At 40.7% G+C, this 72089-nt stretch overlaps 1 protein-coding gene across 1 annotated transcript; it reads left to right on the forward strand.

Annotated features, from left to right (window-relative positions):
• The first annotated feature begins 40148 nt into the window (after positions 1-40148).
• Positions 40149-45589, forward strand: foxf1 (forkhead box F1). Its single transcript, XM_068049872.1, has 2 exons — positions 40149-41451; positions 43873-45589. The coding sequence occupies exons 1-2, from the start codon at positions 40470-40472 to the stop codon at positions 44031-44033; spliced, it is 1143 nt and encodes a 380-aa protein (XP_067905973.1). The 5' UTR covers positions 40149-40469; the 3' UTR covers positions 44034-45589.
• Positions 45590-72089: the final 26500 nt, after the last annotated feature.

Here is a 72089-nt window from a genome sequence, read left to right on the forward strand (position 1 = left end):
TACTAATTTTATTACAGTGTACACTGGTCAAGTTTCATAGCAAACTAAATATTTTTTAATATTTAAAAACTTTTAGACAATATGTCTACTCATACCTTTAAGCTAAACAAGCCATCTTAATTGGAATAGCCTCCTGAAAAGGCCATAAATGGGCACAATTAGTGGAAACTTGCTATTCTCATTTATTCAATCTGTGGGTGTGGCCAGCATTGTGGGCAGGGCTTGATTCCAGTGCAATACTTTTTAAACCAGCATAAAATAGATTTGACCTGGACATAACTTGCATTTGAAATTCCTCAAACATTTGCACTGTTTTGGCCAATTTCGGACAACTACGCTATTAAAACCAGCTATCCTAATGGAAACACCACCCCAAGATCCTATCACATCAGTCAAAAAATATGCTTATTCTCACAAGCAGTTTATAGAAATAGTTTAAAGACCAACAGTTATATGGAACTTTGCTCTAAGTTTGACCTGCAGTTAATACTGATACATTACCTGAGTGGAAATAAGTGGATAAGTATTCTATTCCCCTGTACTAACATCCTTCACTTTCAGTACAAATTCACCACAGCTCTCCTCCCAACCAAACCGAATAACAATGACCCATTTAGCTTACTTAATGAATAACATTTTAAGTACACAGCTGAATGGCGACAAGTGATTTCCTTGAGGCAGAGGAATAATCAGAGCATTAGTCTGTGCACTCTAATGCTATGCAAGAGCGGTAAGGAAAACACATAGAAAGGGTGTGTGGCCGGGCACTGACCAGGAAAATGATGCATGGCATGTAGGGGACCGAAGTAATAGGAGGAAGGGAAGAAAGAAATAGGGGAAAGAAATGAATAAAAAGAGAAAAAAGCCACATTGTTTTGTGGGAAATGAAAAATCAATTTATGATGGTGACCAGAAGACAGTATTGTACAATCATTTAGATGTCCTCTGAAAGCATACACATGTAATTACTATAAAAACATGACTGGCTGAAAGGTTCTATTGACATCAATTAGGCTAGGAGCCAGAGACGAGCTAAGTGCACAGTTCATGCGCAGCTAACTAGCTGTAGAGACTCATCATATGGGGGCAAGTAATAGACTAGTTAGAGTACGCTGTTTATGTCAATGCAAAGTTTTTGACTTTGAATGAATTCATTTTCATGCAATTCCAATGTGCATCAAATTCAGCCAAGCTGAAGAAGCTTGAAAAGATAATCTCACACTTCTTTGGCAGTATAACTGCAATTGGTGAAAAACTCCATAAAAATGTTCTCCAACACTTCTTATTTAAGGCAGGATGTAAATGCATTGGAAGCAGTTCAGAGAAGGTTTACTGGACTAATACCTGGACTGGACGGGTTGTCTTATGAAGAAAGGTTGGACAAGCTAGCCTTCTATCTGCTGGTGTTTAGGAGAGTAAGAGGTGACTTGATTAAAACATCCTGAGGGGTCTTGACAGGGTGGATGTGGAAAGGATGTTTCCCCATGTGGGAGAATCTAGAACTAGGGGTCACTATTTAAAAATAAGAGGTCACCCATTTAAGACAGAGATGAGAAGAATTTTTTCTCTGAGTATCGTGAGTCTTTGGAGCAGTGTTTCTCAAAAGGCAGTGGAAACAGAGTCTTTAAATATTTTTAAGGCAGAGGTAGATAGATTCTTGATAAGCAAGGGAGTGAAAGGTTATTGGGGTAGGTGGGAATGCGGAGTTGAGGTTACAATCAGATCAGCCATGATCTTATTGAATGGTGGAGCAGGCTTGAGGGGCCGAGTGGCCTACTCCTGCTCCTAATTCCTATGTTCGTATATTCTATTTCATATTAGCAGGGAACTATGAATGGAAGTGCACTTGGGCAGGGCTCCATTTTCCTGAACTTGACCGGCCTTGAAAAGGCATTGGTCTCAAACTATCTCTTGTATAACAGCACATTAAAATAAATGTGCCTTTGCATGACTTTATAAATGTTTTGTTTTGGGAAAAGTCATAAGCCGCTTTATTTCTCTCTAGGCTTAGATTGCTCTGAGTAAAGACGTTTTTCCAGTGAAGTATGCGTTGGCGTATTTATGGAACCCAATGCTTGATGCTCATTACTCATGCTTTCTTGAGGTTTGCATGCTCTTTCATTATGTGATTTCGTATAATCAATTTCAAATGAGTCAGTTGCTCTACTGCCTTCATCAGTTTCAGTAGTGCCTTTGACATAGAGTAACTAAACTGTAAATGTGCAAATCCTGACCTCCCAATGCACTGAAGTGTGCATCAGGGAACCCTAAAAGAATAAATATTTCTGCTTCACTCCAGGAAATCTGTGTAAGCTGTGGTACAGAGATCAAGTTTAGAAATGTTCAGCTTAACTGAATATAACCAAGTACTTCAATAATTTCAGAGAAAAACTGAAAAAATAGACATCTTTGCTTTTAGTGCTACGTTTGTTAGTTTGCTTTCCATTAATATTCCTAAATATTTGGAGTCACCAAGAAAATATTCATTAATGGCTTGCTAACCAATTCAAAAGTAGGGAATCATTGGTCAGCTAAGAGCTCAAATAAGAGCTGTAAAGCACTTGAGAACATCCTGAGGTCATGAAAGGCATGATTATAAATACCCATCTTTGTTTTTATGCCGACTTTAAAATGGCATTATTTACAAATGTTCGAATAAAATACTTGGGACCATCACTTTCTAGGACATGTGAAAGGTGTGTAAAAGATGCTTTAGGGTATTTTTGTGAAAATGACCTGGTCACAACCACTCTTAAGTACAAAAAAAAGCTTTGCAAACCCTTTTCATTTATTCACATTGAAACACATCAACACGCCACTTTTGTGTAAGATCATGGGAATGAAAGTAACACCAGGCTCTTCTGTCTCTTTCTCTTCCTCATACTGTGTTTTTATTTTTTTTAATGTACCTTTACATCTCACTTTAAGTTAAAAATACTGTTGGAATATTTTTCTATTTTTTAAAACTTATGTTTTAAAACTTCTTTTAAAAAATGTTACATTTGTGCAGCTTCATCAGAAATATACAAAACACACTTGAAAATCACACTGCAAATGTGTGCAGATTGTTTAAAGCAGTCTCAAAAGTTCTCAATCCATTGCAAGCGTATAGTGTTTTATTTGTATGGTGGTTGAGTGTAACCTCCTATCATTTAGAGTTTTTCTTAATGAAAATACCAGCTATTGAAATACATTCCTATGGATAAAAATAATCAAATATTTGGCCTCCCTGGCAGAAAAAAGTCTGATTCCCACTACAAACTAAAGCTTTTTAAATTGCATATCCTTTGATCATTTATTCTGGTGGTTGGGTGGTTGAAAACATTTTTGTGGATTTTGGAAATATAATCTGTAAATAGAAGGGTGCATTTGGTGAGGTGCATTTTACAGAGGCAAAAGAGGCGAGTTTTTTTGATGAACTGTATAATCAAGTGACAGACAAATGGTCTATAACATAATTCCAGACTCACTTTATGGTACTACTATTGTGTCCAAATGACATGCAAATTTATTTTAATTTGGGAAGGGGGCAGAGATGATTATTTCCTCCAAGTACTCATGAGGGAAGACATGAAAAACATGTTGTCCCCAAACAGAGATAAACTAAGCAAAATCAATCAACACAAATAAATCTTCAGGGATAGATAGTATTTATCCTACAGTACTTAGAGATGCTATGGAGATTTGTGAGGCATTGACAATTATTGTAAGGGAGTTACTAGACACTGATAAGGTGCCACTGGATTGGAAACAGGATAATGTGGTGCCCATATTTGAAACAATAACAAAAGAGACCAGCAACTACAGAACATTAGTCACATTTCCATTCCATGTAAAGTAAAAGAATATCAGGACAAAAATTCAAGAGTATCTATACGGTGATAAACACATAAACAACATTATCACTGATTCAGAAGGCTAAAACCATACTTGACCAACCTTCTCGTGACAGTAGAACACCAAACAACATGGTGTACCGAGACTTCCAAAGGTACTTAACAATGTTCTTCACAAAATGTTATTAGTTAAATTCAAAGCTGAAGGGGTTCACGGTAAATCTGGGAATATATTACAAATTGACTGAAGAGTAAAAAAGTACTTATAGCAGCGTTGTGTCAGGATGGGGAGAAGACAGAACAGTTGAAATTTAATACAGACAAATATAAAGAACTACAATAAAAAAAATAGGAAGTGACACACTGATGATACAACCAAGGGAAAAGTCAAAAGAAATCTAAGAGTATTATTACATTCAAGACGCAACATGTCCAACCAATACAGAGCAGCAATAAAGAAAGTCAGTATTTTTTTCAATCATTCATGGGATGTGGGCATTGCTGGCTAGCCCAGCATTTATTGCCCATCCCTAATTGCCCCTGAGAAGATGTTGGTGAGCTGCCTTCTTGAACCACTGCAGTCCATGAGAGGTAGGTACATCCACAGTGCTGTTAGGAAGGGAGTTCCAGGAATTTGACCCAGCAACAGTGAAGGAATGGCGATATAGTTCCAAGTCAGGATGGTGTGTGACTTGGAGGGGAACTTGCAGGTCGTGGTGTTCCCATACATCTGCTGCCCTTGTCGTTCTTGGTGGTAGAAGTCGCGGGTTTGGAAGGTCTGTTTAAGGAGCCTTGGTGTGTTGCTGCAGTGCATCTTGTAGATGGTACACATTGCTGGCACTGTGTGTCGGTGGTGGAGGGAGTGAAGGTTAGTGGATGGGGTGCCAATCAAGTGGGCTGCTTTGTCCTGGATGGTGTCGAACTTCTTGAGTGTTGTTGGAGCTGTACCCATCCACGCAAGTGGAGTGTATTCCATTCACTCCTGACTTGTGCCTTGTAGATGGTGGGCAAGCGCTGGGGACTCAGGAGGTGAGTTATTCGCCACAGGATTCCTAGCCTCTGACCTGCTCTTGTAGCCATGGTATTTATATGGCTGGTCCAGTTCAGTTTCTGGTCAATGGTAGCCCCTAGGATGTTGATAGTGGGGGATTCAGCAATTGTAATGCCATTCAATGTCAAGAGGAGATGGTTAGATTCTCTCTTGTTGGAGATGATCATTGCCTGGCACCTTTGAGGTGCGAATGTTACTTGACACTTATCAGCCCAAGCTTGGATATTGTCCAGGTCTTGCTGCATTTCTACACGGACTGCTGAATGTTGAATTATATAGCCAAAACAGAATAATTCAAATCAGCGGACGTTGTGCTCTGTTCAGAGCATACTTAGAGCACTCCGCTCAGTTCTGGTCAGTGAGACATGGAGACATTCAAGTAGTAGAAGTCAGGCTGTGAGAAGTACCCTGAGATTCATCCCTATAGGCCAATTTTGCTGGGACAAAGCACAAAGTGTGGACAGCATGCAAAAATGGCATACTTAGTCTCAACTGTCAGAAGCTTCACATCAGGTGAACCTGGAGCATGCATATGATCCAACAATAGCTGCATTCTTTTTATATCATGCATCATCGCTTCACAGAAGTATGCAGCTGAATCTTTTGTTCCCGCTGCCAATGTTGGCAGTGGGCAAAGAGAACATCGGCCCACCCACGCAGGTCACATGTCTTGGAGCCGTCGCAATTTTTAATGCGGTGGCTCATTATAATAGCCGGGGTGGGTCGCCCCCCGATGACATGGAGGGGGCAGGCTGTCCGGCTGGCAATGACATCAGCTGCCTGTGCGCAAGCGTTGACACCATCTTTAAAGGGCTTTGAGCCCTACCGGTAAATTTAAATATTTAAAGCGCAAGTAAATAAAAAAAAGAAATTTCTCCTGCCCCTCTCCCACCCCCCCATCACAATTTGATTAACTATTTACCCTCTTCCCCCCTGCAAACACTTAGCCTGCCCACCTGACCTTGCCCCCCAAACTGAGTAAACTTTCAACTACAACCCTTCCCACCATCTCCTACACCCATGACATTAATTTGACCCCATTCCCCCCACCCCAGCACTGAGAAACTTACCTCCTCCCCCCTCCCCACCAGTGTGGTGCCTCGATTCCCCGAATGGGGATCCGAAGGCGCAGGAGTGCGAGTCACTGGGCCAAAGATCAGAGCTGGCAATGACATCAGCTGCCTGTGCGCAAGCGTTGACACCATCTTTAAAGGGCTTTGAGCCCTACCGGTAAATTTAAATATTTAAAGCGCAAGTAAATAAAAAAAAGAAATTTCTCCTGCCCCTCTCCCACCCCCCCATCACAATTTGATTAACTATTTACCCTCTTCCCCCCTGCAAACACTTAGCCTGCCCACCTGACCTTGCCCCCCAAACTGAGTAAACTTTCAACTACAACCCTTCCCACCATCTCCTACACCCATGACATTAATTTGACCCCATTCCCCCCACCCCAGCACTGAGAAACTTACCTCCTCCCCCCTCCCCACCAGTGTGGTGCCTCGATTCCCCGAATGGGGATCCGAAGGCGCAGGAGTGCGAGTCACTGGGCCAAAGATCAGAGCAGCTACTCAGGCGGCTACGTAAGTATCATTAATGCATTTATTTTAATTTATTTAAATATGCAAATGGGGGTCCCGTCACCGTCGGGGTGCGTGGCGGACCACTCCTGAAGGCATCTTCAGGCCTGCCCTCCACGGCCACCAATGCCTGGCAGAGAACTAAATCCAGCCCATGATGTGGACTCTTCCATAATTGTCATCATTGTACAGAAGTCATGGCCACTTTACTCAATGCCAACAACAGTCTAGCATGCTCTGAAAGCATCTTTATTTTGAACACATGGCCAAGGAGATCTGGGCCCCCTTCCCCTGTGGTTGCTAGAGGGTGCTGTCTCCTCCTCCAACAAGGGGACACCTCTTCCCCCTGCTGCTCAGATACGGTTGTTTGGAAAGGAGTCAAAACAAAAAGTCCTTTAGCTCTGTCACAAGTGATTACAGCTTATTATGCATATATAAATTGGCAGATCCAATAATAGAATCTGCCTTGCCACAGCTGGTTATTTCATTATTTCAAATTCTAGGTGAGGGGCTGTATTGCCGGAACAGCGCAAAACATGAAGAGTATGAAAGAAGATAAGTTAAGTCAAGAGGTAGTGATTCGAAACAACATCAAGATTGACTTTTAAAATCTGCATGATTATAGTTCAAAGGGAAACTGAGTGAGTTATAGGATTTCCATCTTTGAGGTCAACGGAACAACCAAGAATAATATGAGCTGATGCAAGCCATCTTGGCTTGAACAATGTGAGGATGCAGGGCAGAAAGAAGCATATAGAACAACATAAAATTAGTTTGGGAGGAACAAAAGCATATGGTTCAGAACATTAAATTGGGGGTGCTAGCATCAACTACATCTATGACTGAGTTGAAATTCAGTTTTGTAATGTTTATTGCCATTTACCATTTGATTATATCCAAGTCAAGATATGAAAGTGATGTATGAAATTACACAAAGGGAGATCACATCCTGTATAGCAGCCAGAAAGCAATGTGTGTGTTTGCCTTGTTTATACCTAATGCCACAACTGACAGCCTTACCAGTTTCATATATATGCAATTCCTGACCCAAGCATGACTTCTCTCTGGGACACAGACAGACACAGGATCAAGCCACCTCCAGAAAGAGTTTTAACTGTGGCATTAACAGTCGCAGCTAACTGATGGGATACTCACCGTCAAGTCATACGGGCAGACTGATTACAGGATCTGTGTGTGACAGAAGTATAAAGCACCTGTTGCAGACTGCTTCAGGGTAAGCATAGTGCTGACAGATTGACTAAAGAGATTAATGTTGACTAATAGAGATATGTTTCAGCAGTTGATGTTCAGCCCTAAGAACAGATTCTAATAAGAAGGGCTATCTCTTAAACAAACGTAAATGCTCAATTCTTCAAACACTGATATTGGGAATGCCCACAACATATTCATTTGTCATGTCACACTGAGTTTCATTAATGTTTTTTAATTAACTTTTATAACAAGCTGCTGGTTGTATTGTTTATTCATATTAAATTTTACAAACATTGTAATGGTCGTTTCCAGTCCTGTACCTTCTTATGTTCCTAGAATCCTTAGATTTTTTAAATCCAATGTCAGTCATTGGATTCTTCACAAATTAAGAAAATCATACTGATAATTCGATAACTGGCCTTGTAAGTTTACATGCTGAGACAAAAATAAAAACTCTGAATGTTGCAAAGCTGAAGGTGCTTTTGCTTAATACCTCATCCTGTTTTTTCACCCAGATGCTGTGGTTCTATGGAGTGCACAAACATTGGATCAAATTCCTCTGTAGATTTGGGAAGCAGGATAAAGGGTTCAAAAGTTACTGTAATATATGCACTTCAGATAAAAAAATAAAACTATATAAAGTTTTTCAAAAACATGCTATACTTAAGGCCTTTGGAGATAATAAGGGACCTTAAAGTTATATTTTCCCACATTTGTTGTACTAGAACAAAAAACAGTGAGTTACTTAACATATTTTAGGTGATCCTAAAACTTTATTAGCGTACTTCCATAACTCACTATGCATTAATCCAGATAATTTAATTGCAATTGTTGTTGTTGAGCAGTCAACAGTCAGAGCCAAAGCATAGTATTTGCCTAGTTATCAAGACACCCCTTAAACTAATGTTAGAGCATAATCTCAGCACAATGGTAACTTTGCCATTTGTTCACATGTAGTTTGTGTGTGTGACGACATCAGCCAGAATTGTTAATTCATTTTGTGAAGCAGAATTGTATGGGAGCACATTTTAAAACAAATGCAGATGCATTGGAGGTCTGCAGTGTTGACTACACTTTCTGGGAACAGACAGATAATGTTTAAATCTTCAGCCTTTAGCCTTTGAACATAAGGTTAGTGGGGATTGGGGCAAGCTGATATGGCTAATAGAGTTCCTTCTAGCAGTACATTCCATATCTCATCCTGGCATGTATAAAATAATTCACATAACCCAACAATTTCGCTTCTGCTATTTCATTTCCACATAGCTTTTCAACTAGTTCTTCCTACCATGTCCATAAACATTTACTAATATTCATTGCTTACTTTGGTGCCATTCATCAAGTCATGAATTAATTCTGAAGCAGCCTGTTGGCCATTTCAGCAACATATTGCATTGTTTGCTAACTCCTTCACATACCTTGTGGGGTGTAGGGGGTGCAGGGGTTGGGTGGTGAAGGGGTGAGGGATCATTACAGATGAAAATGTGCCTATTTTTCTCCATGTTACTACATGGATTTCATTGAAAGATTTTGCTTCAAAACCGTGCATGCCACTGTTGGCTAAATACTTGACAAATGCGAAAGGATCACTAGTTTCTCCTTTTCACTAATGAAAGAGCACTTACAGGAATTGTAGGTTTCAAAACTGCACAGTCCAACAATGTTGTTGCTGTGCCGTAAATTAAGAATAGAAATGGGGTAATTCTCTTACATTCTACTGAACAGCAAAAAATAGGAGTGAGAAGATTTTTTTCTGCATGGAGGAGTAATTATATTGAATCGACTCCCCACAAAAATAGTTAATACGAGTAATCCTTAATACAGGAGCTAGATGAGTCATCAGTTAATAATGAGAGTGAAATTTGAAAGATATGCATGGATAGATGGAAATGATCACATACATCATAGATAATCTAATTCTAGTTCTCCAGACTATGTAGGTGTTGCCTGTGGAATACAGTCACTCAGGGTTGAGTTCATTGGTAGTAGCTGTATGTAGAAATAATTTCAGATACATTTTCTGGAGTTTTGTTACATTACCGGGGGAAATTATATCCTTGAAACATTTACCTCAGGAAATTTAATTGAGTAAAGTCTGTTTCAATTAATAAGGTTGTTAGAAGGAATGGGTCTGATGGACCAAATAGTCCTTCCTCATTCAGCACTTTCTCTTGGAATGAGAGATATACCTGCACGGGGAAAATTGTTACACCAACCATTAAATATTATGAGATCACCGTTTTTTTGTGCCCAAAGCAATTTCAAAATCAATGGGCTGGATTTTGTAGTTCTGCTGCCTGAAGTGGCAGAGGACGCAGAACATGATGGCAGTCCCCCATGGGACCTGCACTGCCGCGATTACATGTTGACATATTAACGGCGGCTGCCCCCACCTCCCCAATGACGTTGCAGCCACAGCCTCGGTGACACTGTTCACGGTATCACCTGTTGAAGGAGTAGGTGCTGGCACCATTTTTAAAAGACTGTCAGCCCTGCAAACCATACATTATAATGCAGAGTTCTCCCCTTTCCCCCCTCCATACCCAACAGCGTGCAGAATTCACCCTTCGCCCCCCCCCAATATACAACAAAGTGCAGAGATCACCCTTTCCCCCCTCCATACTGAACAGAGTGCAGAGTTCACGCTTTCCCCCCATACCCAACAGAGTGCAGAGTTCACCCTTTCCCCCTCCCCCCCGATACTCAACAAAGTGCAGAGATCACCCTTTCCCCCTCCATACTGAACAGAGTACAGAGTTCACCCTTTCCATCCTCATACCCAAGAGAGTACAGAGTTCACCCTTTCCCCCCCATACTCAACAAAGTGCAGAGATCACCCTTTCCCCCCTCCATACTGAACAGAGTACAGAGATCACCCTTTCCCCCCTCCATACTGAACAGAGTACAGAGTTCACGCTTTCCCCCCATACCCAACAGAGTGCAGAGTTCACCCTTCCCCCCCCCCATACTCAACAAAGTGCAGAGATCACCCTTTCCCCCCTCCATACTGAACAGAGTACAGAGTTCACCCTTTCCATCCTCATACCCAAGAGGGTACAGAGTTCACCCTTTCCCCCCCGTACTCAACAGAGTGCAGAGTTCACCCCTTCCCCACCTCGGTGGCGCCAGCTTTCCCTGGACAGAAAAGTGAAGGCGTGTGAGTGCCGCATATCGTGCTTAAGATCAGGAACTGAAGGTAAGATTGCTGTGGTTTACATTTTAATTCATGCAAAGATATGATTTAAACATGCTAACTCGGGTCCCATCGCAGATCAGCGGAGGGGCCGTCACAGAGCTTCCCACCGCCGGGAAGATCGGGCCGGACAATCCTGGCGTCAGGTTCCGCAGCAGCCGCTGCCGCTCCAATTTTCTGCCCCCCGCCCCAACAGAACCCAACATCGGGGGCTGGGAGCAAAATGTGGAAGTAAAATAGACAACTTAAAATTTTAATCATAATCACACTGTAAAAATTTTCCTCTGTTTGATATTTTAACAACGGTATAATGTAATTATACCTGGAATGTATAATACCTGCCCTTTTACCTCCTGTCTTCTCACCATCCAGGGTCTTAAACATTCTTTCCAGGTGAAACAGCGATTTACATGTACTTCTTTCAATTTATTATACTGTATTTGCTGCTCACGATGCTTTCTCCTCTAAAGTGGGGATACCAAATGCAGATTGGGTGATTGCTTTGTGGAACACTTTCATTCATTCCACAAGCATGCCTGTTATTTTAATTATGCGTCCCAATCCCACTCTGACCTCTCTGCCCTTGTCCCCCTACATGGTTCTAATGGAGTTCAATGTAAGCTCAAGGAACAACACCTCATTTTTGAATTAGGTACTTTACAGCCTTCCAAACTCAAACATGAGTTCAAGAATTTCAAAACATAACCACCTCACAATTTTTCAGACAGCAGTTGTTGGTAGTGTTATGAACACTGGATTTTTATTTTTAAATTTATGTTGTGATTATATTTTTAAAACTGTGATTTTTAACAAGGTGTAAAAAGGATTCAGAGAAGATATGTGACCTCGACGAACTCTGCATAAAGACAGGACAGGGATCTTGGTTACCATGTGAGCAAAGACCCTTTTGAAAGCAGAGTGCAAGGTTCTAAAACCTGAAGGACAATGTGCTTCACTCTCCCAGATTCTCACATCATAAACAGGGAGCCAGGAGCTCTGAAGATGCAAACTGGAGTTGAAATTTTGTAACACCTGGAAGCAAAGGAAAGCCCAGGTGGTTCTGCTGTGGCCAGACTTGTGGACTCTGCATATTGTAAAAGAAAAATGGCTATTGACTTTGGATTCGGGATAGATTCAAGAGGCTTTCCTAAGTCTGGAATCTGTAAGGAAGAATGGAAGCCAAAGGTCAGCAGTGACAGCCTCAGAAGAGAGAGAGAGAGAACACTGATACAGCAAAAGACTGCTAAGACTTGAACCTGCTTCGAAAGTTGAGGATTGCAGGGGAAAAAAGACCATGGAGTCACTTATTCACAGAAGTCCAGGTCTAAAGTGGTCAGAAGAAATGAGCAAAGACAACATTGACTTTTGAGACGGACTGGGAGATAGGGCGGCACAGTGGCGCAGTGGTTAGCACCGCAGCCTCACAGCTCCAGGGACCCGGGTTCGATTCTGGGTACTGCCTGTGCGGAGTTTGCAAGTTCTCCCTGTGTCTGTGTGGGTTTTCGCCGGGTGCTCCGGTTTCCTCCCACAGCCAAAGACTTGCAGGTTGATAGGTTAAATTGGCCATTATAAATTGCCCCTAGTGTAGGTAGGTGATAGGGAATATGGGATTACTGTGGATTTCGTATAAATGGGTGGTTGTTGGTCGGCACAGACTCGGTGGGCCGAAGGGCCTGTTTCAGTGCTGTATCTCTAAAAAAAAAATACAACCCATTGTAACTGAGAGGAATTTTGACTTTTAATTGCAAGGATATCATTTCAATGAAGACACTGTAATGTATAAATGAGTGGTGGGTGGTGGTGGGGGGGTATATTAGTTATTACAAAGTACAGTTTAGTTAATGTTGATTTTTAGTTTAGTTGTCATTGTAAAAGTCTTAAAATGTGAAATCTTGTCTTGTACGTCTTTAAATTGTTCTGGGGAGTTCATATCTCTGGTTTGAAAGTAGGTGGTCTCAACTGAGGTCACAACAGTAGTGATTCTGCTATAGCCATTCACACCTCCTCTGGACATACCTTTTTTTTTCATTTATTCCATTATCATTCCCTTTTGCTTTGCACTATCATGCCTTTTGCTATTTAATCTCTCCTGCCTTCCACTCCATCACAGACTTCCCCTTTTGTTCTTTCCTCCCCTTCCCTCTTTTCCTGCCTCTGCATTTGCCTAAACCCTGTTACATCTATAACTTTTTCCAGTTTTGATGAAAGGTCATTTACTTCAAACATTAACTCTGTTTCTCTCTCCACAGATGCCGGCCAACCTGTTGAGTATTTCCGGCATTTTCTGTTTTTATTTTGAATATCCAACATCTGCAGTATCTTGCTTTTGCATTTATTTTAACTGTCTTTCGTTAAAATAATAGATGGAGAAATTTCATACCCGCACATTAATGTGCTACCGGCATGTAACATAAATTTAACCTAGAGTTAATTTATAATACTGAATTGTGTGACCTTGAAAGGACTTGGCTGCACTAAGGTACCTGTCACATGATGCAGTATACTGCACATTGATCCAAACAGATATTCTTTCTCTTACATCATGTTGACTAAACCTTACAACTATGCTGATGCCTGAGATGTAATAGACGAAAAGTTAACTTTTAAAAAAAAATTCCTCAGATTATGTTTGTGTGGGGAATAGGAGTTGTAATGCAATCTGAGGTTTCGGATAACATTCGCATACTGCTTGGGCTGTGCTCTCATTGTTTATGATATCATTTGCAATCCTTGAGTTGATTACAACCTTAGCTCACTCTGAATTAGTTTTTATTAAATATGATATCCTTTTACAGTGGCAGAATGGTACCGGGCCAAGATGGTAAAAAAAAAACCAGTCAATCACTAATGAGTTGGTTGGCCTAAATATATGATGTAATTTTGTATTCTAAATTACATCTTTTAAGTCTGATTTAAGGGTCAAATGAGGCAATAGATTTTCGCTATTTCTGGCAACAATTTGTTAAATACATGTCACACAATCTACAACTTTCACTATTAGCTCAAACCTGTACAGTCCAATGTGCTTTGCACTCAATGTAGAAACAAGAGTACAAAGGTTAAAATCTAGCCAGTCTGAAGTAACACTGTGACAATGAAGATTTATAACTACTTAACAAACAAATATTCGGTCCCTATTCAGAAGTATGTGTGGCCACAAATTTTTCCACAAAATGTTTAACTTTCCCATCACAAATTTGGTCAATTACCACTTTAGCAGTTCAGTATTGTGTGGGTGGTGTCTTTATTGCTAAAAACAAGCAAAAGCTAAATCATTTCACAAAAGCCTCAATACTTTTACTTCTCTAATATTAATCCTATTTGAATGATTGTTGTTTTACAGACTATTGAAGAGATGCTGGGATGAAATTTTAAAAACACAGTTAGTTGAAAACTGTGAAGTAAAATATGGATCTAATTACTTTTAATCCATTAAATTTGTTTCTTAACAATTCAAAATATAAACTGTCATACAACTTTTGAAACATAAGTATACCTGACAAGTTATTCTGATAGTAAAATCAACTACAGACATTTTGCCTTGGTCATCCACTTTCATTGAGTAATGATTTTTAATTCTATAGTTCTGAATTTTTTATATGATTTACACAGCAAAAAAATTACAGCAGAGGTTTTACAGAGATGAACTGACTTTTTGTATGAAATTTCACACACAGGCAAAGTAAACTAAGGACAAACTTATCATCCTTATGTAAAAAAGACTGAACTTCCACATGATCACCACAGGAACATATGAACTAGGAGCAGGAGTAGGCGATTCGACCTCTTGAGCCTGCTCCGCCATTCTATAAGATCACAGCTGATCCGTTTGTGGACACAACTCCACTCTCCTGCCTACCCTTTATCTCCCTTGTTTGTCAAGAATCTGTCTACCTCTGCCTTTAAAACATTCAAAGACCCTGCCTCCACTGCTCTCCAGGGAAGAAAGTTCCGCAGACTCACGATCCTCTGAGAGAAAGAATTTCGCCTCATCTCTGTCTTAAATGGGAGACCCCTGATTTTTAAACTGTGCTCCCTAGTTTTAGTCTCTCCCACAAGGGGAAACATCCTTTCAACATCCACCCTGTCACGTCCCCTCAGGATCTTGTATGTTTCAATAAGATCACTTCCCAACCTTCTAAACGCCAATGAATACAGACCCAACCTGTCCAACCTTTCCTCATAAGACAACCCTCTTATCCCAGGAATCAGTTGGGTGAACCTTCTCTGATCTGCTTCCAATGCAGTTATATCCTTTCTTAAGTAAGGAGACCAAAACTGTACACAATACTCTAGATGTGGTCTCACCAATGCCCTGTACAACTGTAGCAAAACATCTCTACTTTTATATTCCATTCTCCTTGCAATAAACAGCAACATTGCATCTGCCTTCTTAATCACTTAGGGCGGCACAGTGGCGCAGTGGTTAGCACTGCAGCCTCACAGCTCCAGGGACCTGGGTTCGATTCTGGGTACTGCCTGTGTGGAGTTTGCAAGTTCTCCCTGTGTCTGTGTGGGTTTTCTCCGGGTGCTCCGGTTTCCTCCCACAAGCCAAAAGGCTTGCAGGTTGGTAGGTAAATTGCCCATTATAAATTGTCACTAGTATAGGTAGGTGGTAGGGAAATATAGGGACAGGTGGGGATGTTTGGTAGGAATATGGGATTAGTGTAGGATTAGTATAAATGGGTGGTTGATGGTCGGCACAGACTCGGTGGGCCGAAGGGCCTGTTTCAGTGTTGTATCTCTAATAAATAAAAAAATAAAAAACTTTGCCGGACCTGCATACTAACCTTTTGTGTTTCGTGGACTAGGACACCCAGATCCCTCGACATCTCAGAGTTCTGCAGTCTCTCTCCATTTAAATAATATGTTGCTTTTCTATTTTTCCAGCCAAAGTGGACAAGTTCACACTTTCCCACTTTATACTCCATCTGCCAAATCTTTGCCCACTCACTTAACCAATCTATATCCTTTTGCAGACTCCTTATGTCCTCTTCATAACTTACTCTCCTACCTATCTTTGTGTCATCAGCAAATTTAGCAACAATACATTCTGTCCCTTCATTCAAGTCATTGATATAGATTGTAAAAATGTTGAGGTCCCAGCACTGATCACTGTGGCATTCTAATAGTTACAGCTTGCCAATCTGAAGATGACCCATTTATGCCTACTCTCTGTTCCCTGTTAGCTAACCAATCCTCTATCTATGCTAATACATTACCCCTTATACCATGGGCTCTGATTTTGTTTAAGAACCTTTGATGTGGCACCTTGTCAAATGCCTTCTGGAAATCCAAGTACACCACATCCACAGGTTCCCCTTTATCCACGTTACATGTTACTTCCTCAAAGAACCCTAATAAATTAGTCAAACATGATTTCCCCCTCACAATACCATGCTGACTCTGCCTGACTGCATTGAGATTTTCTAAATGACCTGCTATAACCTCCTTAATAATAGATTCCAGCATTTTCCCTATGACAGATGTTAAGCTAACTGGCCTGTAGTTTCCTGCTTTCTGTCTTCCTCCTTTCTTAAATAGCGGAGTTACATTTGCTATCTTCCAATCTGATGGGGCCTTTCCAGTATCGAGAGAATTTTGGAAAATTAAAATCAATGCATCCACTGTCTCAGCAGCCACTTCTTTTAAGACCCTAGGATAAAGTTCATCAGGACCTGGGGACTTGTCAGCCTTTAGTTCTAATAATTTTCTCAGTACTCTTTCCCTGGTGATGGTAATTGTTTTAGGTTGCTCCCATCCCTTACAATTCTCGATTCACAATATTGCTCTGCCTCATTAGAAGGTCCTGAGACAGACTTTTACAATCACTCTATATATCCTGAGCATCACTCTCCTTTACTGATATCTTAGGGCCTCCTGCTCTTAGTTCTTTTTCCTCTTCCTTCCAAGATCTTCCTAAACAGGCTTGCCCTCTCTGATCACTGAAAGACCAATCATCTCCTGTAAATATTCTTCAAATCTGTGTGTAACGGTTGTTTGGGGGAGGTGGAGAGGGGGGGGGATGGTTGCTGGGGCAGGAGGAGTTTCTCATTGAAAGCACATTCACAGACATATTACAAAGGTCACTTCTAATACTCACACATCTGTCAAAATGACAGATTTTGATGGTTGATTTGATACCCAACTTCTATATGTTTCAAAGTGTTTTAAAGATATACATTCAACCATGAATACATAGTGCCGAACTAGGCTAACTCGTTTGTTTTATGAAGGTACTGATTTCTCTTTACCTCTGTATCTGAGTGTGCAATAAGGAAAATAGAAGTATTGATTGGTATTTTTGTCTATATTGCAGTAACTTGAGACCTGTTTACCTGCTTGCAGTTAAACTTGGTTCAGCTTCAAGGTATTTGTGCCTCAGATGAGGGAGATGAGAGAAGATTAAGACATTGTAATAGCATGGAACAGCATTTTGTACAATGGTATAATTGAGGCATTCACAGCTGCAACTTCAAAATAGATGTTAATTTAGTAGTCATATCTTTGCAACAGCCTGCTGCCTGGGAAGAGGACTGCAATTGTAAAATATATTGGCTTATAATTTGTATACACCGTAATTGGACATGATAAAGGTGACACACTACTGTCACAGGAAATTGTTTATTCAATAATTATTACTTTTAGTGGGTACAATAGCCACGAGAAATAATGTTTCACACATGTAAATAATCATTTTATTAATGTCACAAATAATATTATTTATTAACAAACACATGTTGTTGTTGTCATGGACTTTCAATAGGCATTTGATAAAGTAAAACATATTAGCTGTGTTAGCAAAATTGAAGCTCATGGGATAAAAGAGGCAGCAGCAACATGGATACAAAATTGTCTAAAAGTTAGAGAACAGAGAGGTGTGATAAGTATTTTTCAGATTGGAGAGTGATATACAGTGGATTTCCCCAGGATTCACTACAGGACCAGTGCTGTTTTTGATATATATTAATGATTTGAACTTGAGAGTACAGGGCACAATCTTGAAATTTGGAGATACCATGAGTCTTGGAAGTGTAGCAAACGCTGATAGTAATTAACTAAAAGGACATCAGCAGGCTGGTGGAATGGGTGGAAACATGGCAGATGAAATTCAACAGACAAAAGTGTGAGGTGCTACATTTTGGTAGGAAGTATGAGGATAGACAATACAAGCTAAATGGTACAATTTTAAAGGGGATGCAAGGAGAGAGAGAGAGATCTGGGGGTGTTTATGCACAAATCTCTGGCATGACAGGTTAACAAAGCAGTTAATGAAGCATATTAGAACATGGGCTTTACAAATAGAGGCCTGGTGCTCAAAAGCCAGGATGTTAAGCTAAACTTATATAAAATACTAGTTCAGCCTCAGCTGGAGTATTGGCCTGAATTTTACAGCAGGCTTCAGGACCCTGACATTGGGGCAAAAAGTGAGTCCCTAGCTCGCACTTGCCAGCAGCAGGACTGGCTCAGTGATATTTCCGCAGGCAGACTCCTAATTGGCCATTTGCGGGCTTGCTGTCTTATTAAGGCAGGCAGGTTCCTGAAGCTGCAGCAGCACCACTGGGAGTTGCGTAACCCAGCAGCTTCCCTTAAGGTGAGGACTTGGTGCATTCAGGAGGCAAGTGCCTTCACACTTACCTCCTGGATCCATGTGCCTGCCTGAGGAGCCTCCATAATTGGGCCCACCCACCCCCCCCAACGATCTTCCCCACCTTCCCTATAAGGCCTTCAACCTTGTCCCACAGTCCAACCAAGCCCCAAACTCCCCCCCACCCCCAAACCAGGCCCTGATTTTGCCAGCATCACCAAGTCCTGAAACCATCCACCCCACCAAGGCTTCCAATCTCCATAAGGCCTCTGATCATCCTCCCCACAGGCCCCAACCTCTCTCCCGGGATCAGCAGCTCGCTCGCCTGCTCCCCCAAACATCAATCCCCAATAGCCCCCTTCCCCAATCAGCACACACCTCTTTCCCAATCAACCCACCCACCCACGATCATCCCCCATCCCACGGGTCAACCCCCTGTTCCTGGCACGGACTAACCTGCTGCTGTGATCACCAGTTGTCAATCAGGCTGAGCCTCCAGGCGGGAAACTGATCGTTGACATCAGAGACACGCTTTGCGACATGTGGGCGATTCCCAAATTAGGGGCTGCCCTGACTTTCTGACCATCCCACTCCCTGCGGGTCAGGGTAAAAGTACTGCCCTATGATTCTACAAACTGATCAAAAATGTGAATAATAAAGAATGATGCCAGTAGACTAATAGAAATCTGGTCACTGGGTAGAATCTGGGAGTGGCATGAATTTGGTGCAAGTAATTATTTTTGGGCTAGAGTAAAGAAACCAGAGTTCCAGAACAGCAGAATGGCAATCACATTTCTCTAGATATATATATTTTGAAGTTCCAACAAAATGAGAGATTATATCATATTGTGTTACAATTATTATACAGTACAGGATATCAAAAGCAAATAACTTTCTTTGATCAAAGTTGGACAGTAACCAAACCTACAAACATCCGTTTCACACCTTCACTTTTGTGCAGCTCTTTGTCCTTAGTCAGATCTTCGAATCTTTGACTCTGTCCTGTACTTGACTCATGCTGTGCAAATCTGTTCGTAAAGTTTGGCGGATTGAATAAAGACATAGCAATGCAAGTACATAACTCTACGTGGCTGCCAAATAATAATAGACTCAGGTCATCTTGATTCAGTAAAAATTAAATAAGCACAACAAATGTTCCATCGGATGGTGATTCATAGTCTGTAAATGAAAATGCAAATGGGTAATTTGATTTTGTCGACAAATATTATCAGAATAAACAATTATTGAAAGGCAAGAATATATCATTTGAGGATGAAATATTTTAATTACACAAATCACTTCAGTTTCTTGAACTGAAGAAAGCGGTGGATTAGTATTTTACAGGAGCAAACCAACAAATAATTTTGATAAAAGCAAAATACTGCAGATGCTGGAAATCTGAATTAAAAACAGAAAATGCTGGAAATATACAGCAGGTCTGGCAGCATCTGTGGAGAGAGAAACAAAGTTAACGGCCAGGATATTACAGGCCTAGCCTCAGGCAGGATCACAGGCAGGGGGCATGGAGAATCACAATGGGCGGCAGTGGGGCGGAGGGGGGGGGGGGGGGGAGCCGTGGGGAGGAGGACCCGTCGCCCATCGATCTTCCCGGAGACAGAATAGGCTGACAGCCTTCCTGCCCAGAGGCAAATTCAAAGTCTTTAAAGGGATGGGGATCCTGCCTCAAAACATTGACACAAAACGTTGACACCCAGACCACGCTCTGGACGTGGCGGGAACAGGGGTGATGGGAGATAATGGCAAAGGCTGGGTTCCCCCCACCATTTCGCCCCAGCGCCGGGAGCCTCTCCAGCCAATATCCAGCCCAATGCATCATGTTCTTGTTAATGTTCTGATGAAGGGTCACAGACCTGAAACATTAACTCTAGGTGGAATTTTACATTCTCCCCCATGTTGGGTTTGGAGGTGGGGAGAGCATAAAATCAGGTGGGAGGGTGGCGGGGGAGGACCCCACCACCGTCCGCCTCTGCCGAACTTTAATCCAGGGCCGGAAGGCCTGTAAACTACCTTCCCTCCCCACCACCAATTGAGGTCTTTAACTGGGTAATTAACCCCTAATTAAGGGCCTCTTCTTGCTGCAGCCACAATTAGCTGTGTGGCGGGTGGCCCTGTGTCGTCGCATGGGAAGCATGGCACGAAAAGCTGTGCAGGCTGCTTCCCGGCACCTGCGGGAGTTCCCTCGTTCAAAGGCACTTAGTTCCTGAATGAGGGATCTGGTATTGGGAAGTAGGGGACCCATTGAGTGACACCCCACTGCCCTTGCTGCCTCCCCCCACCTCCCACACACCCCCACCCCACGAGATCCATCCCGCCCTTACCTACCTTAAGCCTGGTTCCAGTGCCACTCCTTGGTGTCTGGTTGGTGCAGCTACAGCAACAGCCACCGCCTTTACGGTGGTGCTGCAGCTGCTAGCCTCTCATTCGCCGGCAAGGCCAGGACCTCCGACAATGGAGTCCTAAATTTGTCGGACAGTCTGCCACTATCAAGTTAAGTGCCTGATTGGCACTAAATTCGACAGGCCTTCCGTACAAGAGGCGACACGGGGATCTCGGCGTCGGTTTCCTCCAATGTCGAGACCCACACCACCAGCATAAACACCCTCTGTTTCTCTTTCCACAGATGTTGCCAAACCTCCTGTGCATTTCCAGCACTTTCTGTTTTTAATTTAAAACCATGTTGATGATTCCTTTATGAGGTCAAAACAGATAGTGATAAGGGGAAAACGTTTATTCCAACAGCATTTTTAAAGTTTGCACTAAAACATAGCAGGAAAATTGCCCTTCAGGAACAGATCACTACAGCTGGACAAGCATATATTTGTTTGTTTCCCTCCTTTATTTCTGCCCATTTCTCCTTCCCCTCCTGATGACTCCTTGTTGTAGAGTATGATTACACAGGCACTAGTTTGCTCTCCAATACTTTGACTATGTGGCCATTATTATTGTGTGATCCCAGACAGTGAGTGTCAACAGGCTACTTGATGATAAAGGTAACACAGCCAAGTTAATCTAACCCTTACCCAATACTCACCCATGCAGTAGATCACTGGATTGGTTGATTTTGCCTTTATAAACATGGAGTTTCTGCTTGTTTCCCCTCATTATATCAATGCACTCCAGGTGGAATCAGCCAAACCAGAACAAAAAATTGGGCAATTTTAAAGGTAAGTAAGTTACAGCCAAAACCAGTTACACGTGTTTTCCACAATTTTTTATGCTGTTTCAAAATTCAACAGGCCCTGGTCACAAACCGCCCGATTTTATTGGTTCAGAAAGGCTCTTCAAGTAGTGATAATTTTCTTAAGACACACAAGTTCTCATAGCTGCGCTTTAAAAGTTTTGTCATATCAAAAAATATTTAATTTTTTGAGAAACTAACTAATGTACACCAATGAAACTATTAAATGGTTCAGTGTAGTTTTTTTTTAAGTCATTTTCTGTGATTTTAAACCAGATTACTCACCAGTGGATGACTGGACACCATTATAAAAATGCTTATTTTTGGTGATAGACTCATTTTAAGTTGAATTCATAAAACAGCAGCAGGTTACCACTCTTAAATACTTTTTAATAGAAAGAGGAAAGGAGCAATTATGTTCTATTATGTGGCTGATTGCACTAATTAAATAGGTGACAGCACAAAACTTGAAAAATTATGATGCTCTACAGTACATAGATATCTTGATCCACGTGAAGAGTTTCTTGATAATTTAGTTATGTGTTTATCAGGACACAAAGGTTTGCAAATTGTCTATTTTCTTATCAGTTCATTAACATCCTGCTCCAAAAAACTATATTTTGGAAAATTAGTTCTGCATTTGCTGGCATTCAGCTTGTACTTACAAGTTGTTAGTTTTGTAATTCCTGTGTAAACTGTCGTTCTTTTTAAACAGGAACACAAACTTCTAGCTTCTAGTTGGTAAATGTTTATGAGTGCTTCAGAAAACAATTCTAAAACAGAACTAGAGAAGATATGCAGCTATTTTGTTTTGCAACTTCAGACTTTTTTTAGATAGTTTTTATTGTCTCTTCATGCATATGAAAATCTTTATGTCTGCTAAGTGGACAATGAAGGGGGAAGATTTGCTCTATATACATAAATAAAAATTCCTTGGCACTATTCAAAGAAGAACAAAGAGTTATTTTGGTGTTCTGGTCAACATTACTCCTCAACCAACACAGCCAAAACAGATGACCTGATTATTACCTCAATGCTGCATGTGGGATTCTGCTGTACACACATTGGGCTGAATTTTATCAGCCCTCTAGGGATTGGCAGGGAGGCAGGGGGCCCATAAAATAACGAAGGGGGGAGGTGGAGTGCCTATTGCCTTCCCAATGCCATTTTGTCAGGAGCGGGGAAAGCGTTACCGCCCAGAGGACGATTGAGGCTCTTAAGTGGCCACTTGGGCAATCTGTGGCCCATGAAGGGCCCCAAGCATCAAAAGTCTGACTATGCGCCAACATCCTCCCCTTCCTCAACAACCATCACCTCCCACCCTCGCCAGGGCCTGCCTGACTGGCCCCGGCAAACTCGCCCCACCTACCTGCTCTCTGGGCCTCCACTGCCACCTACCTGCTCTCTGGGCCTCCACTGCCACCTGCCTGCTCTCCAGGCCTCCAGCATCACTCATGGTCCTGCTGCTACACTGCTTCCAATGGCACTGCTGGGACTGTTGAGTTTTTTTTTTAATTCATTTGTGGGATGTTGGCATCACTATCTACAAAAAGTCTGAAGTTGCAAAATAAAATAGGCCAGACCAGATATGGATGGCAGATTTCCTTCTTTCAAGGACATTAGTGAACCAGTTGGGTTTTTAACAACAATCAACAATGGTTCATGGTTACCATTAGACTAGCTTTTGATTCCAAATTTATTAATTGAATTCAAATTTCAAAATCTGCCATGGTGAGATCCGAACCCAAATCCCCAGAGCATTAGCCCGGGCTATAGATTACTAGTCTAATGACATTATCACTACGCCACCACTTCCCCGCCAATCCTCAAATTGGCTGGTAGCTCTTGGAGGTGGGATCCACATCCTTAAAGGGACTGGGACCCCGGCACCAGACAGCTAACTGCCTGTGGACTGTAAAATGCAGCTAGGGGTCTGCCAAAATGACCAAGGCGGGGTTCCCCTCACTTTCTGGCTCAGCGTTGGGACCCCTGCCGCCTGCATAAAATTCAGACCACTGTCTATCATGTCTGCCAACATAAGACCAGTGACTGTGCACAAATTTTATTGTTTGTAAGCACTTTTAAGTGTCCTGAGGAAGTGAAAGATGGTATTTGAATATAAACTCTTTCTATGCATATCAATAGCATAAATATATTTTAATGCATATACAAAATCACTACGGTAAGTGACTACAGCAATTCTCCCCCCTAATTTCTAATGCATCTATATTTCAGTAAATATTTTTCATTAAATGAAAAACTATTATGTATCACAATTAATGCATTCTGAGTCCATTGGGTAATTGTTTGTTCATGTCACTAATGCAAGTATCCAGGTTATTGCCTTCCACACTGACTAGATAAACTTTTAGTTTAATTTGAAAAGCTCCCATCTTCCAAATAAATAGTGCAGCTATCATTGTGTTCTAAGTAATCATTTTTGTCCTCACTTATGTAACTCAATTTATTCTGCACTCCAAGGAAATTATCTTTTCCATCATTTTCATCAGCTGATTCAAAAATAGTAATATTTAAGAATTAAGAAACAAGTAGGGTACTTAAATTATCACATTCTGTATCTGCAAAGCAATTCCTCCTTCAGAATGAAGCAAAATGACAGAATAATTCTGAGTTAGGTTGTAATCTATCTCCAGAACGCACATAAACTAAGCAGTGAGAGACTCCTTTGTGGGAGTCATCTCACATCACTTGGGCTTCCTATCATATATGATAGAGGTCCAGTGCAGTGTCAAAAAGATTTCAAAAGTGTTCAGTAGCTTGTTGGACTTTTAAAGCATTTATAAATATAAGCAGAATCTCTTTTAATGTCATGAGAAAGTGTCGGGTCTATATATGTATGTAAGCATGCATGCACAAGACCTCTTCCTGGAGAGCAGAGTGAGACATACAATTAGGTAAAAGAATAGCAAGAGATTTGCTGCCTGTGCATTGCACTCAGCACCTAATACAGCCTGGTAACACAGTACAACAACAGTGCAAAATAAAAGCAAATTGCACCAATAAAATAAACAGAACAATGCATTTTAATTAATGATATTTTGTTTCATGATAAGACGGAGCAATGTTACTCATTGTGTCTTTTGAATTCTTGGCTGCAGAATTATGTTGTCGACCTCTGTTGTGGAATAATCATCTATGAAACCCTTCAATGTGTAAAATGCTTGTTTAATTAAGTAAATATTATTTGTGCAGAGACACTGGAGATTTTAAAGATAAAAATGCTAAAAGAGTTATTATACAGAGTAAAATCAAGATATGCCATGTTATTTATTCCTTCACATTATTCAATTCTAATGCTACAAATTGGTGAGCAGAAGATGAGTTTTATTCAGTGTGCAATTATTCAGTTCTTAGTTTTATCAACTCCCCATTCAAAATATGCATTATCAATTACCTTTAAAACCTATTTAAGATTAGTTCTAATAATTATAATTTACTTATTTTGCCATTCCTCCTGGATCTATACTAGATTTTGTTTTGTTTCAAGGTCCACATTTAACACAATTATGGAACAATATTTCAAATACTTTTTATACCAGACAATGAGACCAATTGGAAAGCTATGCTATATTATTGCATGTTTTCGACAGTGATCAACTGGACCAATTTAAACCCTAAATGTTTTAAAAGGTCATACCATCTGAAAAATATTTAAATCCTGCAGTACTTTGGCCTAACTTTAACCAAAATAATGGAGAATTTAAAAGGAAACATAGTGTAGTTTATTGTTTATGTATTCATGCAGACTAAATAAGATTACTTAGTTTGAACTTTCTAATCGCAATGCTTATTCAATTTGTATCTTGCTAATATTCTGTTCAACTTCAGCAGGAAATTATCCATTTGTTAACAAGTATGACAGTGTAGCAAAAAAAACTGACGCTCCATTTGAAATACCACCCAGTACCGAGCTATTCTCTAATATACAATTTTCCCTACAGATCACTGAACTTCCATTATCTTATTTCCTACCAACACTTCACCACATTTCCTAAAGCTTACCCTGAAATGCAATCACCTTTCCTCATAACAAATCAACACAGTGATTGGGCAAAAAGATCTAACCTAACTTTCAAAATGTTGTCTTTTCCTTTGATTCAGGTTCCATTCATCAGTTCTTACAAAAACTGTAATGTTGTCATGGTAATGATGATTGTGTGGGTATGTTTGGAGGGCAAAGGCTGTATATAAGCTCATTATATGATAAATGAATGAGTTTGCCTGTGGTAAGGATTTGAAGTTTGTGCATTATTGCTGTTCACTGCATGTAAACCTGGACAATACACAATAAATTATATCGTAAGTGCATAGTGGGTGAAGAGTTCCATAAATCATGCACATATACTGAACTGTCATAAGATATAAATTTAAATCATACTGTTGTCATTGCATTAAGTCATGCCAAGCTGTGTAACTTGTAAACAATATAACTTGGAAAGATTTTGAGTTTTGTATATCGAGATTTCAAATATATCGTAAGTCTCATATTTTACTGACCTACTTAAGCGTATGCATCCATGCAGCTACATTATGGAATGTCAACCTCACAGAAATGTAAATACATTTTAAAGTCTGGGTGCAGTGTATAGTAAACACCCTAAAAGTTTAGGGAAAAGGAAATATCCAAATTGAATCAGATTCTGAATGTTTTACCATGAACATACATCCTGGTGGAAGATTCTGGAAAAGCTTCCTAAAAATGACAAAGGAGACATTCTGTAGTTAGCGTGCCACCAACAGCCACTGCCCCAACCCCACCCACATCCTAACAGTCAACACACAGGTATAGGCATGCACACATCCACACACGTTGTACCCAACTTTGGATTGCACCATTTGTTAGAATCATAATTAAGTATGTTTTGAGAGTTCCATTGCTATTCATTATGGGGCCTCTCCCTAAATATGTACCAAGCATTTTTTTTTTACAAAAAACTAGTCTATCTCTTGCACCTTTTCCCATGGTAAGTCAAATGACACTCTGTTCTGTAAGGACAGAACTGCTATTCTTGATAATCTGGTATTATTTTTTGTTGCTGTTCTGAATGGAGTTGTGACCTTTTAAAGGAACAAAGTCTAGTGTTAAATTGACACATGCTCACCTCAAGCAGAATTCAATGATTGCTTGGTCAGATTGGAATGTTCTAGGTTTTTATCAAATTTTAGGATATAGCTCCAGGAAGGTGTAAAAGATCACCAGGAGATATGTGGCTACCTTCACTAGGGGCATCTCATATCACTTCTATATGGAGTTGGATTGGTCCCTGACTCCAGATCTGTTGCGTAACTGTATGTGCACTGTGGTCATTCATGGTGAAACCAAAATTATAGTGTAAATAAACCCTAAAGGAATAGGCTGTATTATCTTCTGATGTTCATGTAAATCTTTCCAAAAAGAAACCTAACTTTCAATGAGAACATAATCTGCATATTTCTTAATACTTTGAGGACTGCCATCAACAGATCCTTGCTGTAGGTTTAAAGCTATGATTTTGAAGTTCAGTGTCCCACTTTTGGAACATGCAGACTACTACAATCACTTGCTCCTGAACTGAATATTAAAAATAAAGGTTATCTGAACAAATACATTCAAGATGCCTTAAGTAACTGTACAAAATGAAATCTGTGCTTATTCAGTTATCTGTATGTTACTTAAAGGATAAAACTTTTTTTAAAAGTGGGAAATATGCATTCCCCTTTCCAAAAAATAATGTCCTCATTATTATATATTTAAATCAATTCTATTCAAATAAAGATATATCAAAAGTGCATTGCCACGATTTTCAGTTTTGATCTCTATCCCATGCCAATCACTTTTTAACAGACTGCATACTTTGGCAGTTAGTTCATTGCCAAAATATTTAGTTTTGTCACAAGATAAGCTATGATAATAATTCTAGCCATAACTTTACAGTTGTCTATGGAGCAGTTATTCCAGTGTCAGTGGTAGCTCATTGGTAGCACCTCTGCTTCTGAGATAGAAGGCTGTAGGCTCAAGTCTCATTTCAGAGACTTGAGTATGGAAATTTGCACTGTACAATACAGAGGTCCTGCTGGAGATGTGTTTCAGATGAGATAATAAACTAAGGCTCTGTCAGCTTCCTGGGGTGGTATTATGTGACGAAGAGCAGGGGAGTTATTCCTGGCGAATATTTTATCTCTCCATCACTAAAAATCAAACAAATTATCAAGCCATTATCACATTGCTGTTAGTGGGAGTTTGCTCTGTGTAAATTGGCCTTTGTGTTTCCTACATCACTGTAAAAATACTTAATTGCCTGTACAGTGCTTTGGAATGTCGCCAGTTTGTGAAAGGTGCTACATAAATGAAGTCATTTTGTTACCATGGGGTTAGTTGGTAATTAAACCACTTCCGCCAGGAGGCTGTAATCCCAACATTATCACGAATGCTCGCGATTTTTCCGAGTACGGTGATCTATATGTTACTGGGGCCAGAGCAATGGCGACACACCCATGTATTTAACCATTGCGTTCAACTAAATCAAACGCCGCTGCTGAAGTTGAATAGCTGTTTGAACGGCTGTTTTTGCATTTGTGAGACTGACCAGTTAATGGTTCACGAGGGACTGCTGCCATCATCAAATAAAAGTTTGTGAGATAGAAAGAGTTGAAATTCAAATTCATTTCCAGTCTTCCGTGATTCAAGGTTACTTGTTAACAGTATGCATTAAACTATATATAATTGTAAATTCCAGTGGTTTCGATGTCAGACCTATGGTGGATTTTAATGGTGGACAAAAAGTTCAGCAATCTGGCAGTGGTAAATATCATACTTGGTCAACCAGATTTTAGGATGGGATTGAAAGAAACATCAAAGAAACCTCAAAAAGTCCCAGATGTTACACAGAACAACTGCATTTGTTAGTGTTGATTGTGAGGCCTAAAAGATAATTGCAACCAGTTTGATGTGAGTTTTTTTAAGACTTGAGATTGCATTCAGCTCAATAAAAATTGTCGTTTGTATATTGTGTAAACAATGCGGATTTTGGTTGACAACGCATATTTTGAAATGTGTTGTATCGGAGGAAAATCCAAGTGTGTGGAACAGTGGAAAACATGTTGACGCGGAATAGTGCCTCCCACCCCTACAAACCTTCATGTGCACCCATTCGACTTTGCAGAAACGTTTAGTTCAACAAATGCAGAAACTGAAAATGGGCCAAATTGTTAACTGTGGCTGCTGGCAAGTTTGATCGTGATTAATGGAATGTGTTTTATGATTTATGTTCTTTGTGAATATAGCATCAATTTATCAAAGCGGGAATTTAGAGTAGCTACATTGAGTTACACAGATACCACCCATCGAGAGAATGATTGGCTTATTTAGCTTGCAGCCGCCTGAGTTTTGGAATAATGAAGTTTTTGTTCAGACTTTTGAACATTCAATTTCTGAGCCTCAGACTACTTTTCTTATTATATTCTCTAACACAAACGGTGCCCTGAGAAAATAACATCGAGTGTCACCGAACACAACAGAACGTAAAGATAAAAGATTAAAAAAAGAAGCCCAACTGCACCCTGCTAGTTTTGGACGTGGTGCGAGAATGCTGCTTCGGTCATTAAAAGGTTAAAATCCAGACTGTGTTCGGTGATCGTGCAGCTTGTAGGAAGCAGAATGCATGGGTCACGTATGGTTTTCTTCTACGAGTTGGGGAATTCTTCCGACAAAAAAATGAATATTGTGCAGATTAAATTGTATGAATGCAACACGAATGGAGGACAGCTCCCATCCATCTGAATAGCAGAATCGCAGAAAATAGCTCCAAACACCTTATCCCATAGTATCTCTAAGGCCATGCAACCTCGCCAATATTGCCCCGCCTGATCTATTTTAGCTATCCCAATGAACCGCCATGAGTAGCAAATTGCCTGTTGTGTCCAAGCCTAAAAATATTTAACCTGTTGTGAGGAAAGATGATGGAGATCACCAAATCATTTGGATTCCCTCTCACCGTGGCCTTTTCTCGCTTGAATGTTAACGCTCATTAAATGGAGAATGCCCGGGACAATGAATTTAAAAAATCATTGATGACACCGATATTCTATCCCATTGGAATTATGTTTACTGGAATGTATCCAATGGTTTGTGGTCTTATGATGGAGCTTCTCGGGCACAGATCTAATGCAAAAAATAAAAATAAAATATTGGACTGAAAGCATGCTTGTTTTGTCTGAACGACCTGTTATTCTCTCAGTTTATTAAATGAGTCAGTCCTATGATCAGACTTAAAGAACGCATCAATTTTGAAGATTAGAATAACGTGCACCAATGACTGCTTTGAGTGGTTTGGGTCTACTTGCTTATGATTAGAAAATTGTAACCTCTCATCTTGATGACATGCATGAAGAATTACAGTTACCGCACACTTAAGAACCCCAATGGAAAACATTGTTGGTCAACGAGGGGAAGAGCTCTTCTGCACAAGAGAACGAAATCATAGCCCTCTTTTTAAAGTGCCTTTATGATTTCCTTATATGTTGTATGGGTAGAAAACCTTCCCCAAGTAACTGCAGCGCTTTTCTTTTGCTACATGTTGGCAAACCCGTGGTTGGGAAATAGACGGGAACACCGTTACCTCACATCCCTGCAGTTATCTCGAACAGAGAGGGGTTAGGTAGGCAACGACAGATCGCCGTAAACTGGCAGCAGTTTACAATCCCCACTCTTAACCCATCGCGATTCTAAAGAGATTTTATCAGTCAATAATGAAAAGACAAGTAAGTAGTTGAGGCAATTGGACTCAAGTTACTAGAGGCCCGGATTTATGGCATTTAACCAAAATAAGTCAGCTTGAAATATCTGGTAATAGTTTCGGAACTATATCCAAACGAGGATGCCAATACTGTAATGCATCCACTGGGAAGAAATCACGTGACAATCAACACGAATTTTTTAAAACTTCAGTAACATAATAAACGTGTAAAAAGTACATAACTTTGTACCTATTCGACTGGAACATCGTGAATAACCAAATGTTGCCAATTTAGTTTTATCTAGTTAGAATAGCAATCCTAGGTTAATAAAGATGAGAATAAAAATATATTACTCTGTAGCAGATGAAACGGAAGACAATAATCTTTATAACAAAGTGAAGACTTCCAAATCCGAAAAGACAGCACATGATCATATCGCAAAGCTTTTATTTTTCGTTATTTGATGATCAAGCAACAGAGCAATGGTTGCCTTTAGTCTCCTGTACTGCCAATTCGTGCTTAATATAAGCTTGTATCCATTTAACAGCAATTTACCTGTTCTTGTATACAATATAGCAGCGAACATGACTGTGATGTGCACTGTATAATATAATCTAAAAATAAGTAAACTGAAAACTTGTAAGTTTCGTCCAATTAATGGTTCGGTACTTGAGATCATAGCTTTAAAAAAAAATCTAATGCTTAAATAAATTGAAAATATTCAATAAATTTGCAAATTTCAGTGAGTGTTCCTTTACTAACTTTAGAGTAGTGTTTGAGCGACATGTGTATATTGGCAGCCCCGGTCTGTTACATGTTACCTTAAGCTGACTCAGTTGATAGAAAGTGTAAATTTTCCTTCGATCAGTAAATTATACCGAAGAAATAAGATCATTGGTCAAGTCTTTTCACAAAAAGTCAGGGGTTTTCAGAGAATGAAGAAAATGTACTAAATTATAGTGTGATTAAATGAATCATGAAATGCAAAGCAATTTGTTTTCATAAAAACTAAGTTTAAAAAAATAACATTCTTAAAACCTATTCTCATATATTTAAAAGAAACAGTTTGAAAACTAAATGTTGCATCCCGAATGACGGATATACCCAATGATTACTGTTTATATTGTAGATGTCCAAGTCTCAATAACTTTGCCCAATCGTTTCATTTCTAAAAGTTGAAATCACTTTACGTTTGATCTTTTGATGCTATTGGGATAGCATCGAGAGGAATTAATAATCGCAAAATGTCACTAGATATGCAATTTGTATTTCGATTTCAGGATATTAAATTTGGCAGTTAATCTTACATCATCGTAATCCGTCTGTATTTTTAAATCTCCGACTCCAAGAAGTATTTATTCCAATGGATCTGATCATTAACATCAGATAGTCTTTGTTGGGTTCTCACACCAACTCATGTTATCTTACATGCACTTCTCGTCTGTCATTTTCCGTACTGGAGGATAAGCGGTTTATGTGGCAAGTTGGGCGAGACATAAAAGACGTTGCACATGACTTGCATATTACAACATTGACTACAATCATCACTAACTACGCTAGGAACACAATTACAAATTTGGAATGACCTGTCTGTATTAAAATATTGCCAAGAATGTGCTTATATTAAGTTTGCATGGATGGGTTTTGGGCACATTGGATTTGACAAGAGCTTTCTTGATGGATCCCGAGAAGCATTGTCTATTGCAACAACCCTTGTTAAAAGTACTTCTAAAGCTGAAACACACAATCTAGAAACTACAAAGAATGTGTAATCCTTTGTTCTAATTCAACTGTAAAGAAAATTCGCCAGTTAAATATTACTAATGAGACAACTTCGAAACTGTCTCAACGTGAGCCTGTACAATTAAATTTCCATCAAAATCTGGACTATATTTGTTATATATTTAGTGTAGGGGCTTTTGTTAAATTGCTGCTATCGTGCAAGAAGAAAATTCGCTATCACGTTACTTCTATTATTGAATGAGTCTTTATGTTCTTGCTAATTGATTTTTCAGATGCAAATCCCATACACCCCATTTCCTCGGTAATGATAACACATGTACTTCTGTATCTCCCAACCCAGACTCCACCCTCTTCTGACGAACCAGCCTTCCATTCTATTTCAGCAGCTGACCGACTTGCTGTGCATTTTTACCATTTTCTGATTCTGTTTCAAATTTCTAACACCCGTTGTTGTTAAAAAAAAAATCTTTTTTTTTCCTGGTATCTGAAGAATCTTTTAAGGAGTGTATACTGGAGCTATGTTTTATTTTCTCTCCAAATTTATCTTTTCTCTGTTGTGGGATCATTTACACAAAAGCATGTTGCTCTCCTTAATTTGTTCACGTTGCAATTATTTTGTAGGTATTGCCATGGGGCATGAAACTAACTACTTTTTTGATCTGACTGAAATTCGCTGAAGCACCGCCACTGAAATAGCTGTAGTTATGCATTTGTTTCTAATTCTATTCACTTAACGGTGATAGTTCCTTATCATATGTGTTTACGTCAGGTCAAGTCGGCTATGTCAGTCCGATTTTCAGTGCATCTTTCAACCGATAAAGAACCTCAAAGTGAGACCTCTGGTGCTACTTGGTAGAATTACAATTCCTTAACACAATACCCATCCCCCATCCATACATGCTCGCTTAAACAATGCACTAGGTTTATAATTGACATTTACAACTCTAGCATCACCATTTTACCAATTACATAAACTTTTAAATGGACCAGTATCTCCTAAAAATCAATCGAAGAGAAAGAGATCTGGAATTCATTTATCTCGAATTCGCCGGAGCTGATAAAAGTGACAGTTTGAAAAATTAGCAGAGATGCTGCATTTTGACATTTGCTTAAACTGGTTTGGAAATACGCGAAATATGAGTGACCACTAATTCATAGCAGAGTCAAAAATTATATTGCCATTTCTGTGTATGCGGTTGAGGTCAACATTAAAATTGGCTCTTATTTAGCCTGCTGAGAAGACAGGTGACAGTTACACCACTATTTGCTATTCAGGGCTAAATTGGGATTCGATATAGAGACGCTTTTACCCGAAATTTGCTGATATTAGATCAGCAGATGGGTTTAACTGTATTTTCATTACTAATACCTTTAAACCCTGTGAAATATTGCAAACAACTAACTTAATGTTTGTCTGATTACGCTCTGTGCAACGCGCGTCGGGACGTTTCACTATACGTCAATACAGGTTGTTATGGTGGTGCTGGTCGGGGAAAGGGTTGTTCTGTCAAATTCTTCTATTTGTCAGAATTACGGCAGCCACTGACTGTTTATTAAAATACAATATTGTTATCCCAGAACCACTGCATAATCAACACTCTCCTCACTCCGCAAGGTATGAATCTAAGTACGTTGAATCTGTCAATCAGTATGTCAATGCACTTCAGTACACCCAATCAAGTCGTTTCAAAATCTATTTATGCGAAGTACGAAAAAAATGCAATTGTGTTGTACTTAAATGGAGCTGGACATCTCCCTGAAGAGCTGAACATTGTGTTGTATTGTAGAACGTTAGAGATCGAGATAGTCTGCTTAATGCAGAATTCTTACTAAAAGTAACCTAACTTATTACGAAACAAGTTCATATTGAATAGTGTCGTTTTAATATTCAAATACCAGATGCGCAATTAATATTTATTTCATTAGTCAAAACATAAGGAAAGTATATTCTGTTCTTGGATGATTTTATTAAGAGCAACCTCGTGAATCGTCTGCTTTGATATATGCGGCTTCAAATTTGGAATTGTGTTATTTCGTAATGCAAGTCTATAATTTAATAAAATCGATCTTATCCTCCTAATAAAAAAGATAATTAATAAACTATAATTAAAAAGAGGGCGGTAGTAACAACAAAATACTTGGCAGAACTATGCCCTGGGAAATCTTACTCCACTTGCATCAACCTAGATAGAAAGTCTCGTCGTTTGTCTCGAAGGATCTGTGGAAACACTTGCCATTAATATAAATCTTATTTTACAGAATTATATTCAGAAATCTTAGTTTGCTTTGTTATTTATATTTGTCGCTGCGATGGATGCAAGTATGTTAATCCAAATAGAATGTAGTTGCAGGTCAATTTTACCCACCATTTGTCATTGTAATTCCAAGTAATATACGAGGAAGAGGGATAATTCATAACCCAATGAACGCAACAAACATACAAGCAACGAGAAAAGGTAAACGAACAATGACACACATACGTATAAAACCCGTTGAAACTTCCATTCAAGAACCGCAGTATCTTTGAGCAGATAAAGGTACAAAGAGGCTGGACATGCCTGAGAATCATGATCACGAATGCCATTCATTTATATTATTGCAACACATATGCACGTGTACCGTGTTCCTGCATTTTATTACTTTAAGAGTTTCAACATGCGACCCCTTATATTCGAGCTTCATTGAGCAAACTGCTAACAGGCAAGAGCGGTTAATGGATGATTTTGTCACATCCGCCTTGCTTTCTTGCAGTTTGGATTTCTGATAGAGAAACTGACAATAATTACATACTTTGTCTGTTGACTGACTTGCCATTGGTTGTTTTAAAGCAGACTTGAATTGTGCTTTTTGTTTAATACTGGCGATGCAACTTCTAAAGACCATAAAACTGTGGAAGAGGCTATAAATTCCCTCAACTAAAGAGTTGTCACATATTTCATAGAATAACGTCATGGAAAACCTGTGCCTTCAATTGAAGAGCCAGCCGGAATGGGTCGAGCGAAGGACGCCATAAAAGTAATTTACATCTTCGAAGCAAAACGCTTTACCTGTTTAATAAAACCTTAGGCTTTGTTGAAGTATTAACGCTAAAAATTACACCCAGGCTTTTCCTACTAACAAATTGTTTAAAAAAAAAGTTAACGATCTGATGAAGTCCGACTCTCTTTCAAGGTGCAGGTTCGGACCAAGAGTCCCTCTTAATGAAGATTGTGGGGATATGACCTGTCCACAATTGCCGTTCCTCCCAAAATGGGAGACAAAGAAGCACATTACCATTCAGAAGGAACTAATGCTAAGCAACTTGTTCTATTGCAGCTAACAGGTATATGAAGAGATACTGGTTATTGCAATAAGGCAAAGTAACGAGGTCATCTATCACCCACTCAATGTATTTGCATCCCATTCATCTCAATCCGCTTTGTTTCTAATTCTCATAGTATTTAAATGACTACCTGCACGCGTCCGCTATTTTGTATGAAGTCACTGCAAACATTTGTGCTCCCGATCAATTTGGGATTATATTTTACAGTCTAAAATCGATCTCAGCACCTTACCCACCAACCCCCCACGTTTGTGCACATTTCTTCCGGCCTTGCCAAGTGCATTTCATATTTAAAATTCAGTGACTACAGTCCGCCTATTATGTTGTTGCAGAAACTTAAATTTTATTAACACGTCAGGACGCTTTCTCCCCTGTCAACACATCCCTGATATCACTTAAGCAGCAGAAAACATAGTTGAACTGAAAGAGCATTTCCCCCACGTCAACGCGTATTCTAATCTCTCATCTCATGTAGTCCAGTTAAGAGAATATACCCCATCAAACCTTTCCAGCCTAGTGTATAGTCAGTTTGTCGACGTTGTTCCTGTATGGATTATATATAACTAAAATAAAACTATTGCTAAAAATAATACATAATAAAGCAAATAGGAAAGCACCTTTACTTTTTTTTATCGTGTACCTTTTATCGGAGAATCATACATAGCACCTTACAATATTGACAGGGTTTAAAATGCTGTAAAATGCTTTGATATATACATTACTGGACAATAATCACGGACCATGCTTTGTTCTATTGCTTCGTGTGCCTCTTTCCTTTCCATATTATTCAAGGCTTCGTGTAGGTCAGCTGGATACAGAGATAGATAAGACAGACAAAAGACAACGCCATCCAGCAATTCCAAACCTATCGCTAACGCAGGGGGGGAAGCCAAGCCGGGTCGCGCTTTATAGATAGTATTTACAAGTTTTTTTCTTAATGTTCACGAAGCGTCCCTGTGTGTCCATTAAGAAGACACTACATTATTCTGTCACCACCTTGGGGGAAAAGAAACTTTTAACAGTTCATGGAATTACTCCTGTCACTACCCCCTCACCTTGCATAAACGTTGAGGGATCAATTTCCATGGCTACCATGAAGTTTTGTGTAGAGCGGGTTTTTACAGTTTCAAAAAAAAATCTCTGTCGAAGGTGATCTTGGGGGGAGAGGCGAGTGTTAATTAAAAGCAGGGAGTGGAACGGGGCACACGCGTGCCTTAACTCCAGCGGTGGGTGGTCTCAGCTCTTTCTTTACCTCAGCCCTGAGCGCTGATAAGTGCCTGGCCCGGCTAACAGGGTCACTGATTGCGCAGCCTGTTTACAATAACAACCAAAAACCTGGGTCTTCGTGGAGTATAATACTCCTTTTATTAATTTTATTTGCACCTCACATACAAACTCCAATACAATCAACACGACTTCATCGATGTCGAATTTGATCTTAAACGGAAACTGCTTTTTAATGGGGGGTGGGGCGGGTCAAACTGCCCCAAGAGGATGGGATAGGAAATGTAAAACATTGGTGTTCCAAAAGAGGTGATTTTACAACAGATGATGTTAAAAAGTAGACGTATAATTATAAGTTGTTTAAATTCGGTAAACATATCACTATTGAATGAAACATCAGTAGTTTCCATCTGGAATCGAATCCTCTTCCTCTTTTGATAAAATTATTTGATCTATAATTAATACGCAGTTTAATGTTAATAGTTCTTTTTGGTAGTATGAGCATCAAAAAATATCACAGAATCCGTTCACCTAAATACATTTAAAACCTAATAGTGCACAATGGGTTCACTGCACCAACTGGAGGTTTCACGTTAGTTTTTCTCCCCAGATAGATTGTAAAGCAATTGCTTTTATTTATCCAATCTGTGCTTTGTACTGATTTCAGAAAAGTTATGCCTAATACCTAAATCACACATGATGATAGACAGCACAATTGCTAAATCGTTTACATCAATATAAGCCGTAACAAAATGTAACTACATATTACAGCATGGCCATTATACTCATCAATTCGCAAAGGCCGAAACGTTATATAGCGCTTAATTTACTTAAAGCACGCAAATGCACTATATTCTGTGTTTATACTTTTTGTTATTAGAATTATATGCATGGAATCTGAACATATTTTAACATTAGCGAATGCAATCAAATCCTACAAGTTTTTTTTCTTGGTCTCCATCTATTCCTTATTTACTGGAAATAAACCATTTCCAACAATTCCCCTAATGTATACTGTGCCTGTGAGCAGGTGGATAAGGCGTGTGAATATCATCAAAGTACAGTAATTAAACAGATGGGTAAAATATTGTTATAAAAAGGCGCTGGCGTGCATTCGATCAAAACAAGGAAATTAAATGCTGTAAGTATAATAGGTCAAAAGACATCTTAACAAAAGCCTATTCAATAATCGACCTCAAGTATTAACAAAAGAATCTGTAAATTGTTTAGGCAAATATGTCACTTGACTACACCGTGTATTTATAACTTTCTAATTTGTCTTATCCACTGGAAGCACACCACTGGGCTTACGAACTCTTTCCTTATCCAGGTTTAAAGAGGAGTCCAGCAAGTTTTATAGTCTCGCCTTTATCCTTCTCGCTATTGGGTTTAAAAACAAACACATTTGTTGGTCTTCTAGTTTTATTGCACCAAGTCTTTTTCACAAATGCCCAACCGAATTGTTAGCTGTTATGTTATTAATGTTTTTTTTTTAAGTTTTGCTTTCCTTTTGCCTTTACCAACATTATTTTTTGCCAAAAGCATGAGGCACTCTATCGCCTAAATTGATAAATACAGTATATTGTTGATTTCTATCTTTAAAAATAACAGCGCTCTGGAACCAAACTGCATTCGGGATGTTGTCTTTTTTAATGGCGCCTTTGTCTTGATATTGCGGTGTTATTTTGTTCAATGGGAACAACAAAACTCATATCCGCGGAAGGTGTTCAATATTGATGGTGCAACTCTGAATACGGTCAATGCAGTAATGAGAAATACGATATTTTTTGAAAATTGCTATTACAAATCGGTTGGCGAGTCCTTGACGGTCTTATTGTTTTCAGAAGTGTGTTTAGTGTTAAAATAAAATTTCTACTTTCACTGCAAAAAGAAATCAAATCAGTTACAGAATCTCTAACGTGCAACATATTTTAATCTGGAGTTAACTCCCAGGGGAAATTGGATATAAATTCCCTCCAAGATCTTAATTTTCCCCAAAATCTGAAAGATAAAAATGCAATTCTCACTGAGAATTTAGATTACAAATTTCTCTGTTAAATAATTTAAAACCGACCTTCTCCAACGTAATCCCAACCTTATTAGAAATTCATCGTTATATATATTAAACTTTTTAACAATTCTGCGATCTTACCAGAGAGAAACAAATATCAGGGTTACAGGCGCCGTCTGGACTTGTCGCATGCATTTGCTGCTGTAGTTCATCTTTATAAACTATGGCAACTAACAGCAAGAATGGCACTTTCTAAATCACGACGCCGAATCAAAGCACGGCTTTCTCACACTAGGATTCTAATTATGTAAAAGTTTTCACTTTACATGAAAGAAGTGCAGAGATATTTGTGATGTTCCTTACCTTGGTTAGTGTTTGTAGGGATGCGACACGTTATTGCAAACGATGCCAGGCGCCGAGGCTGCTCGTTCATGTCGCTGCTTTTTTCCGCCTCTCTTGCAGTGACAGAATGTGTGTGTGTGTGTGTGTGTGTGTGTGTGTGTGGCAAGCTCTGCCGGCCAGAAAATGGGCACAACTCAGTTTCTACTGACTTATTTATATATATATATATATATATACATACATATATAAAGAGAATATCTAAACAGTCAGGCGTGAGGCTACAAAGAGCATTTTATAAGTAACAGAAAAGAAACATTATTAGATGGGAATTCACTGAATTTTCTTTAAAGGAGCAGATCGCAGATGTTTACATTGTTTTCGTATAAACATCCTGTACATGTTCCTGTCTATTAAACATCAGTTTTCAAAAGAGGGACGGAATGTGTATATCGGATCCACATTTCAAATAGTAGAAAATCTATTACTAATTTATTATCACCGATTTCTCAAAAAACATTATAAACTGGTTCTTAAAGTATAATAAACACTTTGTACTATCAGATTTAATCTTGTTTTTCTATTTCTTTAAAAAAAAAATCTTGGTAGACCGCCTATTCGGCATCTTTACTTCATTTTGCCATCTCGAGAAGCCACTTTCCTCACAGGAATATTTTCTGTTCAAATTATTGACTTTATTCTTTTGAATAAAATAACTTTTGTAACAAATCCATGTCGATTCCTGCTGTTTTCAACTTGAAACCTTTATCAGGGCTTATTTTATTCAAGGTTTGTTTTTTATGAATTGACTGCATTTAATATTCATGTGTGTCTATATGAAGATATATATATATATATATATAGTGATTTCCCCCCCCCCCCCCTCACCGCCCTCATTAAAGCTGGTTTGAAATACGTAGAGAAAGACAGATACCACATCAAATCGCTAATGAAGGCGGGTGTTGAAGCGCTTTAACAGCCCACCAGTCCTGACCGAGGTGGGAGGGGGGTCTGGGCGGGGAGTTCCTTGTTCCTTAAGTCTGACAGTCGAGAGGTTCGAGACGCTGATGACAAGAGATAAGTAAACGCGATCTCTTTGGCGTGGCAGATCCCAGAACAACTGCGATGAAAAGCGACTCCCTGTCCAGCCGATCTACGCAAAAAGCAGCAGAGCTGAAGAAATAACTGCTCCGAAGAAGGAAGGGCTCCCTCCCTTCGCGCGTTTAACAACTACATTGATATTACTGTTTGGAAAATCCGGATCTTTTTTCTTTTTTTAAAAAAAGAAACATTCCAGTAAAAACAAGGTTTTATTTTGAAACAACTTGCCTTCTGGAAATATTGAAGGAAACAGCGGATTTGGATCAAAGGACTAAGAATTTTATCGCCTGCGCTTTCGGTTTAAAGTGTCTTGCTTGTTGAGAATTGTTCCTAAATGACGGCCGAGGTTCAGCAGCCGCCGGCTCATAGCACGGCCCAGAGCAGCCCTATGTCTGCAGGCACGGAGAAAGCCAACAATCAGACCTCTGTGATGGAATCAGCCATCTCCACCACCAAAACTAAGAAAACAAACGCCGGCATACGACGTCCAGAGAAGCCGCCATATTCCTACATAGCGCTGATTGTGATGGCCATCCAGAGCTCTCCAACCAAGAGGCTGACCCTCAGCGAAATCTACCAGTTCCTCCAGAGCCGGTTCCCCTTTTTCCGAGGCTCCTACCAAGGCTGGAAGAATTCGGTGCGTCACAACCTTTCCTTGAACGAGTGCTTCATCAAACTGCCCAAGGGTCTGGGCAGACCGGGCAAAGGCCATTACTGGACCATTGACCCCGCCAGCGAGTTCATGTTTGAGGAGGGCTCCTTTAGACGCAGACCGAGGGGCTTTCGCAGGAAATGCCAAGCCCTGAAGCCAATGTACAGCATGATGAACGGATTGGGGTTCAACCACATCCCAGAGACTTATAACTTCCAAGGGTCAAGAGGACCCATCTCCTGTGCTCCAAACGGGATTTCTCTAGATAGTAGCATCAGCATGATGAATGGACATTTGCCCAACAACGTTGATGGGATGGGTTTACCAGGACATTCTGTTTCTCACCTCGCGACCAACAATGGGCACTATATGGGAAGCTGTACAGGGTCTTCCGTAGGAGACTACCCCAACCACGCCGACAGCTCGGTGCCCGCGTCTCCCTTGCTCACCGGTGGTGGGGTAATGGAGCCGCACTCCATGTACACTACCTCGGCTTCAGCCTGGGCTCCATCGGCCTCCGCGCTCAACAACGGGGCTCCTTACATCAAACAGCAGTCGCTATCCCCATGTAACCCATCGGCGAATCTAACTTCAAACCTGCAAGCACACTCCATAGATCAGTCCTATTTACATCAAAATAATCACAACGCTACTGATATACAAGGTACAGAGCCACAGTATTACAGATACAAATTAGCAAAAATGTTTACGCTTTTACCTTGCAGGAGGTACTCTGCATTAAACGACAGAAAAGCAATATATTACTAAGTGATAAATTGATAATCTAATTTTAATCAGAATCTTTTGAATGTGCACAGAATGCTGTAGATGGAACAAGGTTGTGATATAGAACAGACTGCGCTACATGCTGGTTGGGACCAGTCAACCCAAATATAGAACGCTTAATTTCAGAAGCAATTTTTTCCCGAATTATTGCTGTATTTGTGTCGGTGAACTGTAATTTGAGCTCACAGCGGGGCTACAGGAAGACCTTAAGCAACAATAACAAGGATTTAAAAAAAAGCACTTCTTAGTGCTCAAGCGATTTGATGAAAGCAAGGGGTTAAGTAAGATTTCAACTTAATTATTAGTCTAACTCAGCTTCTCATCTAATGCAGTAGTTCCAAAAAGCTTTTTTTGCCTTTGTAGAAAGCAATTTTAAAACTCAAAAGATTTCGCAGTCTGGCTGAGTAAACATTGTGGCGATGGAAACCTAATGTGATTTGGTTACATTGATATAAAAAAAAGCTCTGTAAAACACAGCAAAAGTGTTTTTCCCACAGACAGCATACAAATTATTAGGACGCTACGCACCAGTAAGATTAATTAGGAAAGTGATAGGGGCTGGATTTAGAACTGTTGTCTTGGAAAAGAGTTTCAAAAGTGTCATTAAGTTAAGGAAGTAAATCGTTTTTGCTTCCTCTCTGCACACGTAATTGGTTACTGGCTGGAATAAATAACAACCCGAAAGAATAAACCGTCCTTTGTTTTTACAACAAATTCCAAAACTTGGTCAAAGAAAACATCTCCATGCCATCCCCGCAGGGACAGTGTTTACTATGGTGCCAACTCGACGGCAATAACAACATCAGAATGCAAAGAGCCGACTCCCTGCCGCAGAAACCGTCTACTGGGGATTCATAGCGTGCAGTTCAGCTCCAGACAAACTCCGCCAGAAGCACGATTAACTGTGTGAATCTGCACAGTGTGGGGGTGGGCGGCGGTGGGGGAATTAGTAGCTCTCCAGTAACACGAATTTCTATTCCTGATCATCCCGAGAAAGACATAAAATTATGTTATCATTTCTGTGAGTCTGCAATGTGTAAATCGACAGGGAAGCAAATATACCACATTAAAAGTCTCAAGTACTTGTTCTCATAAAAGGGTAAAGATTAGGGAAGCTTTAAAAGTCCAACCAAAAACGATTTCATCCAGTGATTCCTCTGTTAGTCTTGACAAGTTAACACTTGTGAACTGACAACTGCACAATTTCAGATGAAGCACGGATAGATTCTGATTTGAGCTGGAAAGCAACTTTAGCAACAGAGCCTGTTCTGTGAATCAAAGCAGCAACTAATTCATAGAAAAAATTAAATGCCCAAGTTGTTTTTTCTCGCGAAAGTAATATTTTTTTTAAAAATTGCGCATCTAACAATGGCGAGCAGTATAATTGTATACAACATGATCTACAGGACCAGATTAAGTTCAACTGGCATAATTGCATTGTAATGAGAAAGTACATGGAGAAGCAAAACTGAAATACAACGGAAATAATTCATTTATGCGGCCGTTAAGTTTTTGAGCGTGACAAATTTCAAGATATTAGAGAATGTGAAGGAAGTTAACTTAAGCATGAAATTAAGTAACTTTGGTGTATGTGAACACCGTATTTAAATATGCATGTCATAAAACTTGCATAAATCATGGTAACCATTCAGTGCATCTCTAATATTTGGCTTGGAAATAAAGTACAACAAGCCGAAGAAGTTCAACTGACTGGGTGGCAGGTTTCCTTCAGTAATCAGTGAAACTCTCAGGGAGGCATCTTTGCTCTGCTGCAAAATGTTCTTGAATATAAAACGTGAGGCGACTTGATGGGAAAATGGGGAAGCAGTTTTGACAGCCAAATGGCTACAGACATGTGTTTAATGCAAATATTAAATGTTAAATATTAGTGAATGAATAGTATAATAATGACAGCTGTTTGATGGAATTAGACTTATTAACATAGATTTTTAAAAATCCATAGGTGAATACATTATTTGGTGGTGAGGTGTAGCAGTGATTATTGATCTCCAATGGACACCTTACAATCAAACCTTTAAGTGTAATGTATTATTTTTAATAACAAATGACCAATGAAAAGATAAATGTCTTAGTATTAGAATGGGCGCCCGTGATATCTGATCAAGTCCATTGTGAAACTTAATTTTAATTTTATTCTCCACATCCCAGCTTTTTCTTTGAAAGCAGTGTATTACTAGGCCGACCTTTTAATGACGAATACATTTTCCTAACGGAAGCTTCACCTAAATGGCATTTCTTCATCTCGGTGTGTTTTCTTCTTCCCATTTTCTTTTAACAGGAATTCCTCGATATCACTCGCAATCTCCCAGCATGTGCGATAGGAAAGAATTCGTCTTCTCTTTCAACGCCATGACGTCCCCTTCAATGCATCCATCAACTAATGGATCTTACTATCATCAGCAAGTGACTTACCAAGATATCAAACCTTGTGTAATGTGATACTATATAGAGAAACCAGTGGAATATGCTCCCCCGCCTTGCACTGCGGTAGTTTCTATCAGCAGCGTTCCCGTCCATAGAAACTTTATTTGGATCCTTATTTAAAGCAATAAGTGGATCCAGGATTATTACTAGAGAGAAAAAATACCATTTGTGAAGGCACTTTCAGCGAAGCTCAATCTAATAGTTCCTATTTATTCTAATTTTTAGCTACCCATCATAAAGAACACCGCATAGCCTCCAAAACTTATCAGTATTGTAAAATAAGTCAATGGTGCAGTTTGTTGGCAATATTTGCCATGCCTATAGTTTTTTTGTCTTTTAATGTAAATCCATGCATTTTAATTTTTTAAAAAAGGGCATCCTAACCTTTTTCATTTGAAAATGCATTGAAAAATGCATATTGTAGCGTTTCTTGGCATTGGGAAAGATTTAAAAACAGTATTGTGACACCTGACTTTTTATCGTAATCTTATGCACTGTATACAAATGTAATTCATGTGGGTTTATAGGCGAGTTGGTTTGTACCTTTAGTAGATGACCGAAATGAAATGTTCTTTTATTCTGTGTATGAAGTCTACATGATATTGTATAATTCAGTAAAATAAAAAAACAATATGGCATGCAGTTTAGGCCTGGAAAGTGCAGTCTAGTTTATAGCAGGAGAGGTTGAATTGTGTGGACCCACCGCAGGCCACATTACTCCCGAGGTCCTGAACAACTGAAACTGCAACGTTTCAAACTTGACATTTCAGACCTGGGGTGTAATTTATTTGAAAGCCTGTTCCTCTCGGATTATCAGTGTTATTTAACTCTCTAATTGTCGTGCAAATAAACAGCGACCCCAAATGCAATTCTTGAACCAAAAAAAATAAATAACAATCGTTACTCAGCAGAAAGTTCGGATATTTTTTTTATTTTAAATTTGGATAAAAGTAAGTTTAAAAATAACTATTTCAAATATAAAACAAAGACGTCGATAAAATTCTGATCCAGACTATTTCAACTGCTGCTGAAAAATTCTATGCATGCAAAATATATACAATATACCATTGACAGTCACATTCCAATAAGGCGTTTTTTTGTGTGATTAGCCGTCAGTGCTGTAACACTAAGATACCTCTGAGGTCTATTGTCACATTATTAAGGAGGACATCACAGAATTATAACTAGTAATAAGACCTTCACGTACGCGTAGGTATATTTTATATGTTTTATTTTAAACAGTTGTGCCATTTAAGAAGTATATTTTTCCAAATGATGTGGATGTCGCTGTATTAAAGTTCAAGTTATTGTACGCATTACGCCCAGTTCCGTTTCGATATGAGTTCTCCGCACTATTTCTCCAACTTCTGTCCAATATTTCTTTTCTTATTTCTTGACAGTGCTGATTACACGTAGACATTCCGTCGCAATTTTGCAGCAGTTTCGTCTTTTTTAAGCATTGATTACTTTTAACATGAAAAGTTTTGCTGGTGTAAATAGATCGTTAAATTCACACCTGAACTATTCATCATTTGTTCTAAGTTGAAGTCACATTCGAATCTATATTTACATTTATATCCATGCAACTGTGTATCTTATGACCAGACATGTAATCTGTATATATGGACATTAAAATTCTAAAATGATTTACAGCTGAGACAAAATTTTTAAGAAAATATTCACAAATCTCTCCAACTTTATAAAAAAAAATAAGTAAAAAGTATACCCCCTCTTAATACGGACGCTGCGAGCGAACCGTTCGTTGAGTCTTGTGATTTGGAATCAAAACCGATTGACCTTTCAAAATGAGGGGAATATCGAGAATGTGAGAAATTCACTTCCCTGTAGCGCCATCGCGTGGTCTTGCTTTTCTTTACTGACTTTATTGAGATCCCCATAAATTAGATTACCCAATTGATTCCCAAATCATAGCATTGCACAGACAAAGAAATAAAGACTCGCATTTATATAGCGCCTTTCACGACCTCAGGATGTTCCAACACGCTTACGTATACATAATGTCTTTAAAGTGGTGAGACATTCCAAGTTGCTTTGCACAAGCCTAATCCGACAAAGTTTTGCAGAGCCAATGAAGGAGCCATTAGGAGGGATGACCAAAAGCTTGATCAAAGAGGTAGGTTTTAAGGAGCCTCTTAAAGGAGGGTGATCCAGAACTGAGATGGCTGAAGCCACAGCCCCCAATGGTCTGAACAGGTCTGAAACTTGATAGGGTGAAAGGTAACATTAAACAAGTCATTTGTGCGTTGGATTGGAAAACACAATCGGAAAACCAACAAGAATTAGAAAGATTTTAAATGACTGTTAAATTATTTTTTTCCCTGTGGGCAGTATGGTGATTCATAATTACTCAGAACTGTTCCCAGACTAGAATTTTCACTGGAATTTCAAGCGTAATTGTGGTACTCATGATGGGCTGGGGGTGGGGGGGGGGGGGGGGGGTGGTGTGGGGGCTGGTGGCACGGGGGGTGGTGTGGAGGGAAGTGGCTGTAAAATGGTAAGGGAAGGTGGGTGGGGTGGGGGGGCAGTGGAGTGCCTGTTGTCTTCCCGCCATTATGCCATTTTACCAGCGGCAGGGAAGGTAGAGGATGGCCATCTCACCCAGAGGCCAACTGAGCCATTTAATTGGCCAAGTAAGGGCCTCTTCCTGCTGTCACTGACATTTTACCACCGGTAGGCAAGCCCTCTGTTGTGTGGGGAGACTGCCTGGTAAGCCCGGGCAGCCTCCCTGTGGTCTTGGAGGTGCCCTCCTATACGGGCGCTCTGTGACCCATGGAGGGCCCCCACCCCAGCAGCAATGGCTGCCCCTGGAGCAATTCCACCCCACCTCACTGGAACTTGCCTAACTGGTCCCAACGCCCCAAGACCCCACTTATCTGGTTGGGAGGGCGGCCTGCTTCCATGGCGACCTCTCTTTCAAGCACAGTCCTAGCAGTGGCCGCTGCTCCCAGCAGTGCTGCTGAGAATGCTGAGCTGCCAGTCCCCCAATTGGCCAGCGGTTCCTGAGGGCGGTTGCCTGACGTTTAAAGGGACAGGAGGCCCGACAGCCACTAATTAGTTGCCAGATGGCTGAAAAATATGGCCAGGGATCCCATAAACTGCCAAGCCGGTGTTGCCTCTGGCTTTCGGGCTGTTGTTGGGGCCCCTACCATGCCAATAAAATTCTGTCTGATGCTTCTAGGCTGGCCAGCTCATAATTTCCATCAATTTCACTTTTATCATAGAATCTTATAGCATAAAAGGGAACCATTTGGCCCATTGTGTCTGTGCCATCTCTTTGAAGGTGCTAATTTGACATACTTTCCCAATCTTTCTTCATAGACTTGCAAATGAATGGAGCGAGAATCGGGGACTGGCCAGTGCAGGAGTAGAAAACCCTTGTAGGTTTATGTCGAAGTTTGTAAGATTTGTTATGGGATGTCAACACCATATCAAATCATTTGCCCTAATCATAGTCCAACTGGATAGCAGGAGCTAATGACACTAAAGTCTGTGGGAGTAGACTGAGCATCAGCATTAACCAAGGGTGATTTGGGCAACCTAGTTATTTCAATTCTATACAGCATTTTACTCCCTCACATTGTCAAGTTCAGTAACCCCCTCCCAGACAGTTTCCAGATGAGGTAATTAATGCTAAGTTTTAAACTGAAATATTGAGAAAAAAATGTCAGGATAGAAAACAGATACTGAAGTTTGTTAGAATTATTTATAAACATTTTTTTGAGATCCTGCAGTGATGGTTAAGCTCCCAATTTAATTGATATTGTAAGTCTTCTTGATATTACAATTATTGAATGAAGAGTGGACATCATATGTCCATATAGATTTCCACTTGTCAAGTGTTACACGTCTCACATATACACACGCAGATTGTTATCTCACCTTATCCATGAGTGTCAGTGGGCTCAGTTGGTGGTACTGTTGACTTCAAATTTGAAGGTTATAAGTTCAAGCCTCACTTTAAGACTTGAGTACATAATTTAAGCTGATATTTGAGTATTGAAGGAGTGCTGCATTGCCAGAGGTTATATCTTTTGGATGAGAGATTTAACAGAGGAACTGCTCAGGTGGATGTTAAGGAACTAAATACAATATTTGAAATAGAGGAGGAATCTTCACAGGCGTCTAAGCCTCTATTCTGCCTGCAGCCAAAAACATGCGAGCCAGTTATTCTTATTGGCTGTTTATATCTGCATTAACAGGTGAAAAGATAGAAAGTACCAGCAAAGCACAAAAAACACAAATGTTGGAAGTCTGAATTTAAAAAACAATGCTGGAAATACACTGCACATTTATCAGCACCTGAAGAGAGAAAGGAAACACTTGAATGTTTCTGGTCTGTACCTGAGATGCTTACCAGATGCTGATGGACCTTTTGTATATTCCCAGAATTTCCTCTTTTTATTTCAACAAAGGTAATGTTCTATATCTGTTGTATGCAATTTACTGAAAGGACACATATAGATAGATGTACCTCGGTATCAAACTTTGGTAATACTCAAGTGGGGAGACAGTGGTGTGGTCGTAATGTCACTGAGCTAATAATCCAGAGACCTGAGCTAATACCTTGGCAGCTGGTGGAATTTAAATTCAAATAATAAATAAGTAAATTCAAAGCTAGTCTCAGTAATGGTACCATGAAGCTATCATCAATTGTCACCCAAAAAAAAACATCTGGTTCCTGTCCTTTCGGGAAGGAAATCTGCTGTCCTTACCTGGACTGACCTACTTGTGACTCCAGACCCACAGCACTGTGGTTGACTCTTAACTGCCCTCTGAAATGGCTGAATAAGTAACTCAGTTGTCAAGGGCAATTACAGATGGACAGCAAATGCTGGCCTTGTCCACATCCTATGAAAGGATTTAAAAAAACTTGGGAAGTTTTTTCTTAATTATAGTTACTATATAAATGTAGTTTTTGTTGTAGACAGACTGATAGATAGATAGATAGATAGATAGATAGATAGATAGATAGATAGATAGATAGATAGATAGATAGATAGATAGATAGCACTCCTCTTCTATGTATCAAAGCTGGGAAAGACTTTAAAAAGGTTGATGAGTGAAGATAAAGGTAGTGCGGCATTTTAGAATTCCCTATCTCAGACACTGTCAGAAGGTTTTGAATATTACATTAGGAAAGAGGGAGAAAAGTAGAGTAAAACCCTAAAAAAAAATCATGAGTGAATAAAATGAACCATTGAATAATAAATAGCAGCAGACATGATGATGGTCAGTAGTTACAAACTCTGATCTCAGAACAAAATAATAAAATAGCCATGACCTTCAAAGGAAACTCCTAGATTTCTATACAGTTGAGAAGACTCTTTCACTTGACTGCCATGCCAACAACCTTGTAAGCCAAAATGTAAGCAAACTCATTGAGCTGTGCTCTGCAAGGAAGTTCTTTCCTCAGAACTTATTGACAATATTGGCTGAAAATCTTGTCATAAGTAAACATTATTACACTACTCAGGCTATTCTGGTGTTGGTAAATCCCTATATAGCAGCAAACTGCAAGCATTGAGACACATTGCTGCAAATTTCACACTAAGATGCCAAAAATATGAGCATGGATCAAAGATCTTGGATGACAGGATATAAACAGTCTCTTGGCCTACAAGACTCTTTGCACAGGCTTTTACATACTCAATTGAAACATTAGCTTTAACTGAAATTTCTTTGTTAGAGCCCAGTCTTGAAGACATTTCTAGCACTTTGAGTTCTTGTGCTTCTTGGTCTCCATTGCCTCATACAACTTAGACACTGGAGGGAAAAATTTAACACAGGATCAGCCGTTTTGTACCTAAGAAAATGGGCAGACAGGAGTTGAAAATCAGGAGGGCACCTTGGTCACCCTACTGCTGCCCAAAGCCTGCCTGATGCCATATGCAGTTGGGCCTATAAATGGTGAGCAGCACGCCTGCCTGAAACAGACATAAAGCTGCTTTACTATACAAATTGGAGTCCTGCGTTGTTTGTAGGACCCTGTGATGCTGAGGTATTGTGGTTAAATCTCTCTTCAATTTTTCATACTTCACCTTTGCCCCGGCTCAGCTCTTTGCCTGTGCTCGGTGTTCACCCTAATAACTATGGTAAGATCACATTAACATGATTATTAGCAGAAGCTGTGATTGAGGACACCATATATTAAAACAAATCACTATTGTGACAGAAATCACATATGCCAAATGGAAAAATATTAATTTCATCATATGAAACTCTGCTTGAGAACTTTTTACTGGACACTACAAATAACTTCTTTTAAAAATGCAGAACTGAACAGCTAAAAATGGCCATTCACATTTGCATTTGAGAAGACAAAGGCTGGATGAGATACAGAAGCAAATCACCCAGTCTAGCTGGAACAATGGGGCTGCTCCCTGATTCAATTAGCAAGATTGGTTTTGTCAATAGTGGTGATCAAAAGATGTCGACACCCTTTGACTTTGAAAGAGCCAACACCCACCACCAAGTATGTCTGAAGGACTCTGAAGTTCAAACAAGCCTCCAGGAATGGCTGTTTCAAACAAGGAGATGTTCACATGATCTATCTGCTGGTGTAACACTGAGGTTTTTTAATTGTGTCTCAGAAAGTGAAAAAAAGACTGGAACTGAACTCCAAGAGAAAGCATCTCTCTCTCTCTCTCTCTCTCCCTCTCTCTCCAGCAAAGTCCCAGGGAAACCATGGTGGCAGCTTCTAAGCCTCGAGACTACTGAACTTTACAGGTGACCACCAAGATAGATAAAACCTCTCTTCGGCCTTCTGGGACCAGAGAAGCAAGCCTGAAATTGTGCATGTGACCCCAGTGAGGACTACAAGACTTTAACTTCAATTAAGGAAATTACAATCTGATATTTGAATTCCATTTATTGCAAACTTTATTTCAACCTCCCAATTCTTTCTTCCCCTCTGTATCTATTTGTGCGTGTGTGCCTTTCGTATGTATGTGAGCGTGGATGCGTCGTGTGTTTTTAGTAATTTTAACGGGTTTAGAGTGATAAGATTAATAAACTTACATCTTCCTTGTTTAAACCCAAGAAAACCTGTCTGATTGTTCCTCGAATATAATTACAAATGAACCAGTGAGCAAGAGCCTGAGATCCCTTCCTCACCTGGTTATAACACCATCCTTAATAATTTTAAGCTTTGAAATCATTTAACTGATAAAAACATTTCTAACTCACCATCTAAAAAAGTACTGGAAAGCAATTTATTAAGTGAACCCATTTGCATTAATAAGGCTTGTAACTATCAAGTGGAGATCAGGAGATTATTCTGCTGCAGTGCTCTTGATGCAGGCCAGCAGTGTGTATCAGGAAATTGTACACCCAGCCTTTGACTTTCCACCACCAAATTTAATGGATGTACAATTATGGGCTTGGTTTTACACGATTTCTTGAGGCATGTCAGAAGCACCAAAGCGGAAAATCTCACAAATGCTTGAAATCTCTCTAATTTAGTTTACCAAAGCCCATTTACACTAAATCAACACTTTTACTATTGGATGTACTGTTTGTGCTTGAAATCCAACTGAGAAGCTGGCAATACAGGGAAATAATGCCACAATGCACTATCAGGCAGCTGTCAAATAAAAAGCCAGCACTTAGTGCAGTGTGTACCATCAACAAGATGCACTGTAGCGACTTGCCAAGGCTCCTTCAACAGCACCTTTCAAACCTGCAACCTCTACCACAAAGATGAACAAGAGCAGCAGACACATAGGAACACCACCACCTGCAGATTCCCCTCCAAGTCACACACCGTCCTGACTTTTACTATATTGCCGTTCCTTCACTGTCGCTGGGTCAAAATCCTAGAACTGCCTTCTTACAGCACTCTGGGTATTGACACGACATGGACTGCAGCGGTTCAAAAAGGTGGCTCATCACCACCTTCTCAAGGGCAATTAGCGATGGATCATAACTGCTGGACTTGCCAGTGATGCACACATCCCAAGAACAAATTAAAAAAAGAGTGCTGATCAGCAGTTTAAATTACCAGTGAGCAGCATTGCTAAACAGCTAAGTAGGACTGTCAACAGTGTTAAACTGTAACTGTAACTACACTCTTGGCATACCACCAACAATGAATATATATAATAGTGTGAGTGTCATGTGTTAATAAGACTGGAATGCTCATTCTAGCAACATTTTCAATCTGCACTTTGCTCAACAGCATGTTAAAAAAAACATTGAAATTCCCATGAAAGGAGAGTGGAATGGAGCCCATTTCTGAATAAAATAATTTCATTTTTTGTCAAAAAAATAATTCTTTTCAGCCCAATGGTTACAAAGAGTATTAATTAGTTGTTTTGACAGAGTGAATTTCCCATTGTCAGGAGCACTCCTTTTCACTGTGTGGTAGAGTGAAGTCAGCCTAATCCTCTCCGAACAGTTTAATTTTCCAACCAAAAATATGTTCTTAAAGAATTATTCATCCCAGTCATTTCAGCAACTAGAATCTGCTATTACCAACAGCAGTGATGTTAAAATGTCTAACTTACACTTTTTGATCATTTTTGATAACTATTTACATAAGACCTTCACAAAGTCGACTATTTTAATAGGGCAATATATAGGAGAGGGACAGGAGGTTTACACTCATTCTTACTGATCTGCCACAAAGTTTCCAGCAAGGTGTAAGCTGAAAAATTATTGTTGGCAATGAATACTGACAACAAATGCTTAACACACTTGTATGATTATTTTATCAGGGACGACTAACTTGCTTAAAATAAATGGGTTAATAACTGCATCTGAATTGTGCACACACCAGTAAGCATTCATCGACAAGTATCCACTACAGTAATTCTGTGGCTATAGTTGGACAGCATTACCCCTGAAATAATCAAGAGTGCCAAGCCTGCTATACTCTCAGCACTACATGAACTGCTATGCCTGTGCTGGGACGAGGGAGCAGTACCCCAGGACATGCGCAATGCCAATATCATCACCCTCTATAAAAACAAAGGTGACCGCGGTGACTGCAACAACTACCGTGGAATCTCCCTGCTCAGCATAGTGGGGAAAGTCTTTGCTCGAGTCACTCTAAACAGGCTCCAGAAGCTGGCCGAGCATGCCTACCCTGAGGCACAGTGTGGCTTTCGTGCAGAGAGATCGACCGTTGACATGCTGTTCTCCCTTCATCAGATACAGGAGAAATGCCGTGAACAACAGATGCCCCTCTACATTGCTTTCATTGATCTCACCAAAGCCTTTGACCTTGTCAAAGTAGTCTCTTCAGACTACTAGAAAAGATTGGATGCCCACCAAAGCTACTAAGTATCATCACCTCATTCCATGACAATATGAAAGGCACAATTCAACATGGTGGCTCCTCATCAGAGCCCTTTCCTATCCTGAGTGGCGTGAAACAGGGCTGTGTTCTCACACCCACACTTTTTGGGATTTTCTTCTCCCTGCTGCTTTCACATGCGTTCAAGTCCTCTGAAGAAGGAATTTTCCTCCACACAAGATTGGGGGCAGGTTGTTCAACCTTGCCCGTGTAAGAGCTAAGTCCAAAGTATGGAAAGTCCTCATCAGGGAACTCCTCTTTGCTGACGATGCTGCTTTAACATCTCACACTGTAGAGTGCCTGCAGAGTCTCATCGACAGGTTTGCGGCTGCCTGCAATGAATTTGGCCTAACCATCAGCCTCAAGAAAACGAACATCATGGGGAAGGACGTCAGAAATGCTCCATCCATCAATATTGGCGACCACGCTCTGGAAGTGGTTCAAGAGTTCACCTACCTAGGCTCAACTATCACCAGTAACCTGTCTCTCGATGCAGAAATCAACAAGCGCATGGGAAAGGCTTCCACTGCTATGTCCAGACTGGCCAAGAGAGTGTGGGAAAATGGCGCACTGACACGGAACACAAAAGTTCGAGTGTATCAGGCCTGTGTCCTCAGTACCTTGCTCTATGGCAGCGAGGCCTGGACAACGTATGTCAGCCAAGAGCGACGTCTCAATTCATTCCATCTTCGCTGCCTCCGGAGAATACTTGGCATCAGGTGGCAGGACCGTATCTCCAACACAGAAGTCCTCGAGGCGGCCAACATCCCCAGCTTATACACACTACTGAGTCAGCGGTGCTTGAGATGCCTTGGCCATGTGAGCCGCATGGAAGATGGCAGGATCCCCAAAGACACATTGTACAGCGAGCTCGCCACTGGTATCAGACCCACCGGCCGTCCATGTCTGCGCTTTAAAGACGTCTGCAAATGCGACATGAAATCCTGTGACATTGATCACAAGTTGTGGGAGTCAGTTGCCAGCGGTCGCCAGAGCTGGCAGGCAGCCATAAAGACTGGGCTAAAGTGTGGCGAGTCGAAGAGACTTAGTAGTTGGCAGGAAAAAAGACAGAGGCGCAAGGGGAGAGCCAACTGTGTAACAGCCCCAACAATCAATCTTATCTGTAGCACCTGTGGAAGAGCCTGTCACTCTAGAATTGGCCTTTATAGCCACTCCAGGCACTGCTCCACACACCACTGACCACCTCCAGGCACTTATCCATTGTCTCTCGAGATAAGGAGGCCAAAGAGAAGTTTGGCTTAAATGGTGGTCAACCCAGCTTCATTTGCAGTTATGAATTGGCAGGCAACTCCACCTTCCTAAAAAGATAACATAAAACCCAAGTGTTACTCTGTTTGGAATTTAGCATATGACATAGACTTTTCACCTCATTGATCTTTTTGCTGCAAAACATGCTTAGGGTACACATGACATCATGCCTGGTGGGCTTAAATCAGAGAAATATCTCCTCCAACATACTTCCCAAGATTTCTTTCCTTCAAATGTTGGACACAAAGGCTACCTATTAGCCAAGTTCTTTTCAAAGTGGGTGGTGTGGGTGTGGTGGGGGGTGGATGGGGTTAATAGGTGGTGCTGCAGCCTGATTTCTTTTGCCACCAGGGGCCTGTAGATGTGCTCAAAGGCTGAAGAGTGTGATGTGAAAACAAACCATTGGAGTCCTGCTACAGCTAAATGACAACTGGCATTTATATTGTGCCTTTAATGTAGCAATTATCCCAAGGCACTTCACAGTGGCATACAGAAAAAGGATGGCAAGCCAAAGAAGAAATTAGGAGGAGGTAACCAAAATGCGGTTAAAAAGCTGAGTTTTAAGAAAGGTCTTAAAAGGAGAACCGTGAGGTGGAGAGGCAGAGAGTTTTAAGGAGGCTTAATGTTTTGCTGTTGGACTGGTAATGCAGTATCAATCCATGATTGATTTTCATGAACAGGGACCATTGGAATCTTTTATTATACATATATGAGAAAACTGGTAAAGAATGCTAGCTTGGGTCAGTATTATAAATTGTACATATATATATATTTTAAAGAAATAAGTTGTCTAATTTGATAGAATTTTTGTTCCCCCCTTCTTTCCAGTTTTAAAAAGCACTTGGAACAGATGAAGGCTGTGCTCTGTAACAACAGAGGTAAATTTGGATGATTTTTTTTTCATATTCTTTCATGGGATTTGGGTGCCCATCTCTAATTGCTCTTGACAACTGAATGGCTTATAAAGCCATTTCAGAAGGCAGTTAAGAGCGAACCACAATGCTGTCAGTCTGGAGTCACATATAAACAAGACCAGCTAAAGACAACAGATTTCCTTCCCTAAAGACATTAGGGAACCAGATGGGTTGTTATGACAGTCAATGATAGCTTTACAGCACCATTACTAAGACCAGCTTTCAATTCCAAATTTTTAATCAGTTATTGCCATAGTGGGATTTGAACCCATGTCACCAAGGTATGAAGGGAGGGCTTTGCAGTACTAGCCTAGTGACATTACCACTACACCACCATGGCCCCTTTGCTGATTGCAATCCATTAATGTACCTCAACATCTCATTGATCCCCGATATTTGAACATGAAATCTTTGTTATAGATTCAAATCTGTACTGATTTATACAATTGCTTCCAATGACTCCTTTACAATGCCTTTATAGTTCTTGGCAGAAATCGTGTGGGCAGGGGTTAAGATTGTGGGGGGATTTGTTTGGCATTCCACATCCTCTCAGATGTGTTCCTTCCCCACCATTTTAACTTGCCTGAATACCGGGCATGTGGCGTCCATCTGCCCAAGAGGAGCAGGTCCTAAATTAAATGGCAAAGGTGCACCCTTTACTGTGGGCTCAACTACGGCGCATATAATCTCAAACCTACCATTGAAAACTGGCAGCAGCCAGAAGCCTGAACACCGTGTTTTAATTTTTTTTTAATTACCTCGCGCCTCCTCTGCTTCTTCCCTTTCTATATTTACCTTGCCGAGGACTGTTTCCGTGGGTCCCTGGCAGTAGCCTGTCCCCCACAGGTTTTGATTCCTGCCTGGTGCCAGTGGCAGCTCAATGTTAGATCATGTAAATGAGGGTCAGGATTAAATTCTCTCACACTCTAAGGGGTTGCACAATTTGCCGCCCACTTTGATCCCTGTAACCCCAAATTAAAAGTTAAGAACAGGGTTATTATTTTCCACAAAATCTAAATTAGACACAATGATAAAGGGGTAGAAATTGGAGCTTGTTACACCCATTGTACATGCAGAAAATGGGTGCAGTGAGATCCAACTTTGGAGAGCAATGTCCTGAACCTCAAATGTTTCTGGTGGCCACTTAAAACAGGGTATTAGTCCCCTTACATATATAAATGAGAATAATGTCTTTTTTAGGCCCCCTTTGAAATTGGATTCCAATACAGGCTCAGCTCCTGCTTCAAATTTACCTGTGGTTGTTGCATCCTGAGAAATGACTGTCACCAAAAATAACTTTAAAAAATTCTTCCTGTGCAGCCAGGAGGAACAGCAGTGCTTCCTCCCTCCTCAACTGCACAGATCTCGTGATCGTCCCACATTACCATTCCACCTATCCCTCCTGGGACCTACCTGAGGGCTGCTGCTAGCAAGACAGGCGACCTGAAATTCATCTGGTAAAAATGAGCAATACTTTCTGTGGAGGTTTGACAGGCACTGGCAGCTCCCCCAGGTTGTTTAGATGAGGCCTGGGGTCTAATTGTGGGCCAGTGTTGGGCCTCCCTGCTTGGGCGCGCCTAGTGGCCGCATCACCGGCAGCATGCACAAAGCTAGCCTTTGACAAAACTCCATACCAAATACTTTGGGGTGTGGCTTCTGGAACACTTCTCATACTTGTGGAGGGGATCTGGTCTGCAATCTTTCATTTCTAGCCTCCAATTTTTCCCCATTGCAGCCCTTCATATCTATCTTGATTTTATACATTACTATAATCATTGCTCCTCTGAACTTTCCTGTCTTGTTCTTTCAAAGTAGAAAATAGTATGCTATCCAGGATATCCTTCCTCCCATCTGCACTACACGATTGCCTGTCTTGTACTCACTCTTGCCTAATGCCTCAAAACTGTGGAACTTTTTATCTCCCGAAGTCTTTCTTCTCTCTCACAATCTAAAGCATTTCAAACCCCAAACTTGGTGTCCTCTAGCACTATTTATTTCCTCTTCACGACTACTCTTTTCAAACTGTGGGCCTTGGCCTTGCACCTAACTTTATCAGTAATTTAAAAAGTTATTGCATTTCCTTCGCCCCATCCTTCTCCTTTCCAGCCTGCTTTATGATTCATCCTAAAGTTTGGCTTCCATCTATCCCTTAAAATCCACACATACTCTGCGATGCAGTGTGAACAAGACCTCCCAAAGAAAGTTTGGATGGCATATCAATAAAACATTCGGATTATGTTATAACTATTATCATTAGCAGAAGAAGTCTTATGCAGTTAAACTTTACCTGCACACACAAACTGCAGCGAAATAACTCTCTCTATATATCAGTCCAGTGACTACAGACTAAACACAGACTGCATTGACTGCAGCACTGGCCCATGATAAAATGGGATGCAAAGAGGTAACTTCAAATAATTTTTAATTTTTAAAAACATTTTTATAGAATTTTTCCATTATTATTTTTCTTCAAACATGTGCAGAGGTTTTACATGTTAGAAGTATCTTTAACAAAACCTCGATGGTCAAAAGTTGAAAATGGTGTTCAAGAATGAAACTGTTATGTAATCGGTACAGAATGATATAAGAAAATGGTACATTATATTTTAATTAAACTGGAAGATTGGTTGCCTCTGGACTTAATTTTGGTTCAATTGCAATAAGGAAATATAATGGTAGCACATTACGCCGGAATTTTCCTTGGAACTTCTCCCAATTGGCTGCCATAATTTCAGCGGCGACCCCCAATAAACTGAGCTTCCGCCAAAGTTACAGCAGCTGATCGGGACCACACCCAACAAAATTCCTGTCATTAAATAACTCATGTAAAGTTTGGCTTCCAATGTTTGGAGGTAGAAATCAAACTTTCAATAGTTTTTTAAAAACTTGTAGTATACTGCATACTGCCAATGTAGAATTCTTTCTGTTGGACTTTTGCGTCACATTTTTAAACATGCAACAATATTGCCATCTTCTGGTACGAATGGAACCTACGACAGGGGTGACAGACTGATTTTCCAACACTGTCTTCCTGCTCCTTGGGAATGAATAATGTTTGACCTTTTCAAATGCTTTTATATATTTAGCAAAACAATCCTACGAAGCACACACTCAAAAAAGGAAAAGATAAGATAGATACACACAGCGGCATGCTAAAAAGTGGAATGCAAAAGGATAGACAACTTGACTGATATGTAGTAATCCGTGTTGTTACATTTTAAACTTTATATAAGTACATCTCATGTTATGTTCAAGAGGGAAAATCCCACAGAAATTATTTCAGCAGTAGTTACATAGCATAGTCCAAGAATTGCTACCTGTTTGCTTGTGTTGGCTGTAAATTAAAATTAAACGGCAGGTTATAAAGCCAAAGAAAACAAACAGAAATAGAGCTTCTGGTGTAGTGCTGAAGGCAGAAAAGTATATATTTTAATTAGAAGGGAAAGAATCACTACCCCAGAAGAAAAAATACTGGGTAGAAGTGTTGGCTAGGATCATGCTAACATAAACTTTGGCTAAGTTTTATCAATTGAATATTTCCTAGTTGTCAATGCCGGGGTTAATCCCTGCCAGGGGTTGAGGTCAAACATAGGGTCGAGGAAAAAGTCTGGCTGGTCACTGCCTTGCTGTCAATGTATGTATTTGAAAGTAGCATACAATACGTAATTTGCTATCTATTCCATTGTTTCATGACCTGAGAAATCCTGTAAACTTTGGTCGAACTTTAAAAACAATGAAAAAATTAATATTTCCTACTCTGGCTCAACACCACTCAAGAGGTTTAGCATTGGAAAAATCACTTTGCTTGTATAATTAATGTTTTTGACATGCCAAATTATGTGATGATGATTCATGGGCATATTTGAATGTTAAATGCACTAAAACCTCCAAGGGAAAAGCTCAAAAGGAGCAGAACAAAGCATTGGCAGACAGTACAAAGACAATTTCAGGCAGCCAAAGATTGACCTTCCAACAGATGAAATGTAACATTACAGGAAAATCGTTTGGAACTGCCAGAATGGCTCCCACACAATAGAGAGGCAGAGGACCTCAGCTGGCAATGCATCCAAGTGTAAGTCAGCTTCCAGGTCAAAAGTTTTATCACTGACAGTCAAGAGTGGTTCAATAGAATCTATGGACATGGGAATGAAAGGTTATTTTGCACTAGTGAAGGATTATAACAGCACAAACAGTTGATTCAGTAACTTTTTAAGATGAGAGCTATTAAAGGGTGTGTAAGGAAAATAATTTAGTTGAGAAATTGATAACTCAAAAAATGCTGAGATATGTATCATGTATTGCCAGTCAAACAATCAGGATTTATACTGATAATTCAAGTATGCTGCTCAACTTGAGTGAAACACAAGCTAAGCCATGAAACAGCAAGATGAACCACCTCTCAAATTGGCTAATTTGCTATTAATGAAGGAGCACTGAAATGAATGTCCACTTCCTTGTGGTCCTGTTTGGGACATAGTCATCTGTGTTGGTCAGTCACAGAGTAATGAATCAACCTAGGAAAGTCCTCAAACAAGGAAGATGGTGTTGATAAGATGAAAGAATGTGTCAGAACTGAATGTGCTTTTTTATGATACATCCAACACATAGCCCAGGGAAAAGCATGATTGGAGCAGGACCAAGATATGCATCAGGGAAGACCAGTTTAATTTCACAAAGAGGTCCTAAAATATGGCTGCATCTTTGAAAAAAGATAGTGAGGATCCAATAGGTAGATGGAGATGACAAGTGGCAACTCCCTGTTGATGAAGTGAAATTTCAACCTATTTTCTTTTGTCTTTCAGATTCTGAATGAGCTGTGCATATTCAGTATTTCCTTATTTTGGAGAGAAGGCTGATATAGTTCAGACTGAACAACAGGATCTTCAGTTTGTTGCTGCTCGGCAAAATGCCAATTATATATTTTTCACTGTATTAGGTACCTATCTAACCACACTAATCCACAAAGCAAGGACAAAATTCACACTGGGAGGAGCATGAATTAATAAGAGACAACCAACACAGATTTGTTGAAGGCAAATTGTGTCTGACTAACCTGTGTAAGGAATTCTGGTTCGAATTTGACAAAGGTATCGACAGCGAGTCCAGTCAACTTGTAACAAGTCGGAAAGATTTATTAAGTATAAAATTTAACAAAACTAGGCAGTAATTTACAGGCTCAGACAGGCTTTACTTCCTGTTTTAACTGTGGACAACGGAGCATACCAGAACTTGCCACATGCTCTTTACCAATGACATAAAGGGATATGGGGATAGTGTGGGAAAAAGGTATTGAAGTGGATGATCAGCCATGATCATATTGAATGGCGGAGCCGGCTCGATGGGTTGAAGGGCCTACTCCTGTTCCTCTGTTCTTGCTTGTAGTTTCATCTTTCACGCTGCTATGAGGCTGTCCTTTGTGATGGTCTCCTTCTCTCCTGTGTTGAGGCTTTTCGGCTCACTCCTTTTATACAGTTTCCAGTGCCTGAGTCTCTATGGTGTAATGTGATTTACACTTGATGTGATTTGTACATACAAGCACATTTTATCAGTTGCAGACCAAAACTGCTGAGAATCTGTCCTTGCAGTTACATGAGTCATTCTTCTAAGTCAGCATGAGCAGTTTCAAGTACATACACAGTTTACAGTCAAAAAGTTCATCCAGAGCTTAAAATCCAACATTTAAAATTGAATATTTAAATGATTTTCCCACTCCTGATTGTGTTATTTGATGAAGTAACAGAGACGGTTTTTAAAATTCTTTCGTGGAATGTGGACATTGCTGGCTAGGCCAGCATTTATTACCCATCCCTAATTGCCCTTGGGGAGGTGGTGGTGAGCTGCCTTCTTAAACTGCTACAGTCCATGTGGTGTAGGTACACCAATAATGCTATTCGGAAGGGGGTTCCATGATTTTGACCCAGTGGCAGTAAAAGAACAGTGATATAGCTCCAAGTCAGGATAGTGTGTGGTTTAGAGGGGAATTTGCAGGTGGTGGTGTCCCCATGCATCTGCTGTCACAGGTTTGGGCGATGCTGTCGAAGGAGCTTTGGTGTGTTGCTGCAGTGCATCTTGTAAATGGTACACACTGCTGCCACTGTGCACTGGTGGTGGAGGGAGTGAATGTTGAAGGTGGTGGATGGGGTACCAATCAAGTGGGCTGCTTTGTCCTGGATGGTGTTGAGCTTCTTGAGTGTTGTTGGAGCTGCACTCATCCAGGCAAAAGATTTGTGCCTTGTAGATGGTGGACAGGCTTTAGGGAGTCAGGAGGTGAGTTACTTGCCGCAGAATTCCCAGCCTCTGACCTGCTGTTGTAGCCACAGTATTTATATGTCTGGTCCAGTTCAGTTTCTGGTCAATGGTAATGCCCAGGATGTTGACAGTGGGGGATTTAGTGATGGTAATGCCATTGAATGTCAAGGGGAGATGGATTCTCTCTTGTTGGAGATGGTCATTGCCTGGCACTTGTGTGGCACAAATGTGACTTGCCACTGCTACGTCTGAGGCGGGAGGAGTGCACTGTTAATTCAGTCCCACTTCTCCACAGGTCAGAACATATCAATAAATTTTCCCACTTATCGAAACAGTCAATTAGATACTCTATTTATCCCCAGAATAAAGTACACCAACCAGGTTTCTTTAATAAACAACAAAATTTTCTGTTTATTATAAACCAAGTATTAACCAACAATGAAGTAAATATATGCGTGAATTGAAATATTAAAGCCCCATATAATTTTCCTATCCCTCACACACACACATATATCCAAAAAAACTGATTAACCGGGAAAAAACAGGGATTTTTGTTTACAGCTGTTACAAAGAAATAGAAGGAATAAAAAAGCAACTTATACACAATATGGAAGTCCTTTGTTTTGGCAAGGTGTCCCAAAGTCGAATAGGGTTGCCACGAGGAATCTTTCCAGGCGATGTTGATGAACAGTCTGTTTTGGTAGGCATTCAAAGACATTCAACCACAGAAGGCTTCAAATAGGTCTTCCATATGGTGTGCAGCAACAAAGGTGTCAGTTCTCACACATTCGATGCAAAGTCCTATTTAAAGATACAAGGTTTCTGCAACCATTCAAGAGTTCTTCAAAATATAGGAGGCAAGAGTACAATTTCGTACTGCCTGTTGCTTTTCAAGAGCAGAGTTTCTTCAAAGAGAAGCAACTGATATCTGTTTTTTCTTTTGATCTTCTGGCAGGGCAATATGCAAATTCCAACTGCCTCTTTTCGTCCAAAAACAGCTGGCTTTTAACAGTTCAAAGTGAAAACAAAAACAGTTCAGCAACAATCCTGTGACAGCCATATATCGTGGTCTGTCATTTCCTTGTAAACATCTGCCCCTGTGGTGTTTACTTGAAATCACATGTTTTCCAATACTTGTTTACTGGTCAACCCCTTTGTTCACCTTACTTTCTAAAAAAATACCCAAAGTTCAGCAATCTCCAGATGATTTACTGTCCATGAAATCTAAAAAAAAAATTTAAAATATAGATTCCCAAGTTTTAACACAAAAATGGAAACTCTCGTAACACCACTTATCAGCCGAAGCCTGAATGTTGTCTAGGTCTTCTGCATATGGACACGGACTGCTTCAGTATCTGAGGAGTCACGAATGGTGCTGAACATTGTGCAATCATCAGCGAACCTCCCCACTTCTGAACTTATGATGGAGGGAAAGTCATTGATGAAGCAGCTGAAGATGTTTGGGCCTAGGACACTACTCTGAGGAACATCCTTCAGTGATGTCCTGGGACTGAGATGATTGATCTCCAACAATCACAACATCTTCCTTTGTGCTAGGTATGACTCCAACCAGCAGAGAATTTTCCACCTGATTCCTATTGACTCCAGTTTTGCTAGGGCTCCTTGATGCCATATTCAGTCAAATGCTGCCTTGATGTCAAAGGCAGTCACTCTCACCTCATGTCTTGAATTCAGCTCTTTTGTCCATGTTTGAACCAAGGCTGTAATCAGGCCAGGAGCTGAGTGGCCCTGGCAGAACCCAACTGAGCGTCACTGAGCAGGTTATTGCTGAGCAAGTGCCGCTTGATAGCACTGTCGACGACCCCTTCCATTACTTTGCTGATGATCAAGAGTAGACTGATAAGGCAATAATTGGCCAGGTTGGATTTGTCCTGCTTTTTGTGTGCAGGACAAACCTGGGCAATTTTCCACATTGCCGAGTAGATGCCAGTGTTGTAGCTATACTGGAACAGTTTGGCTAAGGGTACATCCAATTCAGGAGCACAAGTCTTCAGTACTATTGCTGGAATGTTGTCAGGGCCCATAGCCTTAGCAGTATCCAGTGCCTTCAGCCATTTCTTGATATCACTTGGAGTGAGTTAGATTAGCTGAAGACTCGCATCTGTGATGCTGGGGACCTCATGTGGAGGCCGAGATGGATCATTCACTTGGCACCTCTGACTGAAGATGGATGCAAATACTTCAGCCTGATCTTTTGCACTGCTGTTCTGGGCTCCACCATCATTGAGGATGGGGATATTTGTGGAGCCACCTCCTCCTGTCAGTTGTTCCACCACCATTGACAACTGGATGTGGTAGAACTACGGAGCTTAGATCTGATCTATTGGTTGTGGGATCACTTATCCCTGTCTATTGTATGCTGCTTCCGCTGTTAGGCATGCAGGAAGTCCTGTGTTGTAGCTTCACCCGACTGACACTTCATTTGTAGGTATGCCTGGTGCTGCTAGAATGCCCTATTGCACTCTTCATTGAACCAGGTTGATCCCTGGATTGATGACAATGGTAGAGTGGGGATATGCTGGGGCATGAAGTTACACATTGTGGTTGATTACAATTCTGCTGCTGCTGATGGCCCACAGCGCCTCATGGATGCCCAGTTTTGAGTTGCTAGATCGGTTCAAAATCTATCCCATTTAGCACGTTGGTAGTGCCACACAACACAATGGTAGGTAACCTCAATGTGATGACGGGACTTCATCTCCACAAGAACTGTGCGGTGATCACTCCTATCAATACTGTCATCAACAGATGCATTTGCGACAGGTAGATTAGTGAATACGATGTCAAGTATGGTTTTCCCTCTTGTTGGTTCCCTCACCACCTGCCACAGACCCAGTCTAGCAGTTATCTCCTTTGGGACTCAGCCAGCTCGGTCAGTAGTGGTGCTACCAAGCCACTGTTGGTGATGGAATTTGAAGTTCCCACCCAGAGTACATTTTGTGCATTTGCTACCCACAGTGCTTCTTCCAATTGGTGTTCAACATGGAGAAGCACTCATTTATCAGCTGAAGTGGGGTGGTAGGTGGTAATCAGCAGGAGGTTTCCTTGCCCATGTTTCACCTGATGCCATGAGACTTCATGGGGTCCAGAATCAATGTTGAGGACTGCCAGGGCAAATCACTATTGACTATATACCACTGTGGGACAGGACATACTCAGGGATGGTGATGGTGGTGTCTGGGACATTGCAAGGTATGATTCTGTGAGTATGACTATGTCAGACTGTTGCTCGTATTAAAGGGATGGTTGTAACTTAGCTTAGGCACAGGAGACAGAGAGTAGTGGTGAATAGATGCTTTTCTGACTGGAAAGAAGTTTGCAGTGGGATTCCTCCGGGGTCAAAATTCGGACCATTGCATTGCTTGTTATAGATTGGGACATCAGTATAACAAATACAATTTCAAAGTTTGTGGATGATACACAACTTGAGAATGAAAAAATAGTGACCCTGATTGTTGCAGATTTCAAGAGGATGTTGACAGACTGTTGAAATGGACAGACATATGGCAGATGAAATATAATGCAGATATGTTTGAAGATATGCACTTTGAGAGAAACAATGGGCTGAATTTTAAGGGAATGATGCGGACGGTTATGGAGGCGTGGGGGGACATAAAATTGGAACGGGACATGTTGGACAGGAAGTCCAGTGTTGTGACGTCCCATCTTGATTTTGTCCATGGAGGCAAACATGGAGGGCAGAGGTCCAACAGCGATGCAGTGGGCAGCTAATTAGCTAGTTAAATGGCGATTTTATGTGCCAGATGCAATTTCATGAAAGGCACACAGGTCTTCAGAATCTCGCCTCCTTGAAGGAGGCAGTATTGAGACGGCAGATCATGCCTGTCTGGAAGGGGAAGCAATCAGAAGGGCAAACATTGAGGGCCTGGAAGGGTCATGAAGGGAAGGTTGAGCTTAACGTGTCAGGAGTGAGGGGAAGGTTGACAGAAAACAGAGTATACATAAATGTTTTTTTTTCTGATTGACAGGATGTGACGAGCGGAGTCCTGCAGGGGTCTGTGCTGGGGCCTCAACTTTTTACAATTTATATCAATGACTTGGATGAGGGGAGCGGTGGCATGATAGCTAAATTTTCAGATGACACAAAGATAGGTAGGACAGTATGTTGTGAAGAGGACATAAGGAAGTTGCAGACTGATACAGATAGGTTGAGTGAGTGGGCAAAAATCTGGCAGATGAAGTATAATGTGGGAAACTGTGAAGTTGTTCACTTTGGCAGGAAGAATAAAAAAGTAGAGTACATATTAAATGGGAATGAATGCAGAATTCCGAGGTACAGAGGGATCTGGTGTTCTAGTGCATGAGTCACAAAAGGTGAGTATGCAGATACAGCAAGTAATAAAGAAGGAAAATCGAATACTATCTTTTATTATGAGAGAAATTGAAAATAAAAGTAAGGATGTTATGCTTCAGTTATACAGGGCATTGGTGAGACCACATCTCGAATACTGTGTGCAGTTTTGGCTTCCTTATTTAAGGAAGGATGTGAATGCATTGGAGGTGGTTCAGAGGAGGTTTCCTAGATTGATTCCTGGAATGAGCAGGTTGTCTTATGAGGAAAGGTTGGACAGACCGGGCCTATTTTCACTGGAGTTTAGAAGAGTGAGGGGAGACTTGATTGAAGCATATAAGATCCTGAACAATCTTGACAGGGTGAATGTGGAGTGGATGTTGCCTCCTGTGGGTGAGTCCAAAACTAGGGAGCAATGTTTGAAAATTGGGGTGGCCCTTTTAGGACAGAGATGAGGAGAAATTTGTTCTCTCGGATGGTTGTGCGACTTTAGAATTCTCTGCCTCAGAAGGTGATCGAGGCAGGGTCATTGAATATTTTTAAGTTAGAGGTAGATAGATTCTTGTTAGGCAAGGAAATCAAAGGTTATTGGGGGTAGATGGGAGTGTGGATTCGAGACAGAAACAGATCAGCCATGATCTTATTAAATGGTGGAGCAGGCTTGATGGGCTGAATGGCCTACTTCTGCTCCTAATTCATATGGTTGTATACTTGGCTGTGCTGCAGGGCGGGGGTGTGGCAGGCAATTCAAGAGAGCAATGGGCAAGTGACACCTGGGCAAGGGTCACAAGTGTGGACATCGTTAAGGGCACTGGCAGGGGAAGACTGCCTTTAAGGAAGAGGCCACATCATTATTATTATTAATATCATTCATTCACCCCGTTAACGATGAAGTGCACCTGAGTGGGAGGGAGGGCCAGGCACCTTCAGTGGCATCGCAACAGACTATGAACCCACATGAGGGACCGCAGCAGCCTTTGGATGTGGCAGAAGGGTGAAGGGGAGAGAGATAGGGAGGCAGCCAGTGCAGAAGTATGTACCCTCCATAAAGAATGTACAGGTCAAAGCTCAACTACCTGCAGATGTCCGAGAGGCAGTGGCAACGAAGACTACGGCTGTCCAGGGAAGCCATCACTGTCCTGTGTGCAATGATGCATAATGAGTGCTCCAGGGTACTGGGTGGCAATCCAATGTCAGTGGCCCTGAAGGTCACCGTGGCACTGAACTTCTACGCCAATGGATCACTCCAGGCATCTACAGGGGACATTTGTGGGATCTCACAGTCTGCGGCAAATCGGTGCATCAAGGATGGCCCAACACTTGTTCATCCTATTATCTTGAGCTCTCGGAGCATCAGCAATCATCTCCAGCTTCTTACTAGAGGCTGGGATGCAATGAAAGGTCAAGCCCTTGATGGAGGAAAAAGGGAGGGAGTCTATGCCTAGCAGTAAAGATTTATTTACAGTCATAATGGAGGTGGACAGTGTATTCATAGACAAATGCTCACCAGTGAAAACTTAATGATTGTAAGTGCACTTCTTAATTCACTTACCTGAACTCCTATGTGGTGCTGCCCCTCCGCTGTCAGCTGAGGTGGAGGCTGCCTGCTGACCTTGGTGCCCTATGGCTATGGATGACCTTGGCAGCCGTCCTCAGGATGCCTTAGGCCTGGAGAGCCCTGGCATGTTGAGGGCCTCCTGCAAAGAAGCAGTACTGCCCTCTTTTGGCTGGGACGTTGGATCAACTGGTGACACTGGCAGAGGGGCAGAGGAGCTGCTGCCCACACCAGGATCACTCTGAGAGGAGTCCCCAGCTGTGGGAGGCATACATTCCTTCTTGCAATCAAGGCAGACACCTGCCTCCCTGCTGACCTGACAGGACAGAAGATCTGATAGTGACTCAAGGTCCCCAGTCCCCCTCTTGTCGTGCCACTGCTGCCTCTCACCCATGGTCAGGACAAGGGTGTGGAGGTCTGCACGAACATCCAGTAAACATTGAGTGCTTTGCTGGATGTGGCTCTCCATCAGATCTGCCAACCTCTCAATGGAGGAGGACACGCATGAACCAGTCAGAGACAATGTCGAGGTCAAGGCTTGGATGTACTGCACCATGCTTGGGCACGCATGGCCTCTGGCATCACTGCCAGATATTGCTGCACGCCTCTCGCTGCAGCTCCAGCAATTCCCTGCTGCTGATGAAACCAGAGGCACATCATGAGCCTCGGCTGAGCATGGGCCTGGCCTCACACAGTCCTCCGACTGTCAGAGGCCTGGGCTGTTGCAGCATCCGTCAGGTGCTTGGGGCATATGTGCTGTGCTCACCAGATTCTGTGCCCAGATACTCACACGCAAACCCACCAAGGTGCGAGTATCTGCACTAGTGGAGGGTGGAGGCATTAGGAAAGCTTGAGGCTGCACGGGGTTTCCTGTCAAACGTCTCTAATTATCTGATGTCACCTTCTCCTCTTCCAGGCTTTCCCAATGCAGAGTTCATTGCAGGGTTAGCAACCCTTTAAAAATGGCGTCAGACCCTGCCGATGTGTCACCTGACACCGTGCTCCCAGCTTCCAAGCTGGACTCCAACCACACAATTGGTCAGAATTCACAGTGCATTAGTCTTAATTGGCCAGCTGGCCGCTGAATTATGTGCAGCTGGTCACTCCATCCCCAATGTGCCTTGCGCCTGACTCCGCGCCTGACAGTAGGACCAGCATTTAAAACATAAAATTCAGCCCAATATGGAGAAGCAGTATAATCTAAATGGTACTATTTTGAGGCGTGTGCAAAAAAAAGGACCTTGGGGGTGTTTATTTACAAATCTTTGAAGGTGGTTAAGAAAGCTATATTGCAATTAGGGGCATTGAATACAAAAAAAACAAGGAAATCATGATGAACCTTTGCAAATCACTAGTTCGGCTATAACTGGAGTATTATATCCACAAACATTGACTCTTTCCACCACTGACGCACAGTGGCAGCAGTGTGCACCATCTATAAGATGCACTGCAACAACACACCAAAGCTCCTTAGACAGCACCTTCTAAACCCACGACCTCTACCACCTAGGAGGACAAGGGCAGCAAATGCATGGGAACCTATAAGTTTCCCTCCAAGCCACACATCATCCTGACATGGAACCATATCGCCTTTCCTTCACTGTCATTGTGTCAAAATCCTGGACCTCCCTTCCTTACAGCACCGTGGGTCTACCTACCCCACATGGACTGCAGTGGTTCAAGAAGGCAGCTCACCACCTTCTCAAGGGCAATTAGGATGGGCAATAAATGCTGGCCTAGCCAGCGACGCCCACATCCCTTGAACAAATGAAAAAATATATATAATTCCGGGTACCACGTTGCTGGAAGATGTCAATGCCCTGGAGCGGGTACAGGGGAGGATTACCAGGATGATACCAAGGATAAAGGAGTTTAGTTATGTGGTTGGCGTAGGTGGAATTGTTCTCTTTAAAGCAGAGAAGGTTGAGGGGAGATCTAATAGAGGCATTCAAAATTATGAGTAGGGTGATACTATTTCCTCTGGCAAGTGGGTCAGTAACCAAAGGTCATAGATTTAAAATAACTGGCAAAAGAATGAAAGGGGAAATTGGTCAGCCCTTTGTCATGACTTGTATTTTTTTTCTCCTCGGACTAAAACAGTGTGCCTTTAAGACAGGGAGAGAAGTTAGATTTCTGAGAACAGTGAGCCACAGCTGCGTTTTGTTACCTAGGCAATAGCAGGAGAGAGAGGTCACATGGTATAATGTTTTAATTTGACTGTGTGTAAAACTGGCAAAAACCTATCTGAACCAGCCTCACCAGTGAAGCGTACTGAAGAGAAAAAAGCTGTCCATTCTCTCTCAGCAAAAATTCTACATGGAGCTACATGCCAAATTAATTGCCTAAAGAGAAAATAACCTTTTTAGGAGACCATTTTGTATTGCTGAAGGAATTGTTGATATCTGCTGCGGCTGAAGAGTTTGAATGCCTATCAAAAAGAGACTGCTTCATCAAATCCAACTGAAAATTTTGAGTAGCATTTGATTATTTCCACATTAGAATACCTCATCCATCGGGAATGTATCCCACAAAGATTTATTTATTTATTCTTAAGAAACAGCCAATTTTTAAAAACACCACTTTTAAAACTGGTAAACTATTGTTATTTTTGAGTGTATGTGTGTGAATGGGGAAGTTAGATTAAAATAAGTTATAAGGTCTTTAGACATAGGTTTATCTTAATAGTGTTTAAGATTTAGTTTTTAATAAATAGTTAATTTGTTGTTGTCTAAAGAGACCTGGTTTGGTCGGTTTTATTCCGGGGGTTACTAGAGTGTTTAATTTGGCTGTTTTCCAGTTGGGTGCAAAACTTTAAATAATATGCTGTGACTAGTGGAGTGATGGGACTGAATTGACTGTGTGTTGCTCCTGCTGCGGTTGCAACACCTTTCAAACAGCCAATACAGGCATATGTACAAACATACGAACATACGAATTAGGAGCAGGAGTAGGCCACTCGGCCTCTTGAGCCTGCTCCGCCATTCAACAAGATCATGGCTGATCAAATTTTAACCTCAACTCCACATTCCTGCCTACCCCAATAACCTTTCACCCCCTTGCTTATCAAGAATCTAGCTACCTCTGCCTTAGAAATATTCAAAGACTCTGCTTCCACTGCCTTTTGAGGAAGAGGGTTCCAAAGACTCACGACCCTCTGAGAAAAAAATTCTCCTCATCTCTGTTTTAAATGGGTGACCCCTTATTTTTAAACAGTGACCCCTAGTTCTAGATTCTTCCACAAGAGGAAACATCCTTTCCACATCCACCCTGTTATGACCCCTCAGGATCTTATATGTTTCAATTAAGTCACCTCTTATTCTTGTAACCCCTGTGGATACAAGCCTAGCCTGTCCAACCTTTCCTCATAAGACAACCCACTCATTCCAGGTATTAGTCTAGTAAACCTCTGAACTGCTTTCAATGCATTTACACCCTTCCTTAAATAAGGAGACCAATACTGTATATAGTACTCCAGATGTGGTTTCACCAATGCCCCGTATAGCTGAAACATAACCTCCCTACTTTTGTATTAAATTCCCCTCACAATAAATGATAACATTTTATTAGTGTTCCTAATTACTTGTGGTACCTGCATTCTAACCTTTGGCGATTCATGCACTAGGACACCCAGATCCCCCTGCATCTCAGAGTTCTGCAATCTCTCACCATTTAGATAATATGCTTTTTTTTTATTCTTCCTGCCAAAATAGACAATTTCACATTTTCCCACATTATACGCCATTTGCCAGATCTTTGCCCACTCACTTAACCTGTCTATATCCCTTTGTAGCCTCCTTATGTCCACTTCACAACTTACTTTCCTACCTATCTTTGTGTCATCAGCAAATTTAGCAATCATACCCTTGGTCCCTTCATCCAAGTCATTTATATAAATTGTAAAAAGTTGAGGCCCAGAACTGAACCCTGTGGCACACCACTCATTATATCTTGCCAACCAAAAAATGGCCCATTTATGCCTACTCTCTGTTTCCTGTTAGCTAGCCAATCTTCTATCCATGCCAATATGTTACCCTCAACACCACGAGCTTTTATTTTCTGTAATAACCTTTGATGTGGCACCTTATCAAATGCCTTCTGGAATTCTAAGTACAGTATATCCACCGGTTTCTCTTTATCCACAGCACATGTTACTTCCTCAAAGACCTCCATTAAATTGGTTAAACATGATTTCCCTTTCACAAAACCATGTTGATTACCTGGAATTTTTCTAAGTGCCCTGCTATAATTTCTTTTATAATAGCTTCTAACATTTTCCCTAAGACAGACGTTAAGCTAACTGGCCTGTAGTTTCCTGCTTTTTGTCTCCCTCCCTTTTTGAATAAAGGAGTTACATTCACTATTTTCCAATCTAATGGAACCTTCCCAAAATCTAGGGAATTTTGGACAATTAAAACCAATGCATCAATTATCTCAC

Source organism: Heterodontus francisci, chromosome 17, assembly GCF_036365525.1.
Source record: "Heterodontus francisci isolate sHetFra1 chromosome 17, sHetFra1.hap1, whole genome shotgun sequence".
NCBI lineage: Eukaryota > Metazoa > Chordata > Chondrichthyes > Heterodontiformes > Heterodontidae > Heterodontus > Heterodontus francisci.

Coding starts and splice junctions, on each gene's coding strand:
- foxf1 (XM_068049872.1), top strand. CDS start 40,470: ATGACGGCCGAGGTTCAGCAGCCGCCGGCTCATAGCACGGCCCAGAGC. Junction 41,452..43,872: donor CAACGCTACTGATATACAAG/GTACAGAGCCAC, acceptor TTCTTTTAACAG/GAATTCCTCGATATCACTCG.